The sequence below is a fragment of the Malania oleifera genome, chromosome 4, assembly GCF_029873635.1.
Source record: "Malania oleifera isolate guangnan ecotype guangnan chromosome 4, ASM2987363v1, whole genome shotgun sequence".
Lineage (NCBI taxonomy): Eukaryota > Viridiplantae > Streptophyta > Magnoliopsida > Santalales > Ximeniaceae > Malania > Malania oleifera.
In genome coordinates, this window is record NC_080420.1 from 89,334,539 (window position 1) to 89,406,627 (window position 72,089).

The 72,089-nt window shown below is 36.1% G+C and overlaps 1 protein-coding gene across 1 annotated transcript; it reads left to right on the top strand.

Annotated features, from left to right (window-relative positions):
• Positions 1–25,808: 25,808 nt before the first annotated feature.
• On the top strand, positions 25,809–27,032 carry LOC131153295 (uncharacterized). Its single transcript, XM_058105505.1, has 2 exons — positions 25,809–26,231; positions 26,392–27,032. Exons 1-2 carry the CDS (start codon positions 26,139–26,141, stop codon positions 26,635–26,637), a joined length of 339 nt encoding a protein of 112 aa, XP_057961488.1. The 5' UTR covers positions 25,809–26,138; the 3' UTR covers positions 26,638–27,032.
• Positions 27,033–72,089: the final 45,057 nt, after the last annotated feature.

Genomic DNA, 72,089 nt, shown 5'->3' on the forward strand with positions numbered 1-72,089 from the left:
TTTATTTAGGGTCCAGGTGAATGCTGTGGGTATCGGTTCGGGGATCCTACTAGCGTAGTTCAGAAGTCAGGTAAGGGGTAATTGTATATTAAATCATATTTTATGAAATTGAAGGTAATAATTTATATTATATTGATGTATATGTGTTGGTGTGGGTTTAAAATGCCAACCATATAAACTATGTTTTCTGAGCCTAGGATTGCTTATATAGCTATGTATATATGAAAGTAAACTGATGAAAGTAAAAAGTAATTTCTGAGGAATTATGTAAGAAATGAAATGTATTTTCAGCATATAAATGTTGAATATGGGTTGGCTCATTTTGTAACGAATATGTATGAATTTTATTGTTAAATTGTGTGGGATGAGATTCAGTGCAAATATACATTATATGTACGATATGTAGGTTAAGTAAGTAATGCACTGAGAATAAAATTTGATATGAATCATATTGCTTGTGTATGTTAAATGCAACCATGTAAATGTATTACAGCTGAAAGCCATGTTAGCAGATTTTAGCGCATTTCTATGTGGACTAATTGATGACGGCTAAAGAGCGGCTGTAGTACAAATGAATGAAATGAAAATGGAATGAAATGACAAATGTGAATGATGTAATGTTGAAGATTACGTAAAGTGAAATGCAATGAAATGTTTAAGTTAAGAACATGAACTGATGTGAATGCTTGAATAATGACAGAAAGAATAATGTATTATGAAATGGTATGAACACTTGCAACGTAGGCCTTATAGTGCACCTGTGAGGAAGAGTGACTTAGTTACTGTGGGGGGCAGTAGAAGGGGTAGGGGTAGACCTAAAATAACGTGGGAGGAGATAGTGAGCAAGGATTTAATGTCTTTGAATCTATCAAAAGAAATGGTCCATGATCGCATAAATTGGCGGAAAAGGATTCATATAGCCGACCTCACTTAGTGGGACTAAGGCTTGGTTTTGTTGTTGTTGTTGTGTTGATATTAGAAGTATCTATGCTCGTAGAACATGTTATGATTGGGCGAGGCGTACTCTTCGCCTGAGGGCTTGCTGAGTAAGGTAAGTGCACTAGTAACTTCAGATGTGGCAGTAGCTGCATAACGTACTAGGGCAGAGGAAACCTACTATTATGGGCGGGTAGATTTCCCTATCCTTAAGGCCTTCGCTGGTAAACCTTTGTTTGAACTATGTGAGTACGAGATCAATCTAACACTTGAGAGCTTACTGAGTAAGGTGAGTGCCCTAGTATGCTTTAGTTGTGACCTTAGGGTTGTCTAAGTATCAGAGTAGAGAGATGCTACTTGTATGGACAGGTAATCACCCCTATCATTGAGTAATCTCGTGGGTCAAATCTTTGCATGTGATTGATTAGGTTCAAAGAATAATTTCAGTGTTATGATAATGATTTGCAAATGTTATTAAAATGATATTTATATACCTCATGTTAGCCACACGCTGTTTTAATATATATTTCTTCCCTTACTGAGATGTGTCTCACCCGAATATGATTATTTCTTTTTCAGGACATCCTCGAGGTCGGGCTTAAAGAACTCAAGGGTTTTAGGCTTTTTGAAGATTATAAAGAGAAATGGTATATTTTGATAATATTTTGGGGATGTAAATATTTTATGTTTTATGTTTTTATATTTTTATGTTTTAAGTCTGTTGAGAAAGGAACAATTGTGAATACTGAAATGTTTTGGAGATATGTGTATATATGGAAATGCAGGTGTTGAATAGATAATATGGATTATAGATAGGAAATAGTAGACTCTGGTATTATCTGTATAGAGATTATGTTTATGTTTTCCGCTGTGTATATTATGGATTATGGATTATCAGGATTTTACCAGGTATAACCCACCGAACCCGGGTTTAAGGGTTAGGAGCATTACAGCCGCACTGTCTGTTTTTCTTCCTAATTATAGTGAAATCCTTGCAACTCCGTGGACGTAGGCAAAATTTTTGAACCACGTAAATATTGTCTTGTGCGTGTGATTATTTTTATTTGGTGTGGATTATTTCTCAATTTTTGTTTCTCACGGGATCTAGGGATTTCGTGTTAATTCCCTACAGATTTTGTTATGGATTGATGTGTTTTGTTGTTTAGTCCAAATTGATTAGAGTTTTATTTATAAGGATTGAGGTATAATTTTGGTTTCTCTAAATCTTGTATGTTAAGGGTGAACTTTTTGTCTATCTTTCTAACTATCTTCATTTTTTATGTTGCACTATAATTTCATCATTCATCTATAATTTGCCTCACCTCCATCATTATCATCGTCACCAACACCCATAGCCGCCCTTAAAATCTTCATTATGCTCTTCCTTATCATTATCATCATGATCATCCTCAAGAATGCCACATTACTTCTTTCCTACCATCACCATCCTATGCACTGTTTTTCTTTTGTTTTGATCATCTATTTTTGTGGTTGCGCTTTGTATTTTAAAAAAGAAGAGAACCAAAACAAAAAGTGAAAAATAGGAGAGAGGGGTGGGGGGAGATAGATAGATAGATAGTGATGGTTTTGGTGTATTCTCAAGAGGGGGGTGAATTGGGTATTTAAAAAATTATCACCTAGGTTAAACTAGGTTAACAGTATTACTTAACCTAGGGTCTGTCTTTGCAAAAGTAAATCCAATCATCTTCAATATAACATACTCGTGCAGTAAATAAAATTGTGAAAATGTAAAGAACACGCATGATATGTTATCGGGGTTCGGCCAACTGTGTCTACATCCCCGCCTCTAGCTCGCAAGCCTGAGGATTCCAGTAAAGACTCACTTAACAGGTGGAGCGGCACCGATTACAACTAGGTCAATTAGCACAGGGCTGACCTCAACCTTTACAAACTCTCCTTGCGGGGTAGAGAAGGCCCTAGGTCAAATTCACAGGACTGACCCCAACCTTTACACAATCCTTACTGGGCTAGATTACCGCCCCCTAAGGCCACGCCTGGAAATACAACAATATTCTCTCAAAATGAAATTGGTACAATGATTATGTTTTCATGTAAAGCAGATATGTACCCAGTTACGTGCAATCACATACACCGCCAAATGATATAATCTGTAAGCTCAATGTGCTTTTAATGTATCTACTCTCAAATATATTTTCAATCGATGTAATCAGTATGTGAGAGTGCAAACCAGTATAATCTTTGTATCACAAGATGCATTTAATATAAATGCTCAAACAAAGGTTTCAGTCAAACAATATGTATATATGTATATTTCAATTAGCAGATTTTCTCAATCGTATAATGCTCACATAATGTATAAGTTTGGTTTGCAAAAAGAGTTCAATCTTTGCATTCAACAAATGATATAAATCAATGAATATTGCAACAAAGATTTTTATCACGTAAACAAATATCTTTTCAAAGATTTATCAAGATGAAACACAATAGATATTTGAAAGTGATTTGAAATGAATTTTTGCAATCAAAATCAAATACGAGCTTCTCAAGATGTTATAATGAATATGCAATACTTAGAAGATCAAATGAAGTCTTCTTAGGATAAACTTATTAATAAAGTCCCCTAAGAATACTTAAGGTTTTGCTCTCAAATAAAATCATATCAATCAATCACACCACTTAGGAGAGCAAACCTATAGAGCAAACAACACTCAAATCAAGCTTACAAAGAATTTTGGCAATAAGAGAAGGTAAGTATGAGTGTATGGAGCTTAGAAATGAGTAGTATGAATTTTGGAATTGAAAGAGAATTTTCTAATTAGGTTTGCTAATCTTCTTGCTAATCATTCGAAATGAAGGGGTATATATAGATTTCCCCCTGATTATAACAGTTAGGGACACAAGTGGAATAATTATAAAAGTTTTAATAATATTTAATTAATTTAACTCTATTTAAAGAAGTTAACCGCAGTAAAAAATTCGGAGCAACCCGAGAGCACCGGTCGACCTGGATAAGTTTGGTTGACCAAAGTTCTTTGGATTCATTCGACTGGACATTAAATGACTTGTGAGTTTGGTCGATTGGACTTGTATGTCCAAAGGCTATTTTCCCATTTTTGCGAGATTCGATCGACCAGGGTCAATTTGAACTTCCTCAGTTGGTCGACCAAACCGTTGAGTTCCCACACATGGGAACTCGGTCAACTAGGTTGGTGATATAAAAATTATGCTCGGTTGACCAGGAGGTCAATAAAGTTGACTTTTGGGAAGTTCGGTCGATTGGGTCAATTAAACTGCAAGAGTTCGGTCGACCGGGCTGTGGTCAACCAATTGACCCAATCCTTGGTCGGTCGATCGGGGGAAAATTGTACATGGAATGCCGGTCGATCGAGTGTGCACATTTAGTGCATTTCGGTCCTGTTTCAGCCAACAATCACCATATTCAAATGACTAATACATATAAGTGTATGAGTGAGTGTCCTAGGATCATGTAGGTGATGTGTGTGTGATTATTACAAACCAATCTCTATTCACTATTACAGACCCATTGAATGAAATTAAAAATAAAATATAATTCAACATATATTGGGTCTTCAACTTCAATATCTATTAGTGCCATCGTAGTGATCTGCCAATTATAATTCTTGCACATAACTTCAAACACCTATTAAATACAATAGGTATTTGTCATTATCAAAATTGGGCATGACCTGAGAGAGAGAGAGAGAGAGGAGAGAGAGAGAGAGAGTGAGAGAGAGAGAGAGAGAGAGAGAGAGAGAGAGAGAGAGAGAGAGAGAGAGAGAGAAGAGGGAGAGATCAGGTGGGTGTGTGAAGGGGAGCCAAAAACTATCTAGCTAAATAGGATCTTGCAACCTAGTTATGGCTGGCCAAGGCTAAGGAATCCAAAGCTAATTGAATACACCCATGACAGCATCTTGAAGAAGAAGAAGAAGAAGAAGAAGAAGAAGAAGAAGAAGAAGAAGAAGAATTATACGAAAAGGAAGAAAGAAAGGAGATGGCAGAAGAAGAAGTGCGTGACTAATGGATACTAGTCCCATGAATGTCATGGAGAGGGGTATGGTAATGGCCAAACCTGGCTGCCAGATTTTATGGCTAATAGGCTACAATGCTACGAGTAGACAATGATGATTGGCACTTAGGGTTGTGTGAAGAACAAGGCAAAGAAAAGAGGGGGGCCACGTGCTCCTCACATGCAAAGTTAAGTAATGATTGAACCGATCGACTAGTTCACTCGAACCAGTTGACCAATCTAAGTTGTTTATGTTATTTTCTTTCTTCTTTCATTTATATCTTGTTTAAATTGTTTCAATAAAAATAAAGAAATTATATAAAAATCATAAAATAGGGAAAATAAAAATATATATGTTTTTGAATTTTAGGAATTTATTTAATTTTTATTTTTTTATATTATTATTATTATTATTATTATTATTATTACTATTATTATTATTATTGTACTTGTTTATATTGTTGTTGTTGTTATTAGTATTATTATTTCATAATAGATTAGGTTTTCTTCTGTTATTTTATTTATTTGAATTTATTTATTGTAATAAATTGTTAAAAAAATCAAAGAAATGCAAATGAAGTTTTAAAATTTTCAAAAAATAAAAAGAAAAATATTAAAATTTCCAAAAAAAAAAAAATTAAAAAACCACAAAATCCAAAAAAAAAAAAAAGATATTATAACTAGCTTTGAATTTAAAGGAAAGTTCCTATTATATCTGCATTTAGTCTATATTTCATATATGTATAATTACCTTGTTTGCAATTCGATATTGTGGCATGCTATATTTACTTTACTTGTTTAAATTGGAGATTTTAAGTGCATTTTGGTGTCATCTTAGAAGATAGGATGTCTCTATGTTGTACTTTGTGATTTTATCTCGGCTTATGATGGAATGGGCACTAAAATCCCATCGTATGACGTTTTCTCCCTTTCCTCCCTAGGCATAGTGAAAGTGTTCTTCCTTAAACCCATGTGAACGAATGGAACTAGACGCTTTCCACCAACGAGATTGAAGCATGAGGAGTAGACATGAAATTCCTTTCTTGTCTTTAAAACTCTAAATGATTCCAAATTCTTAATTCAAAACTTTTCATTTTCAAAGATTCTCATTTCAAAATATTTTCCTATTTTTTTCTAGATTTCTAATCAAATCTAATATTCTCTTTCAAATCACCTTCCTTTTTAATGTGATTGAAAATCAAATCTTCCAATTACTTCATTCTTTCCAAAACATGTCAGTTGTCAATCATCTCTAAATCCATCAATTTGAATCAAATCAAATCTTATCTTTCCATATTTCTGTTTTAATTTCAAATTTAGGGTTTCCTGAGGCCACCCCTTTTTCCAATAGAAGTATATTAAGGTTTCTAACCTATTGTGTGGACTCTTTGATGATGATCTTTTATCACATGACCAAAAAGGGAATTTTTTCTTTATTCCTTTTCTTTTTGTTTAAGACGCGCGCGCGCTAACACACACACACACACACACACACATGCACATGTTTAATGGGAACCATTTTTAGAATGGGTGTGGGTACTAGTTGATTGATTTCCTTTAGAATAGTTGGTTAACCATCTTCTCTATGCGCAAGTATATTCTCAAACTGATGCACAAAAAGCTGTGTCCGCTTTCCAAACTTTGCCCTGATCAGTGAGACCTGGAGGCGGAGGACACTAATCTGTGGGTTTAGTGTCGCACCAGGAGGTCCGAAGGACTCGTTGATGGCTGGAGTTCCTATGTAATAAAAAAAAAAAGTTTATTCTCAAACTCATTTCTCTAATTTTAAATATCCAAGGGTTTTTCTTTGTTTTCTTTTCCAAAAAATAGGGTGGTGACTCCGCTTTCCTATCATTTGTATCTCCTTAATTAGAGTGTTTTTCTTTTAGGTTTTCTTGTTTGGGAATAACCATGCAACTCCCATTTATTGGCACCACTAGATAGAATCTGGAGTCAATACCCTCTCATGAGTCATAAAGGGTGAGCGCCCAATTATAAGACTTATGACTGTGTGAGTGAAACGTGTGGGAATAGGAGGAAATATGGAATGCATGAAAAACATACAACCAGCATACAATGAACACAAACACACACTAGCATGATCATAACTAACAGATATACACATGCTGTGATACACAAACCACTAACAACATACAAGTACAACATAAAACACATACAACGTCGACTTGACACTCATTAGTCCCTAGTAGAATTATTAAAGTTATCAACACTGGACCCTAGTGGCCCATTTTTTTTTAGCCAACATGTCTGGTGATCATTTTGATAAAAATATAAAATAGAGAAAATCAATCCATCAGTTCCTTAAAAACAAAGGAAAACCCTTTTTATAATTTGAGTTCGAGAGTACATTTGTGAATATGGAAGGTAGCTCATTAATTCTATGAAATAAGAAACTAACTAGCTATGCACCCTATTAACACATGTTTTATGAATGATTACTATAGTTACATGTGTGTGTGTGTGTGTGTGTCTCCTTTGGAAAATATTTTTCTAAAATTAATTTTTAAGAATTTGCACAAAAAATAGAAGGGGATAGGGGACCGTTGATCCCATTGCCCTCTCAGGTTAGGCTGGTCAACCAGCTCATAATGAGTGGTAGACCACCTAGTGCAAAACTACACCCTCCTTTTTATTTTTTTTCAGAAAATGATTTAATGTCCCCAAACCTATGCAAAGGTATCGTACAAAGTTTATGTAGAGGCATTATCCTCATTGAGACCCATACTTTCTTATCTTTCCAATTTTTAGATTATTTTTATTAAAATGCACAAAAAGAAAAAAAAATGTTTTGAGTTTTTAATTTGTAGACTTATATTTGGATATAGGCTATCTACATACCCTTACAATGATCAAGCCACTGTAGTTCCCAACATATATTTTAAAAATAATTTTATATTTTTTTGGATTTTTAAAAGAAAATTTTGAATTTTGAAAAATAATAATTTAAAAAAAAATTTTAATTTTCACAAATAACTTAAAGACGATGCAACTTGAAAACACTAGTTTTTTAGGGGAAAAAAAATATTTTCTTAAACTATCCAAAAGTCCCACAATGGATAGTGACTTGAGAAGACATTTTCTAAAAAAAATAATTTTTTGTTCATTTTAAAGAAAACCATAAAACTTGCAAAAGCATCTAACCTTGAAAATGTTGATTTTTTAGATAAGGATTATTCTCTAAAATAGGTTCAAAAGTTGCCTCATGAACAACATTTTAAAATTTTATCTGAAAAGTACAATTTTTATTTTTTAAAGAATGAAAAACCATAAAAGATACCGAAATCATTAATCCAAAATACACTATTATACCAACATCACACAAGTCATACAATCTAAAAAACACAAGAAAAAAATCAAGAAAATAGTCACAAAAGGCCAAAAGTAGTTTTTGGATTGACTGGTTGAGTGTGCTTTAGTGGTTGGTTGACTGCTTGCATCAAAAAGTTGGGTTGATCCTGTTTTCGACACTAGTTGACTACCTGCATACGAATTCCAAATTAATTATCGAGAAATTTCATGCAATTTTTGAAAAAAAAAAATGTATAAAATGGAATGATCTTAAATGACATGTAAATAAACAAAATCCTCATGTAAACGTAAAAACATATATAAAAACTCATACAATCTTCTTTTGAAAATATGCATTTTTTTTGTTTTTGGAAAGGAAACATAAAAAATATTCTAACTTGAAACATGCATACTTTATTCATGAAAACACACATTCTATCATGTTAATGTAGAAAATGGAAACATCCAAATATACATGTACATATAACAAACTACTTATTCATGAAATCATAGATAAAAATATACATTGTATGTAACACCCCGAACCTGCCACGTGGGGCCTGGAGTGTTATGAGACCAATCACGCGTCTTTGATACCATTCACGCAGCAAAACTAATTAAACAACCTCAAATAAAATACCAGAGTTCTACAAACATATATAAACAAACCCATAAAAAGGTACAATCATATTCTCCATATTACATAACCAGGACAAAATTATTAAATACGAAACTATACACATATCCATTCTTTTGACTACTCACAAAACTAATCCCGTCCTAGAACTTTCTAAGCTCGATCACCTAGAGGACCTGAAAAGATTAATAATTTGACGAGGTGAGACACCTCTCAGTAAGGAAGAAAAAGCTATAAACAGTGTGTTGCAGAGAGTTTAATATATATATAATCATCCATTACTCAATATCTTTGGCACCAAAGAATCCACATCATCAATTACATTCCTGACATCTGGTAACATACACACATTCACAATTATTTTTACTGATAATTTCCCGAGAATAGGGAAGATTACCCGCCCATACAGGTACCTTCCCTCTACTCTAACACTAATGTTAGGGCACTCACCTTACTCAATAATCCTTCAGGATATGTATCAAGGTAAAGTCTCCAAGAATATGGAAGATTACCCGCCTATACAAGTAGCTTCCCTCTACTCTGGTACCACAGAAAATTACCAAGGCACTCGCCTTTCTCAGTAAGCTCTTGGGTGGAGTATTCTACTTTACCATAAATATTTAAGTAAATAAAATTACACATATCCAATGTCATCATTTCACAAAGACCCACATTCATATGCACACCACAACCAATCCACATAGGATCCACACATAGTTCATGCACACCCACAAAGGGTCCATAACCACACGAATGATACAGTCCACACAGGACCCACATTCACATAGGATTATTCACACAGTCTTCATTCACACCCGCACAGAGTTCAAATACACACATAATACAACGTCCACATAGGACTATCAACCACACGTATATAAATTCGTACACACAATCCCGTCCATAGTAAATCAGTAAAAACAACTCCTCATTCCACTGCTAATGTTTTACCCCCTTAAATATAATTGCCCATATAACTACCTCCTCATACCACTGCCAACATTATATGGTGATTTATATCAGGTACGATATAACGACCTCCTCATACCAGTGCCAACGCTATATCACAATTTACATGAACCACAATACATATCAATAATAAAATCAACCACTCAAACACATCCACACATTTACCACATAATACACAATCAAACAGTATTCACAACTGATAAGTATTTTCAATCGAGCAGAATTTGCAGCCCAAACAGTAACCACAGGCACACAATAAATCAATTCTCGTAGTACTCGTAACCATTTAATTATGAAAGTTATTTTCCATGCCACACGATTTTTCCCAAATACCATATATTTAATTAAAATTTTCATGGATCCAAAAGTCTAACCATTCAGAAAATTATACCTTAATTTATATATAATTTTATATTAGAATTTAACTAGTTCAAAAATTAATTAAAAGGCTGCTATAACATCTTTCCCTTACCTAGTTTCCTAAGTCAGGCCCACAGAAACCCCATAATGTCGCCTGCGGTACTCACCCAGACCCTAATTCAAAAACCCAAGTTTAATAACCCAAATTTCAATAAAATGCAATTTTTTTCATTCCCTAGGCCTTATATACTCCACATTATTAATGAAACTTGAAAATACCCTACTTACCCTAATTTTGGAGTGGTTCCCAAGTACTCCAAACCGAAAATCTACTCCACCTATGTTGTAGAGAATCTTCCCACGAGTCTTGTGGTAGCTTCCGATCTTTGAATCGGGCTAAGTCTGGGCCGAATTCGAAGAGAGAAGGCAGAGAAGTTGTTTTTAGAGAGAGAAAGTGAAAGCTCAAAACATTTCTCACTGAAAATGAAAGCAAACTTTATCTAAAGGCAAAGCCTCGTCGACGAGACACATGGACTCTTCGATGATCCCAAGAAGAACATTCGTCGATGAAGACACCAGCACGTCGACGAATTTCAAATATGTTTAAAACCCCTCTCGACAAGTCCTCATCGACAGGACATGCGTCCTAGTCGACGGGCCGAGGAAGAATGCTCGTCGATGAAGCCAGTTGGTTCGTCGATGAGTTCTCGCTGATACTTCTTTAAAAAAATTTTTCTCCCCTTGTCTCTTTTCCATCCCTTTTCTTTTATTACTTTTATTAATTAAATTTTTCGGGTCGTACACTCTTCTCTCCTTAAAATAATTTCGTCCTCGAAATTCGTTAATCACAACATTCATACAATTCAATTAATTCTAACATATACAACATCAAATCTCTCAAAGTCAAACAAGATTATTACTTATGTAATTGTAAACATATTACTTGCACCTCTGGTATTATCCTCCTCAGTTGTTCCAAGCATATATACCTATGCTAGGCCGCCGTCGCAATGAGGCACCGGATTGTTCCTCTAATTCTGATTTGGAGCAGGTGCGTTGTTCGGCGATTCTCAACATTCCTGGGCTATATGGCCATACTTGCCACATCTATAGCACATGACACCCCTACTCCGGCATTCCCCCCCCCCCCTCAATGCCTTTGATTGCATCTAGAATAGTGGGGGCGTGACGAATCTCCCTATCATCCCCAATTATTCCTTTCCGGCCCCTGACCTGCAGCATCTCTGTCTCCCCTCCATGACCTTTGCCTGAAATTTGCTTGGGAATGAGTAGACACGAGTCTCCTTCTTCGTTCTAATGCCTTTGCACCTCTCTATAAACTCGACTCTGCAACAGTATCTTTTTCCACCAGTTCTGCGAAATCCTGAATCTGCAAACACGTCATATGCTCTTGAATCCTCTGATTTAGGCCCCTTTCAAACCACCTCGCCTTTTGGTACTCATCTAGAACCATGGAAGGTGCAAAGCGGGAAAGTTCTAAGAATCTAGCAGCATACTACGGAACAATGAGACGCCTCTGAGTCAAGTTGAAAAAATCTTCCGCCTTCGCATTTCTGGTGGTGCTGGGAAAATATCAGTCGTAGAAAACCTGCTTGAAACAACCTAGGTCATCATTATAGGTACTTCTTGTTGCTTTTCCAATAGCTTCACCACTTGCCACCATCGTTCAGCTTCTTTAGTCAGCTTGAAGGTGGTGAAAAGAACTTTCTACTCCTCAGTGCAATTCAACGCTGCTAGTATCTTCTCCATATCTTGTATCCACATCTCAGCCTTAATCGAGTCAGAGCCACCCCCAAAAGATGAGGGTTTCAGGTGGGTGAATTGATCAATCATACAACCTTGGTGCACTGGTGGGTAGTTTGATCCCCTGAAGTCTCGTCTCATCTCTCCCCTAACCTGACGAGCTATTCCTCACAATAGTCGGAGGTGTCAATCTCATCCCCGCTAGAAGCTCGCAACTCACTTCCTCCTCCTTCATCTACGCCTTTGCCTCTAGGATCCATCCTAAATATATATAACAGAGGCAAGTTTAGAATCTATACATCTTAATATATCTGACAAAATCATAAAACAAGAAACCAATTTAATATCCAAATCCTCAATTAAACATTTGATATCCAATTATCGATAATCACCTTAACCTCCAAATTCAAATTCCAAGTTTCAGTCTCTCCACTTGGAAACATCATCATTGATGGATTTAATATGGTTTTCTAAAACCGTCGACTGATTCAAAAAATCACAAAAGTCCTTTAAGGGATTTCTACCTCCAAACTATGAAACAAACTCAAACTCCTATCAGTACTATAATCTACCTGTTCCTACCCTTATTCAACTCAAACGTATACTCTGGTATTAATTCTTAAAGTCTGCAAGACCTTTAGGCTCTGGTACCAACTATAACACCTTCGAACCCACCACGTGGGGCCCAAAGTGTTATGAGACCAACCACGTATCTCTGATACCATTCACACAACAGAACTAATTAAACAACCTCAAATAAAATACCATAGTTCTACAAACATATATAAACAAACCCATAAAAAGGTACAACCATATTCTCCATATTACATAACTAGGACAAAATTATTAAATACAGAACTATGCACATATCCGTTCTTTTAACTACTCACAAAATTAATCCCGCCTCAGAGCTTTCTAAGCATGATCACCTAGAGGACCTGAAAAGATTAATAATTTGACAGGGTGAGACACCTCTCAGTAAGAAAGAAAAAGCTATAAACAATGTGTAGCAGAGAGTTTAATATATATATTTATCCATTACTCAATATCTTTGGCACCAAAGAATCCACATCTTCAATTACATTCCTCACATCTGGTAACATATACACATTCACAATTACTTTTACTGATAATTTCCCAAGAATAGGGAAGATTACCCACTCATACAAGTAGCTTCCCTTTGCTCTAACACTAATGTTAGGGCACTCACCTTACCCAGTAAGCCCTCAGGATATGTATCCAGGTAAGGTCTTTGAGAATAGGGAAGATTACTTGCTCATACAAGTAGCTTCCCTCTACTCTGGTACCACAGAAAATTACTAGGGCACTCGCCTTTCTCAGCAAGCTCTCAGGTGGAGTATTCTACTTTACCATAAATACTTAAGTAATTAAAGTTACACATATCCAATGCCATCATTTCACAAAGATCCACATTTATACGCATACCACAACAAATCCACACAAGATCCACACACAGTTTATGCACACCCACAAAGGGTCCATAACCACACGAATGATACAGTCCACACAAGACCCACATCCACACATGATTATTCACACAATCTTCATTCACACCTGCACAGAGTTTAAATCCACATATAATACAATGTCCATATAGGACTATCAACCACACAGGTTATAAAGTCATACACACAAGCCTGTCCATAGTAAATCGGTAAAATAAACTCCTCATTCCACTGCCAATTTTTTACCCCCTTCATATAAATGCCCATATAACGACCTCCTCATACCACTGCCAATGTTTATGGCGATTTATATCAGGTACAATATAACGACTTCCTCATACCACTACCAACGCTATTTCGCAATTTACATGAATCATAATACATATCAATAACAAAACCAACCACTCAAACACATCCTCGCATTTACAACAGAATACACAATCCAATAGTATTCATAACCAATCAATATTTTCAATCAAGTAAAATTTGCTACCGAAACAGTAACCTGGCACACAATAAATCAATTCCCGCAGTACTTGTAACCATTTAATTATGAAAGTTATTTTCCATACCACATGATTTTTCCCAAATACCATATATTTAATTAAAATTTTCCTGGATCCAAAAGTCTAACCATTCAGAAAATTATACCTAAATTTATATATAATTTTATACTGGAATTTAACTAGTTCAAAAATTAATTAAAAGGCTACTATAACATTTTCCCTTTACCTGGTTTCCTAAGTTACGCCCATGGAAACCTCATAATGTCGCCTACGGTACTCACTCAGACCCTAATTTAAAAACCTGAGTTTAACAACCCAAACTTCAATAAAATGCTATTTTATCATTCCTTAGGCCTTATATACTCCATATTATTAATGAAACTAGAAAATACCATACTAACTCTGGTTTTGGAGTGGTTCCCAAGTACTCCAAATTGAAAATCTGCTTTGCCTATGTTGCAGAGAATCTTCCCATGAGTCTCATGTTACCTTCTGATCATCGAATCGGGCTAAATCCTAGCCGAATTCAAAGAGAGAAGGTAGAGAGGTCATTTTTAGAGAGAGAAAGTGAAAACCCACAACATTTCTTACTGAAAATGAAAGCAAACTCTATTTATAGGTAGAGCCTCGTCGATAAGACACATGGACTCGTCGACAATCCCAAGAAGAACATTCGTCAACAAAGACGCGAGCTTGTCAATGAATTTTAGATATGTTTAAAACCCCTCTCGGCAAATCCTCATCGACAAGACATGCGTCTCCGTCGACGGACCGAGGAAGAATGCTTGTCAACGAAGTCCTTTGGTTCATCGACGAGTTCTAGCTGATACTTCTTTAAAAATTCCCTTTTCTTCCCTTCTCTCTTTTCCATCCCTTTTCTTTTATAACTTTTATTAATTAAATTTTCCAGGTCGTTATATTGTACTTTTAAAAATAAAAGCATTAGGGTTGAATTGAAGCTTTAGCCACAAGGACTGTTCAAAAACAAAAAATCTCACAAGGTAATAGTAAGAAATTGGATGGAAATAAAAGAAGTTATATAGAACACGGATTTTCACAAAGAAACAAATAGCAAAGAAATGTGTGCGACTTCTTCATCTTTCAAAATGTTTTTCCATTTTTCCCAACTACATACATGCCTCAAAATGAGCCACAAATGGTCTATATGTAGATAAATGTATTTTATTTTTAGAAAATTTTAAATTTTGAATTCAAAATTCAAAAAACCTACTATTATAACTAACTAGTGTGAGACCAACTAACATAACTAACTAGTGTGAGATAAGGTAATGAATATGCCCTAACTGTTGTAGGGCGCCTATCAACTTCCAAGGACACATTGCAACACTGAGGGAACTAATGAATCAAAGAGAAACTATATAAATTTGAGAACTACTCAGACCGATCAACCGCCTTTGAGAATTCAGTCAACCGCCCATCAAACTAACACTAAATCTTTGGTACATGCATAAAGAAAAAGCAAGGGAAGAGGGGTCAGTCGACCGCCTTTAAGTGGCTAGGTGAACTCTTTGCAAAATTTCATTTTTCTCTTTATTTATCTTAAAATTTTTTAATTCTTCAATTTAATTGTTATTGTTTGGTCTAAAAATGACTATCGACAAGTTTTGATGTTGAATTTTCAATTTTTTGGATAGTTTGGTTTCAATTTGTTGTAATTGGTGTATTCCCAAGAGGGGGAGGGTGAATTGGAATTTTGACAATTTCTTCCTAGGTCAAATTAAAATCCGCAATAAGTATTTCGCAACCTAGACATTTTTCTAAGCAGTTGCCAATTCAATAGATATTCAATTGGGAATATATTTGAACAATTAAAGCAATCTCAATATTTATTAAGCATTCACAATATTTCAGATATAATCATACATGTGCAGAAAAATAAAGTTCGAAAAAATAGAGAGCCGACACAAAATTTGTTATTGGGGTTCAACCAATCCTGCCTAGATCCTTGCCTCAAGCTAACAAGCAAGATGATTCACCACTAATGCCGACTTACGGGTGGAGCAGCACCGATTAGAATCACCTCTCCTTACTGGGTGAGGGAATACCCCAAGTCACATTCACAGGACTGACCCCAACCTTTACAACTACCCCTTACAGTGCAATAGGTCCTCCTAACCAAGTATGAACTATCCGGTGTACGTTACAGGTCAGTGCAATCCTCTTCTAACAATCACACGTAGGGAACACCAAAGATAACAATATTTGTGTACAAATATAATGCTTCTAAATTAAGCAGATGTGTACACCAATAAGCATAAATACACTCAAATATGATATGAAGTAAAGCCCAAAGGAGAATGTGTATTTTTCAAATGAAATTTTTGAATAAAATATGTATATGATAAGGACTCAAAGATTTAACTCTGATAAAACTTTTCTCTAAATTATTTTTCAATGAAAGGTGTATGAGAAATAATTTTTTGCAAGATAAGGACTTTTCTATGAAAGTACAAATGTAAACAGACTTTTCCAAGCACAAAGATATATGAATGAAAAGTATGTGCTCAAGTCTTTCAAAGATAACCAATAGAAATTTTCTCTCAATAATATTTATCAACAAAGATATGTGAGAGAACCAAGAAGCTTACTCTCAAAAAGAATGATATTCAAAGTATGAATAAAAATGTCCTAAATAAAACCTCTCTTTCAAAATAGATCTTTCAAATGAAGAATGAAAAGAGAGTTAAATGATTTTTGCTTTGAGGTAAGAATCCTCTACGTATATGCTCTCTTTTAAGATTTTTCAAAAGAATAATGAATAAGAGAGTATATATGAATGAAGAACAAAAAATTAATTTGGAGATGATTTTCTTTACTAATCTGAATGCTTAAAAATGATTAATGAGGGGATATATATATATAGACTCTAAGGAAAATCTAATCATTAGGGGCAATTTTAGAAATTTTTAAAATTGTTTAATAAAAATTCAACACATTTTAAGCGCTTAAAATAACCTGAACCTGAGAGGTTCGGTTAACCGTCTTAAAGGGTTGGTCGGCCGAGCCAAGGCAATATTCCAAACCTTCGTAAGTTTGGTCGCCTAGCCTTAAGGCCAGTTTGCCGGTTCATGAGGTTCGGTCGGCTGAGGGTATTTTTGAACTGAAAGTTCGGTCAGCTGGGGGAGGTAGAAAATGTCAAGTTTAAAGGTCGGTCGACCATGGAAGATGCGTTCAATTTAGGTCGGTTGCCCGAGGCTTGGTCAAACATTGACTTTTGGCCTTAAGTGTGGTTAGTTGACTAAGCAAATTTGAACTGGAAGAGTTAAGTCGACCGAGACTTTTTAATTAAGCCAAAAAATCCAACGTCAGTTGACTGAAGTCTTTGTAAAATTATTTTTGGCCTTCTTTTTGACCCTAAATTCATTTTAAAAACCATGTATGATTTTAGAAATTTTAGAAAAGGTTTCCAGTGAAAAATGTTGTTCTCTAAGGTCTGTCTATGATCATTTGAGCTTTTCATTCACGTCATACATTATTACAGACCAAAACAAAAACTAAAATGTATTTACAAATAAATTCTATGTCTTCTTTCTTCTTTACTCTTCTGTCTTCAAAGGAGCGCGCCAGATTGTAGAGTCTTCAAGTTCGTCCTGGCTTCCATGACCCTTTGATCTTATCAGGGCCGACCTGACCATAAGGCCATTGAGCATTTTACCTAGGGCCCCAAAAATTTTGGGGTCCCCATGTTTTTTTAATGTTAACATTATTTATAATGTCATCTTTTATCATACACTTTTCTCTCACTAACGATTGACTTTCTCACTATCTCAAAAGTAAATGAAATTGTATTTTAAAAAGAAAAGTAAATGCAATTTAATTCTTTCTTTTTCAAGTCCCAATGTCTCATGACTGTTTGGCACAACTCTTGAAAGTTGAAATTGACTACATTTATTATGTCTTTAAATATTCTATTGACTATTACACTGTCACTTCCTCACACGGTCTCAGGCGCTCTCTCTCAGTCATTCTCGTCACTAACTCTCTATTACTCTCATCTCTTTCTCTCTGTCTCTCTCACTCTCTGTGATATTTTCTTTGCACTTCAACATTTTTGTTTCTCTGATTTTTTGTGATTTTGCATCTCAAAAAATAGAAAAATTAATTTTAAATAAAAATAAAAATTAAACTAAATAAAAGAGTTTCTAATTAAAACATTCGCCTAAGATCCCATATTTTGAAGAGTCGACCCTGAATCTTATGTGCGTGCCAAAATATAAACCTGCTCAAGCACTTACACATACATAAGATTCTTGTGCTTTGTCAGTATCAAAAAAGGGATTGAATTCAAAAAATCAACACAATTCGACCCATAAAATAATGGTGGTTTATTGAATCAAACCAATATATTATAAATATATAAATATAAATTATGTAACTATGTACTATACAATATAATACCTAAATTTATTTACTATTTTTTTATTTTAGTAACAATTTAAAATCTGGGTGGGTTACTTTTATATTATTCCTTTTAGAATAAGAACTTGAGTTATGAATTTTGTTTGTGTTCCAATTTGTGGGTTAATATTTTTAAACTTAAGTAAGATATTAATTTAAAATTTATAAATTTAAGACTTCTTATTCATCCTTTGATTTTAGTGTTTGAATTTTAATATTTATAAGTTCAAAATGGAAGAAAAAATATCACTTTATAGTGACTTTAAAATTTTAAATTAAATTTAACGATGCAATTTAGTTTACCATAGGGAGATTGTCCTAAAACTAGTTAATTGGATTAATGTTAACCATTTAAAACAATTCAATTTTAGTTTGCATTCTCTAAAGAAATTAAATTTTTATTCAATTAGGATTCAAAGAGTATGGTTCAATTAACCAAACCATGTGCAACCTTAGTTTGGTTAGCAATGACTCAAAATATATATGATCAATTTATTTAGTCATACTATGTAATTGTGCCATGTAGTTTATACTCTTTCTTTTTGGTTTAGTTTATTTTTTTAATTTTTGATAACTCTGGGACTTTAGCTACCATCGTGTCACTTTGGACACTATGGTGCAGTAGCAAACCCAGGGGGTGAAAGCCGCCTGCCCATTGACGTGCCCTTAGTTTAGTTTATTGTTGTCATGATTTTAGGGATGTGAAATTATTTTATTTATACAAACTTATAATCGAATCTTTTGTTTGAAAGTAGTGTTAGTACTAGTTATAATATTATTTTAAGAAATATGAATGTGATGATTAAATACAATACATGTATGGCATGACTATTGATTTATAGGATATTAACTAAGACACTAATGTGATACTCGTTTGGTACCCAATGTCTTGTCCTTATCCTTAATGACTTCCAATCAATCCCCTCTCTTATTTATTAAAAAAGTATATTAAATTTGAGTGACCTAATACATACTAACTCTTCTCTTGTTTTTAGTCCATTAGAGGCTTATTAGATCATCTCACATTTCATACCTTTTCTTGCCTTTTCCTAAGAATCAAATCCAAAGCATCTAATATAAAAGTTTTAAATTCTAACCTTGTATGGAGTTTGGACCATAAATTTGAATTTGTTTGAATTTAGATAAAATAATACGAAATAATTCAATATTCAAATCCAAAAAAGTCCAACTTCATGGCTAAAACTTCAAACTACCAAACACTACCTAATATTGGGATGTTTCTAGGAGATTTGGGCTTGTTTGGTTAAGGATCTGAAAACCAAAAACATGCATTTGAATTCTCATTTCTGAAATAGAAAGAAAGGATTATATTATCTTTATTTGTGCAATTGTACTCAGAATTACATTTGGTTAAGTGCGTTCAAAACTAAAAAATTGTGCTTGGTTAGGTAAATCCAAATTTACTTGAAATGCATAAAGCAACAAATATTGTTTTGATTTATCAAATTCAAAAATAGTGATATACCCAAAATCAATACTCATAAAGAAAAAAAGAGCTACAAATCCATCATAAAAACACCTTTATATAATTGACGTGGAAACTTTAATACATGTACATTCATGAGAGGGAGCCATTACAAGACTACAATAAAAACCCCCATATAAATGCCTATAAAACTTTATTACCCCCCCCCCCCAAATAAGCGTAATAATGCGCTTATCAATGCCGGATCAATGGAGGGTCAACCTCCACCACCATAAAAAGGGACTTGGAGAAGAGGTAAGACATCTCACTCATACTCACTCTTTCTACTATTTCAATTCAAAACCTCTCATTAGTCCCTTACGTAGGTATCAGAGTGATCCCTCCGGGTACACCTTGGCTTCTTCAAGCCATTCTTGCTTGATCTTTTTCAGGTTGTCGTGATCAAGGGATAATTCATGAAGGTCGTTTGATTTTCAGGTAGCAACAGTTGGTGCCATCTGTGGGAATTCTTTTAAGAGGTTTTTTGAATCCTTAATCATAGCTACATCACACAATTCAAAGGCAGAACCAACAATGGGTGACCAATCACCCCAATCCATGCATTATGCACCAAGTGACAATCCAATGTGACAAGAAGTGAATTCCTTGCAGTTCATAAAAGGATGGAGGACATGTTCACTATGATCCTGCAGTAGGAAAATGGATTATAAGGAACCCGCTCCTCATCCTAACCGAGTAGAACTCGATTCAAATGAAAAAAAAGTTGCAATTCCACTAGAAGCCACTGATAAGGCTTCTGATCCAACAAAGAAGTTGAAGGACGTGAATAGCATGGCCATTTATGAACAACGGTCACACAAATTAGAGGAAAAATTCAAAAAAAATGATCAATTGGAGAAAATGATGAAGGAAGTTCATAGCAAGCCTTCCACCAGGGAGTCCTCAGTTAAATCTCCGAATCCTTCTTTCACTAAAGAGGCAATGGATGTTTCCCTACCTAGTAAGTTAAAATGCCAAATATAAAAGGGTATGAAGACTTGTCCGATCCTGTTGGTCACTTGGACACCTTTAGAGTGTTGATGCAATTGCAAGGTGCACTGGATGCAATCATGTGCCGAGCATTTGTAGTCACTCTAAGAGGGAATGTCAAGGCATGCTATTGAACCTTGAAGCCTGGTTCCATTGGACCTTTTTCCAAAATGGAGCAGTAATTCGCTGGACACTTCATCAACAGTTGGAAGATAGCAAAAACTTTAGCTCGTCTGATGAGTTTTGTTCAAAGAGAAAAGGAAACATTAAAGAAATTCATGCATCATTTCGTCAACGAAACCTTGAAAATTTGAAACTTAGACCATGGAGTGGCAATAGAAGCCCTGAAAATGGCTCTCCAGCTAGGGGATTTCCTAAATTCACTAGCAAAGGAGCCCCCAATCAATATGGGAGAGCTGATGACATATGCCCAAAAATACATCAATCTAGAAGAAGTGATGACTACAAGAAGGAGCCGAACCGACTTGAAAAGAAAGGGTCCAATTGATGAGCACAACTCATGAGGCCTAAAGACTAGCTCAACACATGAGCATCGCTCATGAGGCCCAAAGACCAGCCTCCTTAATGAGCACAATTCATGAGGCAAAATAAAGAACGCGTTGCTAAGAAAAGTAACCCAATTGATGAGTAGAGCTCATAAGGCCCGAAGATCAGCTCGCTTGAGCTGTTAGAGTGCAACTTGGAGGACCAAAATGACTAGCATGCTTTTGATGAATAGGGTTCAAAGTTTGGAGGAAGTGATAAAAATTCACATAAGATGCATCTTAGATTAGTCCAACAATAGAAACAATTGTAATAATTCGAAAAAAAAAAATTAAAAAAAAATTAATTAAAATTACTAATCAATTAATTAGTTAAACATTATTAAATTAATGTATTCAATAAATAATTAAAAAGAAATAGTATGAAAAATTAATTAAGACTAATTAGTAATTAATTAATTAATTAATTAAACATTATTAAATTGAATTAATTTAGTTAATTAAAATGGTGGTTATATATATGTATATATATATATATATATATATAGATACATACATATATATATATATATAATATAATATAATATTATTATCATACATACTAAAGTAAAAAGAAAAAAAAAAAGGAAGCTAGAAGCTTCCTTCAGATTTCAAATTGAAATCCGAGTGATCCAAAGCAGAGAGTTGCGCCCCTCTCCCCTGAAATTTCTCCGTCCACTCCTCTGTCTCTGCTCTCTCTTTCTCTCTCTCTTCTTAATTTCTTGGCAAATATTCAACCAATCAGGAAGGAAGGTGTCATTGGATTTTAGCTTCGCCACCGACATTTCTACTGGAGCTGATTTGTTGTGAGGGCGGCATAGACACCATTCCTAGGGTAAGACAACTTTCCCCTAATTTCTCAATTTCTTATTAGATCTTCAATCAAATCGATGATCAGGTACCACCACAGGATCCTAGTTGTGATCGTCGTCATTTTGACATAAGTAAAGTTCTACTTTTGAGTTTTCTAGACCCCACTCCAAAGCGAGAGTGAGATTTAAAAATTTTGATAATTTGGCTATATTTAAGGGTATATTTATTTATTTAGAATTTATGGATTTAGGAAATATTAAAATAATATTTTATTGAAGATTAATTACATGGAGCTAGAATTTTTAATTTTAAGGTCCGATTGAGCGCCACAGGCATCTTTTTGGGGTCCCTGTTGGCGTAGTTCAAGAAACCAGGTAAGGGAAAAAATACATAATAAATCAGATTTTTTATGAATTTAATAGAAAATAAATTGTATTATATATACGTGTATATGTTTCGGTATGAGTTTAAAATGCCAATCATTTAAATTATATTTTTTCGAGTTTAGGGTGTTTATTAGATATATATATATATATATATATATATATATATATGCGAAAATGGACTGATGAAAGTGAAAAAATATTTTCTGGGTAATTATGTAAGGAATGAAAGGTATTTTCGGTATATAAACGTTAAATGTTGCTTGGTGTATTTTACAGGCAATGTATGAATTTTATTGTTATACTATGTGGTATGAGATTCTGTGCAAATATATGTTAAATGTATGAGATGCAGGTTAAGTAAGTAATGTATTGTGAATAAAACATGATATGAACTACGTTACTTGTGTGTGTTAATACAACCATGTAAACAGTTGAAAAATGTTGGGTAAACAGTTGAAAAATGTTGGGTAAAACAGCTGAAAGATATTGGGTAAAATAGTTGAAAGATGTTGGGTAAATGTGTAACAGCTGAAAAATGCTGGGTAAAACAGCTGAAAGATGCTGGGTAAATGTAAGACAGCTGAGAAATGTTGGGTAAAACAGCTAAAAGATGCTTGGTAAAACAGCTGAAAGATGCTGGGTATGAAATGAAATGAAATGAAAAGGGAAATGAATAAAATGTGAAATGTGAACAATGTAAAATAGGAAAGAGTCACGTAAAGTGAAATAAAATGAAAAGTAAAAGATGAAAACATGAACAGTTGAGAAATGCAAAAAAATGGCAAACAAAATAATGTATTATAGTATTAGCAGTATTTATGTTAGTAGAACATGTTACGTTTGGGCGAGGCAAACTCTTCGCCCAAGGGCTTGCTGAGAAAGACGAGTGCCCTGGTTGTATCAGGTGTAGCAGTAGGCTGTATAACGTGTTAGGGCAGAGGAAAACTACTTGTATGGGCGGGTAAATTTCCCTATTCTTGGGAGCCTTCGCCGATAAACTTTTGTATGAACTATGTGAGTACGAGATCAATTTATCACTTGAGGGCTTACTGAGTAAGGTAAGTGCCCTGGTATACTTTAGTTATGAGCTTTGGGTTGCCTAGATATCAAAGCAGAGAGGTGCTACTTATATGGGTGGGTAATCACTCCTATCCTTGGGTAATCTCGTGGGTTAAATCTTTTGCATGTGATTAGTTAGGATCAGAGAATGATTTCAGAAATTATGTTAACGATTTTCAAATGTTAAATTTTATGTTGTTATATAAACTCATGTTAGCCACACACTATTTTAATATATTGTTTCTTCCCTTACTGAGATGTGTCTCACCAGAATATGAATTTATCTTTTTTAGGATTTCCTCGAGATCGAGCTTAGAGAACTCGAGGTCTTATAACATTATTGGGAAATAGGAAAAGAAAATGATATATTTCTATGTTAATTTTGGGGAATGTAAATATTTATGTTTTATGTCTTTATGTTTTAAGGCTATTGAGTAAGGAATGATTGTGAAAATACTGAAATATTTTGGGAGTTATGTAGATTTATGAAAATGCAGGTGATAAATGATTTATTATGGATATTAGAATTAGTAAACTCTGGTATTATGTTATATGGAGATTATGTTTACGTTTTCCGTTACGTATATGTTGATTATGAATTATCAGGGATTTTATCACGTATAACGCGCCGAACCTAGGTTTAAGGGTTCGGGGTGTTACATTATACTGCTCGGATGAAACCGAATAGCAATGGGATATTGGTCTAAACAAACTAACCAGAGCAGCATGGTGATTTGAACTAAATCGTCCCGAGCAACATAAAAGGCTCGGGTGATGTAAAGTGCAATGACGAGTAGCTCAAATCGAGCTGATTCAAGAACCAAGGCGGCTCGAATGAAACTGAGCGATCACGAGCTGTCAGAATGGCTTGGATGAAGCCGAGTAGTCATGAGATGTCAAAGCGGCTCAGATGAAGTCGGGTGGTCACGAGATGCCAGAGTGGCTCGGATGAAGTCGAGTAGTCACAAGCTGTTAAAGCGGCTCAAAAGAAGCCAAGCAGTCACAAGCTGTCAAAGTGGCTCAGATGAAGCTGAGCGGCCACAAGCTATCAGAGCGGCTTGGATGAAGCTGAGCGGTCACGAGTAGAAGAAGGCGACTTAGACGAAACCGACCAAAAGGGGCATACGACTCAAACACCCAAGTGCCAACACTTTGGCTTGGATGGAGCCAAAACATGAAGAATTGGGCGGAAAAAAAAAATTCAAACGTCTAAAATAACTATCCTCAAGGATTCAAACTTTTGAAACTTGTTTCAAAAATTCGAAACTACTGGGGGGAACTGATATACCTGAAATCAATACTTATAAAGAGAAAAAGAGTTACGAATCCACCATAAAAACACTTCTATATAATTGATGTGAAAACTTTAATACTTATATATTCATGAGAGAGAACCGTTACATGACTACAATAAAAACCTCCACATAAATGCTCATAAAACTTTATAACCCCATAAGTGCAATAATGCACTTATCAATGTTGGATCAATTGAGGGTCAACCTCCACCACTGTAAAAAGGGTCTTGGAGAAGAGGTAAGATATCTCACTCATACTCACTATTTCTACTCTTACAATTCAAAACCTATCAATAGTCCCTTACTTTGGCATTAAAGTGATCTTCGAGATATACTCCGGATCCTTTAAGTCATTCTTACTTGATCTTTTCAGGTGGTCGTGATTAAGGGACGATTCATGAAGGTCGTTTGATTTTTAGATAGTAACAAATAATTTCTAATGTTTTTTGTATACTAATTTCGAATCATCTGGTCGTTTTGCTCAAGTATAATCTTAAGCAAAGTGGCAAGTCTTTTTTTTTTTTTTTTAAAAAAAATACAACTTTTGGTTTCCAGTAATTGAGGGGGGGGGGGGGGGGAAGAGGGAAAAAAACTTCCTTGTGGCCCTTTAAACCCTAGATCGATTTGAAATTACCATAATATCCAAACTTCCTACTACAATGCCAGGATTACCCTTCACTTGTAAATTTAGGCATAACATAATCCTTGATAGGACCCTTCGCATCTAAGACTTTGCTGCCAGCTTGTAATTGTGACAATAATAGAAAGCTCCATTGTAGCTTATCGCATCCCCATTGGTCCACCTCCCAAATAATGCCACGTGGCGATTGGCATAAAAGTCCACAAGAGCCGTGGCCCTAGTGCCAGCAACATAATGACGTTCACACGGCCAGAGCAAGGGCACCCTGCCCTTGCCAAGGCCACTGCGAAGTGCAAACCCCCCCTTCCCCCTCCCGAATCTCTGTTCCCACCAAATTCCAATTCCCTTCCCTAACTATGCACATACCCTTTCACAAAAACCCTTCTTGATTCAGGACAACCCAAGACCATTAAACCCCAGCCCTTTCCATTAATGACACACCAAATATCAACCAGCTTTCTCCACAAGAATACCAAAACGACTTTCGCTCCTTAATTCCTCTGCACCACTTCCACTTCCCATCACAAAATCAACACATCTGATTCCTAAAAAATGCCTTCTAATGGCTTCTCTCTGCTCTCTCTCTTCCTTCTCCTTCTCGTTGTCAAGTTAATCAACATCAATGAAGCAAGCTCTGTTACCCATGTGAGTCTCTCTCTCTCTCTCTCTCTCTCTCTCTCTCTGTGGGAAGTTGAAACCCATCTCTGATTCACAGATCCCAGAAGTTCTGTTGTCAAATTCATCAGAAATTTTTCAGAGTTTTCTTAAATTTTCATGGATTGAATGTTTGGTTTGTTGATTTGAGGTAAATGGGTCTGCGGACATGGTGCCATTGATCGAACCGGAGAAGTTGGAGAGGATGATGCTGAATGAAAGCAGGAGAAAGCTGGGGAGCTTCCAGATATGTGCTCTCTGCACTTGCTGTTCCTCTAAAGCTTACTGCGTGCCCACTCCCTGCTGCTACGCCATCAACTGCAACATACCCAACAGGCCCTTTGGCTTCTGTTCTTTCACTCCCAAGACCTGTAATTGCTTTGGATGCCATCTCTAAATCTCACTTCTCTCTCTCTCTCTCTATATATTATATTGCTTTCTCAAATTTGGGCATGCTGATTCTGTTGGGAGTGTGAAAGGGAAGAATATCTGCTCTGTTCTCTTTTTTTTTTTTTGTTTCTTTTTTGTTTTTATTATTATTTGGTCACTGCTACTTCCAGGTAAGCTTCTGCTATTTTCCACTGAGTCTGTCTTCTTATATCATTGTCACATTGTTTGGGGCTCGGATATTTTTGCTGGAGGTAGCAAGAACTTGCCTGGATAAAGCATTTTCCAATATTAGCTGTGTGGCAAAATTGCCATTCTTAAATCTTAATGGAACCAAATGGGTTTTATTGAACTCTGTAATGTATTTTTAATGTTCAGTGTTCAGTAGGGCTGCTGTGTTGTTCATGACTTGTATTGATATTTTTTCATTATTTTAATGCTGTGTGTTTAATTTTTTGTTTATAATATTGTGGAGAGATCAAGGCTGCAATTGATAGGATATTATTATTTGTTTCTTTGCCTGCTTAGTATTTATTTATATGCTGATTTCTTTATTAATTTAATCTGGTTATTATTTACTTTTTTAAACTTAATGATAAAGAGAAGATTATGTTTTCTTGCTGTATAGTTTATGCTTGTTCCCCTGAATTTGCCTTGATTTTCCATTCCATAATTAGGTTAAAGTAACCTAGGAGATTACAGAACTTTGTGGTGCCAGCCTAAGAACTAATGAAGACACACTTTACATATTTTTTGCACAATGCCTTTCCAAATCCCAACACAGTGAGAGACAGAGAGAGAGAATAGTTTTAATTGTTGGTGGAGAAAATAGGCATGTTATGAATGCCAATGGATGTAGGCAACCTACAACTAGTCAACTACTCTAAAGGTGGGTGGGGGTTGTAAAGTTTAATTAAACCTAGCTACTACTTTTTACACCAACAATGTCATCTATTAATGTATCACATTGTGACATGTTCTTTAGTTTTTTTTCCACAAATTGAAATTCCTAACAAAAATGCTAATCTTAAAAATATTATTGTATTTAATAAAAATGAAGATTGCGTCTTAAAATAAATTTGAATTCTTCCCAATTGATTCGTAAAAGGATTCAGTTTAGTTTTTAAATATATACTGTTAAAACTTGATATACATTGTTTGTCCACAACCTCATAGCTTGAACCTTTTTCTTATAGTAAAGTGGTAATCTAATCAGAGCTTTGGTTACCAGGAGGTCCTGGGTTCTAGTCATGTCGCTCGCGTTTATTCTGTGGTGTTATTTTTCATTTGTTTATCTTTCCACGTGCTGCCGTGGTGTTGCACTTGTGGGGGAGTGTTAAAGCTTGATATTCATTGTTGGCCCACAACCCAATAGCTTAACCTTTTAGAAAAAGTGGTAATCTAACATATACATGTATTTATTTTTGAATTTATATTTTTGTATGTTGTTGGTGGTCCATCTGGTATCTCCTCCTATTTCTATTTCCATCTTAAGTCATGTTTGGCTCGCACGGATGCAATGACATAGGAAAAGAATGGAATAAAAATTTAAAAAGAGAGCATGACGAAATCAAGAGATAAATTTGATTCCTTTGTGCTCAATTTCATTCCATTGTTATGTGCCAAATGCATGGATTAGCTAGAGTTTGAACCAAATGCAAAAAATTATTATTATTTGCAAAAAGGGTTTTTAGAAATGATTTTTTTTTTAAAATCATGTGAAGGAACTGCAACTTGTGAGCCCATTACAACTTGCAGGATATTGACATGGCAGCGATGCATACAACATTTGAAAGTGGTGTGTCTTGAGAAGAGTGAGTTTGGAATCTCATTGACCTGATTTGGATGATACTATGCAACAGCCCATGTGCTCTTGGGAAACAAGCAACTGCTTTCCAGCAAATGCTGGCCATTCTCATCATCCCCTTCACTTCTATTCTGTGCCACCATCCCTGCCAGCTTTGGCTGAATATACTGTTAGTTCTTTGCTGCACTGCACAGTGAATAAGCAGGGGTATTACAATGGTGGGCATGGGCTGCGGCTGAAAATTTTGAACGAGGCAGGTTTAAAACAAAGATCTGACAGTCGCAAATTGTTCTCAAGGCAGGCCTGTCGGTTGCATTGCTATGTTGTTATTTTCAAATGGGTTTCATTGGGAAGAAAACATGTTTGGAGCTTAGAAAATATCAGAGAAAAAGAAAACAAAAAATTCAAAGGAATAAGTAACATAAAAAACAGTTTGAAAATTTATCAAATTAATGAACAAATTTTTTTTCCTTTGCTAGATGGAAATGAAGCATGTTGTCATGGCAATTTATATATAGAAAAGTTTAGAAGAAAACCAAGCAAACAAATTAATGTCTAAAAAAAGAATACATGTTGGAAAATGATGTCTTTATTATCATGTTTTTTCAACTCTAGAGAATTAGAACCATAAAGACATGCAATCAAATTCACTTTTATTGATTTAGGTAACAGTGGGCATAGCTCTGTGTTCTTTATTGATTCTTCAATTTGATTTACATAGAAGTAATCTAACGAAGTTTTAGGCTTTCTTGTGAGCCATGTAACTTTGGAAAAAAATTTATCGTCTTCAATGGAGGGTCTAAGTGCTCGATATTGATCAAGTAATTCTCTCGTGTCCATTGGAAGAATATAGCACCAAGTTACGTGTTTGTTATCTTCTAGTGGTAAATTTCTTGATAGGGATTTGGTGCAAGAATGAAGCGACAAAACCCTAGCTCCGCTTAAATCTCCTTTCACTATATTAAAAGGGAGAATAGATGCTTCTATTAAGAAAGTGAAGAAATCACTCCCTTACATAGAATTGTGATGCATGTCATGGTCATAACCCTTATTGAATTTAATGGATTTTTTGTTTGGCATTAATTAATTTGTATCGACTTAAGTAATTTTGATCTTATCCTAGGATTAAGATGATTTGGGCTTAATTAATTTAATTATAAGATCATGGTCATATATGATTTTGACAAAGAAGATCGGAATAATTTTGACCTTTGACTTGTTTGCATATCTAACATTATAATAAAATTTTGATGCCTACAAATTGGCCCTAGTTCAAAATGTGTTCCTAGGTTGTTTGCATACCATAAGGTTGAGACTTACATTTTTATTTTCAATTGTTGAATTTTGCATGTCATGGCATTTCGTGACATTGCATAAAATGGTTCTTTTTGCATGTTGCTTTTTTTTTTTTTATGCATTATTTATATATGATGTTCTACATTTTAACAAAAAAGTGCATTACAAATTTTATGATAATTTGTTTGGCCTCAAGAAGCTAACGCATCTTCCCTCGATATAGTTGGGGCCACTTAGCATTGTTCTGTTGCGCAAGATCTGACAATTGCCAAAAATCAACAAGAGATTATACAACATTTTTTGTAAGGGCCCTAAAATTTCAGAGTTTTTTCTCGTTTTATTATTAAAATAAAATAAAATATTAAATAATACTCTAATTGAGAAAAAATTTCTCAAACTGATGCTCATGTAATCTCACAGTTTGGTGCTGTGAGATTTAAAGTTTTAGTGAGTGGGAAGGTGACGCATGGTAGAGCAAATCTTGCAGGACCAAACTGTGAGATTTGTTGCGTAAAAAATCGTGAGTTGACGCGTGGCAAATCTTGCAAGTTGGTCCTGCGAGATTTGCTTCGTCCATTCTTCTGCCCCTTTCTCCTTCAATTTTTTTCGTGTTGTAGAGCAGCCAACCCCAGCGCAGCAGAGAGCAGAGACCAGACGCTTTGCAGGTTACCGTTGCTAAACGTTGCTGGGTTACCGTTGTTGCTCGTGAACGTTGTTGCCAGTGCAGCGTTGAGGAGGAAGCTTATAAAAGGGGGAGATGGGGTAAGGTCTTTAAAACCCTAAGCTCATTATTTTTTGAATTGAAAATACGTATTCTTTGATTGGTTGATTTGTTAGTGTGACTCATAAGATCATTGGTGTGTGTATTATTTAGTCCGTATTACTTTCAATTCGTTGATTGAAGGTTTTTATTTGAAACGCCCAAATTTGAGGTATGTATTTTAATTTTGTTCAGTTTTCCATTTAATTTTTCTATTGCAATATTTATTATAAGTGTATTGGAAATTTAAAAATATATATTCAACAATCATGAGATGATATATTGATAATTTTAGATCCAATGCATATAGTTCAACAATCATGAGATGATATATTGATAATTTTAGATCCAATAATTAATAGATGATTTTTTTCTTAATTTTAAAATTGAATTATATTGCATCAATAATTAATATGTTATAATATATGATTAGTTTCTAATATATTTTACACTTAAATTAAAAATATTTTTAATTAAAATTTTAATTGATAATTATGTTCTTATTATTTTAACTAACATTAAAATGTTTTTATTAAACAATAATAATAAATAAATTATTTTGTAATAAAAAATAATTTTATTCTTGATGTATATATATAACATGTGATTGTCATATTTGTTTGTATTAAAATAATAAATTTATTTTATTTTATGTTAATTTACATTAATAATATTACTCATATTTTTTCACACACACACACACACACACACACACACGCTCACATATATATATATATATATATACATATATATATATATATATATACATATATATACATTTTTAGATTTATAAAATTCACTAAAATTTATTTTATTTATGAAACCGACCCTGCTTATGAACAATGCCAAAAATATATTTTTATTTTTTTAAAAAATTACACTTTAAAAATTTGAAAAAAATTGATTTTGGAAAAGCACTTTTTGTAAATAATAAGTCGTATGAACACTTTTTTTAAGTGTTCCCAAATTAAAGCTTAACGGTTTTGGGCAGCGAACATGCATGCATGCATATAATTAAAGGACAGTGTTGTTAAAACTTTAACATATAATCATTGAAATAAATTCATTAAAAATGATCATAGATCACTTCCATTAATATTATTTTTTTAAGAAAACAATCAAGACCATTTCATTAATATTTAATACTAGGAAAAGGACCAAATTCTTACAAGAACTTCTCAAAACAACATACTGTAGGAATTACATTTCCAATGGATTTTTGTTTCTTGAATAGCTAGTTTTTTACGTATCAAGATTATTGATACTTAGGTGATAAAGTGAAGGGGTGAAAATTATTTATTTAGTTTAGAGCTTTCATTTAAAAATTAAAAATCAAGCAACTCATGTTGAATATAACTTATTTAATTCTTAATCCAACAAAAAATTAATAATAAATTTGAGTGACATATTGATCCAAATGCCTTTTACATGACTGATGCAGTGATGTGAATTGCATGTTGGTAGATATTATAGGTTCTCGCATGCTCAGACTATGTTATTACATTACTTGCAAACGTTTTAGGGTCATGGTAAAAATGAGAAAATGTTCAAATTACAGATGGCATGCTGCCGAAATTTTAGTAGGACTTTTCCATAAAAGTATTAAATGCATGCAAATTGTTGTGAAACATTTAGGGAAGATTGCATGCTCATGAATGTAGTGAAATTAATTCTTGGTTACTATTGATTTAGCATATCACTTATACATACAATTGTTGTTTTGCGTAAGTCTTTTTTCTTTCCCGAGCGTCAATCTAAATGGCAGGAAGTTCAAGCAGTACTCCAGTGACGGTATTATTGTACATAGGGGGGAGCATTATAACCGGACCAACTGGTGTTAGTTATAGTATTCCGTCAATTCGACCAATTCGAATTGACCATAGGTGTAAATTAACTAAATTGTATACGAAGGTATATAAGTATTTGCATATTAATCCAAATCTATATGCATTGCGGGTAACCGCAAGATACCCTATGCAAGGGCATCATGATACTGTCCTCTATGAGGCTATTCTCATAACTGAAGATTACAGTCTACGCATTGTGTTGGACGCACACAATGTAGGCACGACATATTTAACTGTGCAGTTATATGTCGAAACTATTCCTTACATGGGTGTCGCCGCGGATGGGCAGACGGTAACGTCTGTTGAGCATATGGTTGAAGTGGAGGAAGAAGATATTGAATCATACACGAGTGCGGATGTTGGTGGGATCCCTGTTGTGGATTTGAACGAATGTCCGGGATCGTCGCACAAACCGCAGACGTTCGAAAGACCTATTCTTGGCATGGAGGATCATGAAATTTGCAAAGAAGTTCCAGCAAAACGTCCAGGATCGTTGTTTGCTATTGCGAACAACGCATTAGATGATGGGATGAACATCACGAATGATGTTCACTTACAAGATGTTACACATACGAGCTGGAAACTGGTGAAGGGACGAACGAGTTCCCCGATGTTGTCTACCCACCCCCTGTGAAATGAATGATGCCACGTACAACGCTGAGTTCATGGACGAACCTCCTATGTATGGTGTAATTGATGTAGATGCTGCAGATTTGTCACGTGATGAGGGGCTTCCTATACAGGTAACTCATTGGGATGAATCGTCTGAATTGAGTAAGGGAATGTTATTCGGGTCGAAAGATCAGTTGATAGCGGCAGTTGATATAACTAGCGGTGTAAGACAAAGAAGAAAAAGACTTTGTCTACAAACACATGTTTTTGTATCAATGCAATGTTTTTTCACCTAAATTTTTCATTAAAAAAATTTTTTAACAAAATTAACTTTTTGTAGAAAATTCCTAAAAAAAAAAAAATTCTATGGTTGATTTATAGGTTCTAGGGTTTTCTATTTGACCAATAAAAAAAAAAAGGGATTTCGATGCACAAAGTTCCCGAGAATGTGGGGTTCAGGGAAGGGGTATACCACAATGGGTCTATAATATGCATCCTTACCTTGCATTTTTGCAATATAAGAAATAAAAAATCATGAATGAAAGGTTCTTTTGGTATATAAAGAGTTGATGTTGCTATGTTTTCTTTCTTTCTTATTTTAGTAAGATTAGAATCTTGTGATTTAGGAAACTTGTATTTTGACTTTATATAGTAATCCCTTTTATATTATGACAACTTGATATAAATTTTAGTTTCCTTATTTTAGATACTTTAAAATGCATATAAATTATAAAAACTAATAAATAAAAAATACAATAAAACTGTTTGTTGTTGTGCATAAAACATTATCCTTCTTCCTCAAAAGAGTTTAATGTTATTTATCTTGAGTTACTCAATTTGATGAAATTTAGGATTTAGGTTAATGGAAGTTTCCTTTTTTAATTATTGCGATTTTCTTATTTAGCTATATTAATATTTAGTAATTGATTTTAGTTTCCTTATGTCTCTTTACTCCATATTCCTTGTTGCTTAGGTTAGCATTGAACTTAGATCTTGCTGACCTTGTTTTCATTATTATACTTTCTTTAACTAGTCTGGTCGCTTTATCAACAAATGATTTTTTAAAAATAATTTGAGCAGTCTGATAACATTCTTTCAAGATTCTTGTGGTGAGAGAAGCCCTGTAAGTCTGACGAGATACGTATGATCATAGGATGGAATGATATTTAAAGAAAGGTAAGCTAAGCAAATGACAAAAAAAAAAAAAATCAAATTTTTTTCTTGTTTAATGTTTGAACATCCCAAATTTATCATGGTAATTTTTCAAAGGATGGATGTGTAAGGGGTGCTAGTAGGGGTGTACAAAAATTACCAAAAAACCAAAAATCGGACCAAAATTGAACCGAAACCATAAACGGTTCGGTTTTTCGATTTTCAGTTTTGGTTGCAGTTTCCAAAAATAAAAATGTTCGGTTTCAGTTTTTTTTTGAAATTGAACCGAAAAAAACCGAAAAACCGATTTATATAAGATATATATATGGCTAGTAAAAATATAGCATGCAATATAGTCATATAGCCACTATAGAAAATAAAAATGTTCAATAAATTTTTAAGAACTTTATGAAAAATAAAGATTATTTTTGTTAAAAGTGCCTCACAGATATTATTTTGTTAAAATTATGAGTCCCTATAAAAAACTAAAATACTCAATAAATTTTCAACAACTTCATGAAAAATAAAAGTTTTTTTTTTTTGTAAAAAACTAAAATCGAAATCGAACCGGCACATTTTCGGTTTTCAATTAAAGCATAATTTCAGTGGTTCGGAAATCCCAAACCGAAAATTTTGGTTCGGTTTTCGGTTCTGGCCAAAACCGAACCGCACCGAACTGTGTACAATCCTAGGTGCTAATACCTTCCTCTAGTACAATCATACGCCTGAACTTTTCTTGAATATGTAGATTATAAACTACTGATTCCTTAGACTCTAGGTGACCAACTAATTGATAGTAATGTGGTGAACTTAACCATACGTAGACAAGGTTAGTCGCAACTTCGTACAATTATTAATTAGCAAAATAAAAATCAATAATCACATTTGAATTGCCATCCCCATCGAGGCATCAGATCTCTAGTCTACATGCGTTGAAAACATTGACCAGGAATATACATTTTGCATCACCAAGGCAAAGGAGAATTTTGACTTGCTATTGTAAGATGATCAAATAAAGTTAGTTGAAGTGCACATCACCCCACCCCTCTCCCAAAAAACAAAAAAAAAAAACAAAAAAAAAAACAAAATAGCTACATTAAGATTTACTGAGTAGGTCATAATTCCTAGAGCCACACCATAGCTAAATATTTGGTATTTACGAATTAAATAAGGGAAGGATCAAGTTCCTACAAAAGAACAAAGGAACCTTGAAGAGGAATGAGGACCCATTCCCAAAGGTAATAAATGTTACCCAATGACTTTCCCTAAATGAAAACCCTTAGGTGGTGGAGTGGCCCAACAAAGCTAGAGGACTAATTAGCCCACTAAGAGATTGCAATTGAAGGAAACAATTAGGTTGAGTCAAAATAATGGATTTTAAGATGGATTCAGCAGACAAGGCGCATTCCTAAAATAAGGTAATAAGGTATCATAGGGCGCATCATCAAAACAAGGTGTTCTAGAAGAAGGCACAGACTTAAGCCCATATATGTTGGCCTACTTTGCAAGTTGGACCAAGTAGGACAAAGAAACTAGTTGATTGTCATTTTTTACCCTACAAGACACAAGTTAAGTTGAAAGCATGAAAAGTTAAGGTAAAATGAAAAAAAGGAAGAAAAGTTAGTTAAGTCAGTTGACCGACCACTTTGCACAGTCGACCAGCCCCTTTCCGACCAAATTTAGCTTGGCGCTCTAATAAGCAGTTGACCAGCTTCTTTAAGTCATCAATCAACTCCAAAATATTCAAAAAATTTGAGTTTGTTGTGAAAAACCCCCCAAATATGCACAACGGAATGTATATTTATATGTAAAGGATCAAACACACACTACAGTAATCTAATGGTGAATATACAGAACAATCCCCAACCACAGCAAGTAAAATAAAACAATAACAATCACATAGACATAGAGAATTACGTGGTTCGGCAATACCTACATCCATGAGAGCAAATGGCAATGATTCACTATTTTCTTCTGTAAATTACAAGAGTAACACAAGAACCCTCTTAATTCTCTCTACAATCATCCACCAACACTTAACTCACCATATACAACATATGCTATGTATATATTGAAGGGACTTGTGGAATAGCCCTAAGATCCTGCTGTAGTGCATACAGATAAAAAAAAATCTGATCATGCAAACCCTAATTACGTGATTAGGATTATACTTGCGAGATATGTCTGGTTTGATCCTGAATCTGCAAGTACAAAAACGAGCTCTTGAAGATGACCAAGAATCTTCTACTGTATTCCTTGAACACACCTTACTCCTAAGAGAGTGGACTCGTAAGCGACTGTTAGGGTTTTCTTCTCTCATGAAAAATGTCTGCCTCTATGAGAGTTTGCTCGTCTCACCCTAACTGCTGAATGGAGCGTGTGTATATAGGCTAAAGCAGGGACCACTGGGCAAATATGGCTAGGGTTTCCCACGTGATGAAGAATTCCTAATCTGACTCGAATTCATCCTTAATTACATTAATTATAATTTATACCACTAAAGAATTATAATTGCACTCCCTGTCATATTCGAAATTAAATTTCGAGCTCTTATTATTAAATGCTTATTTATCTCCCCACGTAAAGATTACAGATACCTGTCTATTAAATTAAATTACTGACAATTTAATTAATTAACATATTAATTCCCTGAGACCTTCCACTTAACTTATTTGATGTGTCGGATTCAAAATCCACCTGCAGGGTTTGACACAATCAAAACTTATAAGTTTCCTCAAGAGGGTATCATCAATCTCGATACTGGGATGTGGATTCCATCAATAATTCATGTTCACCATACACATAATGTCATCTCCCAACTCACTGAGTTTTTTGACCCATAAAGAATCTCACTCTTCTATGAATCAAAGTAATCAACACTATATGCACATGTCCAATAATCATATCAAGATTAAAAGCATAAGCATTCATAATAACCATGAGGTATTAATTGTTTTATATAGTCAGTATAAAAACAATTACCCCAAGACAATCATGTTCAATACACACAAAGTATACTAGTACAAGGAGTTGGAACTGTACCATTCTCAATAGTCAAGACAGACCTATTAAAACCTTGTGCTACAGTCCTACAAATGGTGTGTCCAATTTCATTTAAGACTATGAACAATAAACTTATAATCTATAAGAACTGATGATCTAATCTTTTGTGTATAGAATAAAATACACACATGCATAATCAGTAAATAAATAATTCCAGACAAACATTGCTCACAAAGATTCTCATTAAAATGGAATAACTGAAGTTATTAATAAATACTAAAACTGATTACATAAAGCATGTCTTTTAGTATAAATCCCTAACATATATAAGCCTCCTCAGAGATTTCTCCTTGAAACTCAGCCATATTAACATCCATATATTCAAAATTCAAAATCCGCGTCGGGTGTCCTAAGCCAAACCGTTGACTGTTTGGGCCAAATAGTCGACTGTTTCAGCCAAATATTCTACTATTTCCCTGCTGCTCCTTAGCACATGTGATTTTCCACTATGTCTTCTTCCTTGTTTATGCAATCCATCAAGTATATGAGCCACAAAAACACAAAAATCTCCACCTTGGCGAGTATACACTCCTTAAGAGAACATGAAAACATAGCTTGCTACTCCACCTTGAACTAGGGAAGTTAGGTTGGGACCGTCTCCTATCTAGCAACTAGAGATAAACACCAAGTCCAAGAAACACCGCTTGAACTTGCCAATGGTAGTTTTAGCTTCTATCATCAACCCCAATATAGTTGTAGATGCAATACCCTGAGACTGCGCCCTAGGCTTCCAATAGGGTCTTCTCACAACAATAAACAGAAACGCTGCTGCAAACCTTCTATCACCAAAACCCCTACATAGTCTTCAATAAATCTCACAACTAACGATCCACTATGTTGCCTACCAAAACACCCCATTGCACAATCATAAGGAACCTTTGACATATACCAAACATCACAACCCATCCTTAGGTACCGAGTGGTAGACATTTCACATCGATTCTCCACAACCCCCCCCCCCCCCGAGACAGCAAACGAAGTCTCCCTACAGTTCCATCCATAAAGCCACCTTGAGATAACACCAATCTCCCTGTAGCTCTGTCCATGCGAATCAAAAACTCAAGACCCATCTTGACCATACCCAACACGTTCATGTCAAAAACTTTGAACAGACTTCCCAACTGATAAGCCTCAATCAAAGTATTCCTAGCCAATAACATTTCATTCACACATAGAAAATACTACATCCTATCACCCTCTTCCACACTATAAGCCTCACCAACTCTCACACCTAGTTCATATGCAATACTTCCATTGCCTCCACTATAACACTTATCCTTCTATTTTTCCCTTTGTTGTGCCCGACAACTTGAAAAATAGTAGGAACCTTACTGCTGGTAGTAATGAATGCATAAAAATCTAGAATACCAAATTTATACCTGAGTGGTGGTCTGATAGTGCACATGGGCCCACCGTGATCCTGCTGGTCTCCCGAGCTGAAACTCTCTGCAATATGAATAACGTCATCTCTGCCCTGAGTCTGTAGCTCCTCCTACATCACATGCCCATCCATACTGTGATTTTGTTGATCTGAGATAGAACTCACATTTCTTTCTTGAGTATCTAACTCCACCTGAATTACATGTTTGCTGCTACCGCAGTTTTCAAGCATTTGGTTCTCTTCCTTTACTTAAGTACGTTGTCCTATGACTTTATCACCAAAAACCATGTCCTCGATCACCCTTTTGTTTGCCACAGGATCACGCAAGTTGTACCCACCTTTCTTATACCCCAGAAAGATGTACTGTCCGGAGATAACACCAAGCCTAGATCCTCCATTACTAGAATAGTGCAGCAGTGGACATCCACTCACACCCGAGTAGTCTACCGCAAAACCTGCCCACAATTCACCAGCAATGCTCCCATCTAGCGATACCTTTGGCAATCGGTCACATGAGAAAAGCATCATACTCACTGACTTTACCAAGAAGTACCATGCAAGCCCTACATATAACTTGCCCTACTCACAAAAATTCTTGAACAAAACTAGCGTACTCAGTCCTAATATCTGACTTGAGGATCTCTCTCCCGGTCTGGTACTCAACCTCAACCATAAGTTTAACCTAGTAAACATATCAACATCAGGCTTGTGCCACATGAGATAAACCAAGACCTTTCTTGATACACCCACAAAAAACATATGTCTGCCCCATGATGCTATCCTTATCGATCCCAAAAGATTTGAATACATGTAGTCACACATATGCCTTAACCGCATATGCCATAGATTATCTGACTCAGATTCTATAGCTGCAGCTCCACCCACAACTGTAACACCCTGTAGTGCATAGATATTTCTCGTTACCTTTTCTCCTTTCATCACTATCAAGTCACCTTCACAACCTTTCATTTCCCCACTTTCAGACTTGTAAATGTATCCATTACAGTCTAAAATTCCCAATGATATAACATTCTTCCTTAGACCTAGTACATGTCTTACATCACATATGGTTCTCAGAACACCATCATACATTTTGATTTTGATATTTCCAATACCAAGTATTTTGTATAAAATATCATTTCCCATCAAAACACAACCAGTATTAACTGACATGTAGGTGTTGAATCATTTTCTATTTGCTCTCATATGATTAGAGCATCCGGTGTCTAGGATCCAAGAATCATCCATAAGGCACTCTGAACCCGATGAAACACATAGCATATCACCATCACTACTTTTCGAGTGTCCTTCCACTACATTTACAGATCTTGACAGACCCTACTGATTTTCAGCATTCCCATTCTTCCTCTTTGGACATTTCGATCTTATGTGCCCAATTGAACTGCACCTAAAACACTTCACATCCTTCTTCTTTCTAAACTTTAATCTATTCCGAGACTTATGTCTGCCATGTTCTTGGTTACTTTTCACCACAAGCCCTTCACGATGTGAAACATCTTCGTTGGCCATTTTTCTTCGATGAAAATGGAGCAATGTGCTTGTCACCTCTTCCAAATTCAGGCTTTTCTTGCCCCATGTAAGAGTGGTAACCAAGTTCTCATAAGTTTGAGACACACATAGGAAATTTAATAGCATCAGTGCCTTGTCTTCCTCCTGGAACTTTACATCAACATGCACCAAGTCACTCAAAATCTGTTTGAAAGTGTTGATATGCTGGTTCAGATTCGAACCCTCCACCATCTTAAGCCAAGACATCCTTTTCTTAAGAAAGATTTTGTTCGATAAAGACTTAGACATATACTGGCTTTCCAGTTTACGTAAAACTACTGCCGGAGAATCCTCATCCATGACATGATACAACACGTCATCAACCAAACCCAAATGGATGGTTGATACTACTTTTGCCTCCAATTCATTCTATGTTGATTCATCCATACCTTTCGGTTGAATTCCATACAATGTCTTCACCATCCCTTACTGCACCAAAAGATCCTTCACCCTTCTCTACCACAAACCGAAATTCCCAGTTCCATCAAACTTGACAATGTCAAATATCACAAATGAAGATGTAGAGACCATTAGAACAAAGCTCTAATACCAAATTTTTGTGAAAAAACCCCAAATATGCACAGCGGAATGTATATTTATATGTAAATGATCAAACACACACTGCAGTAATCCAATGGTGAATATACAAAACATTCATAACCACAACAAGTAAATTAAAGCAATAACAATCACAAAGACACATAGAATTACGTCGTTCGACAATGCCTACATCCACGGGAGTGAACGGCAAGGATTCACTATCTTCTTGTGTAAATTACAAAAGTAATACAAGAACCCCCTCAATTCTCTCTACAACCATCAACCAACACTTAAATCACCATATACAACTTATACTATGTATATATAAGCCTCCTCGGAGGTTTCCCCCCTGAAATCCAACCATATTAATGTCCAAATATTTAAAATTCAAAATCTGTGTTGGGTATCTCGAACCAAACCGTCGACTGTTTGGGACAAATAGTCGACTGTTTCAGCCAAATAGTTGATTGTTTCACCTAAATAATCGATTATTTTATAGAGAATGTAAATTGTCTGAATTTTGGAGCCAAATAGTTGACTATTTCAGCAAAATAGTCGATTGTTTCCCTGCTGCTCCTCAGCACATGTGATTTTCCACTATGTCTTCTTCCCTATTCATGCAATCCTTTAAGTGTCCGTACAATTTTTTAAAAAAAATAAATAAATACTCACTCGTCAACCATAACATTCATAAATCGGCCACGTCATCAATACTATTATCATTCGTACGACCCGACCCACATTGGGTACTGGGTAAAAAGTCATTTTATTTATAAAACCTAACAGTGGAAGAGAGTGTATTTATAAGATTCAAAATACAATACCTAGAGTATCTATATACACATATATACATCATTATCACAAACTCAAAAACTACTCAACACTAAGGGAATTACACCTCCCCTAGTCCAAAAACTCACCCTGTGTGTCAGGGTCTCAGCTCCCAATGGTCACAGAGCTCTATCGCCTGGCCCATCTCTGTCCCCTGAAAAACTTAGATAATTTGGGTGAGACACATCTAAGTAAGAAGGAATAAATTATTTACAGTGTATGGCCATATGAATACAATTATGATACATTTTACTTTTCAAATCATTATTTCACCTAAGAAAATATACTAGCAAATATATTTTCATAGTCATATAGATATACAACACAAGCTTTTATAAGCTTTAAAATCATTTCTCAAATTCAATGATTTCCAACACATAATTATCCGTGAAGTTCCTGAGAATAGGGAAGATTATCCGCCCATATAGGTAGCTTCCTTCTACTCTAACACGTTATGCAGTCAGATATGGTCACATTTGATACCTATCAGGGCACTCACCTTACTCAATAAGCCCTCAAGCGGAGAGTTTCACTTCGCCTTAATTATATATGTCATTAACTCACATAGTTCATTTCTCATATTTAACATTCTTTATTTCTCAATTTACATTCTTTCTTTCATTTCTCATTTTAGCCAATTTTATCATTCTTTCACTTTCCATTTTCATTTTACTTTTCGGATCATAAGTATCCTTGGTATCAAATACCAACATCGCATCTGTAACTCATGGTCACCCTAAGGATCTTTCTATCCACACCATGCTTCCCCCCATGGTCAAGGTTGTGCATCCCGAAGGCTGGATCTAACAGCGGTTGACTGACCTTGTTAGATCAAATATCATATCACATATCGTGTCTGTAGTACGACTGACCGGCTTATAACCCTGATCCGAACTCAGGGGGCCCACAACCCTACAAAATGGCACAATCGACTATCACGCCATACACTCCAAGAGTCCGTGTGGTTGCACTAACACCACTAGCAATGGTACCGTGCTCAATATCATAACCATCTATCAGGGTTCACTACCACATACCTGCATTCATTATGCGGTATTGACATTTCATCAATCATATTCCAGTATATCACAATTCAATTCAATATAAATAATCTCATTTTCTGTGCACATTTCATCATCTCGTAATATCATATATCATATTTCACGTATTTTTCCCAAAATACTTATATCAATAATTTGTACAAACTCTTTTCTCATGCAAATAATTTCGACTCACATATAAATATCACATTTCATTATTTTTCACTAATCACATCAATCATTCTCATTTTAATATTTTCTCATAAAATACCCATCGCTATATTTCACATTTTTCAACACATGTCATGTGCCACACAGTTTTCATCTAATATTCATAACATATTATTTTCACACTCCAAAATAACACAATTTAAAATCACTCAAATGCCACACAATTTATTTGATATTTATATCGTAATAATTTCCATAAAAATACCATAAGCACATTTTCACATATTAATTTAAACAATAATTCTAAAAATACTACTATAATTTATTCTCCTTACCTGACTTACTGAGAGACTCGTTAACAGCCAGATTCTATACCCTTGGCGCCCGAAACTCAAATCTTGAATTTCATATTTTTCCTAGATTAATTAACTCATTTTTCCCAAAAGAAATACTCAACTAACCTTCCCTAAGCTCCATATACCCCAAATTATCATTTAAACTATTATTTAACCCCCCCCCCCACTTAATTTTCTAAATTTTGCTTGCGACTCCTAAAATTACACCCATGGCGCTCACCCGAACCCTAAATTTCAGAAATCCTACTTTAACTCTAGATGTTCAACATTTTAGCATTCCTAAATTAATCCTAATTAATTAAAAATTAGGTCCTTAAAAACCCCCGTACCCCAAATTTGGGGTTTTGCCCACGATAACCCCATGAGAATTTCGTCTTGCTAGACTTGTAGAGAATCATCCCTAGATTCTCGTGGTGGTTTCCGTTCGTCAATCAGACTTATAATTTGTAAGAAATTAAAAATAAAAATAAAAAATTACCTTACCCCAGGAGATACGTCTACGCTGCTCCTACCACCGATCCGCTTCGATAGAAATGACGACAGCGGAGAATGGAGCTCAGCGGTATCTTCTGATTCTCGATCGAACGAGAATCCGCCATGAAATCAAGGAGAGAGGGAGAGAGAATGAGAGAAGTGAGAGAGAGTTCAGTGGGGGGGGGGGGGGGCACAGGACTGCGTAGGAGCCTTCCTGCAATCTTTTTTTTCTTCCTTTGCTTCCTTTAGGAATGATCCTGAAGGAATAATAATAATAATAATATATTTAATTAATATTAATAATATTATATTTAATTATTAATAATAATAATATATTATATTAATAAAAATAAATATAAAATAAATTATTATTATTATTAATTTTTATAATTCCAAGTAATTATTATTATTATTATTATTATTATTATTATTATTATTATTATTATTTGGAATCACTCCACTAATCTTCTATATCCCTTTTTTTTTTTTGGGTTATTACATTCTCCCCTCCTTATAAAATTTTTTTCATCGAAATTTGTCATTCCCCTACTTCCCATCCTTAGCGAAAACACTTCCAATTTTATTAATTACCCTCACTTATGGCGGAAGAATACCATGGTTACAACAAGAGTTCTGGGAGGTTACAACTTTTCTAAAATTCTCTCAAAGTCATTCATATTTCAAAACTAAAAACCCTATTCATCCTATGTTACACTATACAAATAAAAATATACAATATTATTCCATTCACTTGACTGGCTCAACTCTAAACTCCACTGAAGCCTCCTCAATTGCATGACAAAACTTTCACCAATGGAATCCTCTTCGTACATAGCTCCTGTTCCTTCTAATCAAGAATCTGCACTGGCACTTCCTCATAAGCTAAAGTATCACCAACTCCAGTGCTTCATATCTGATCACATAGGAGGGGTCTAGGATGTATTTCCTCAGCTTAGCAATGTGGAATACGTCATGGATCTTAGATAGGACCGGTGGTAATGCCAAATAATAGGCAACTGGACCCACTCTCTCAAGAATTTCAAATGGTCCAATATACCTAGGGCTCAGCTTACCCTTCCTCTAGAACCTTATAACTCCCTTCATCGGCGCCACCTTCAGGAACACGTGATCTTCTGCGTCAAACTCCAATTCTCGTCGATGAGTATCAGCATAACTCTTCTGCCAGCTCTGTGCTGTCCTGATCCTGTCTCTGATGAGTCCGACTTTATCTTGAGTCTGCTGTATCAGTTCTGGCCCCAATACCTATCTCTCTCCAACCTCATCCCAGTATAACAGGGATCGGAACCTCCTGCCATAAAGCGCCTCATACGGTGCCATCCCAATGCTGGCCTGGTAGCTATTGTTATACGCAAACTCAACTAGTGGCAAATATTGCATCAAGCGACCTCCAAAATCCAACACACATGCTCGCAGCATATCCTCCAGAATATGTATCTTCCTCTCAATCTACTTATCTGTCTGAGGATGAAAAGCTGTGCTAAACGACAATTGATAACCCATGGCCACTTGCAGACTCTTCCAAAAATGAGATGTGGGTCTCTATCTAAAACTATGGACACTGGGACGCCGTGGAGCCTAACTATCGCCTGGATGTATGACTCAGCCAATCTGTTCATGGAGTAGCTAACTCTGATTGGCAAAAAGTGGGCAGTCTTCGTCAGTCGATCCACTACTACCCAAATAGCATCCTGTCCATGCAACGCCGGCAGTAATCCTGTGACGAAATCCATCGCTATATGCTCCTACTTCCACTTAGGAATGTGGAGTGGCTGCAATGATCCCGCCGGTCTCTTATGCTCAGCCTTCACTTGCTGGTATGTCAAACACTGATCCACATACTGGACTATCTCCCTCTTCACGTTACTCCACCAAAAGGACTCTCGAAGATCCTCTTGTACACTTTAGTGCTACCTAGATGTACAGTATACAGGGACGGATGTGCTTCCTCCAGAATAACCCTCTTGATCTCAGGATCGGCAGGAATGCATAACCGGGTATGGAACCACAAGGCTCCATCATCTGAGATGCTAAACTCTGTTTCCTGACCATCCTGTACCTTCACTATAAGCTCTACTAGTTCTGCATCATTCATCTGAACCACTTTAATCCTCTCCTATAGAGTCGGCTGCAAAATCAAGTTAGCAATAAATGCCTGGTGATTACCCTCTACTAGCTCCACACTGAGTCTCTCCAGATCCATTTGGATCGAATGTTGAATCTCCACTGCAGACACCAATGAACCTACTGATTTTTCGCTCAAAGCATCAGCGACCACATTAGCCTTTCCTAGGTGGTAGTTGATAGTGCAGTCATAATCCTTTATTAGCTCCAGCCATCTCCTCTGCCTCATATTTAATTCCTTCTGTGTGAAGAAATACTTTAAGCTCTTATCGTTAGTAAATATCTCACACCTACCCCCATATAGATAGTGCCTCCAAATCTTCAGTGCATAAACAACCGCCGCTAACTCTAGATCGTGGGTAGGGTAGTTCTTCTCATATTCTTTCAATTGTCATGAGGCATAGGCTATCACTCTCCCTCGCTGCATCAACACAGGCGCAGTGATGAGTCGCTGCTTCAATTCCTTGAAGCACTGTTCACATTCATCAGACCACTCAAGCTTCATTCCTTTCCTGGTCAACCTGGTCAATGGGCCCGACAATCTAGAGAAGCCCTTCAACAAACCTGCGGTATTACCTAGTAAATCCCAAGAAACTCCTGATTTCGTGCACGTTCTTTGGTCATACTGTAACGACCTCAAAATTCTTATCATTTTATATATATACAATAAACATTCCTACGCAGCGAAAACACAAATCATAAAACCATTTATACATAAACTGTACAATACCAAAATCTAGAATATACAGACTATACAAAAATATCCCTCCAGTGTCATCTACTCAAAAAGATATATAGCTCTGACAAAAACTCACTCTATAACCAGGATGATCTGAGCTACACTCTATTCGCGAGTCTGATCTACTCGCCTCACTGGCTCACCTGAAAAAAATGTTAAAGTAATGGGGTGAGTCGACGCTCAGTAAGTGGAAATATGCTATCACTAGTGTGTGGCAACTAAGTTAAGGATACTTTTTAAAAATAATAACTGAACTGCAATGTAATAAATCATCTATAAAACATGTCTTTCTTCACAATTTAAAACATATTGCATCGTCTGTTTTTCTACTTTTCATACTAGTAATATCATACTATACTCATCATATACTGTAAAACTGTAAACATATATATATATATATATATGCTTTTATTCCTGAGACTCGGTACATCATGATTTGACCCCTCATGACAGGGTTGTGCGGCCCGTAGGCGGGACTCTATCTAGTCGGCCCTCCAAATAAGTCATCATACACTACCTCAGTTCGGCCAAACTGCATCCTCTCCTAAGCTTGGGACTAGCTGCTACCTCATCAAACCGGCCCCCTCAACCCAATGTACTGGGTAGCTGCATACTCTCCGAGCACAGCTGACAGTACCCACATACTATCTGAGATATGTGGTTGCACTCTATCTGTATCTAGCAACGGTACCGTGCTCTGTAATTTGTATATGTCTGGGTAACTTTCCTCAGGGATCTGATACTATATACATATAAACAAATATACTCTTTTACTGTTTTCATCATGTTTCCAAAATTACCATAACGCTATCTTTATGTACTATATATATATATATATACTGTAAAACTGTATACTGCATCTGTAGCATCTTCATGCTATCTTTGTATCTCTGTTTGTATATTACGGTAATAGGAAACATGGCATACTAAATTCTGTATAAAGTTGTGGTATAAATACCGATTAGAATAATATTGTATACATGTATTTGTGTGTGTGTGTATATATATATATATATATATGTGTGTGTGTGTGTGTGTGTGTGTGTGTGTGTTTCAAGAAACTATTCTTATAAAACTGTAAATGCATGTACATTCTCTATATAATCTTTGTGAATATATATATATATATATATCTACATCTTTATATTCTGTATAATTTCGTATATCGAGAAAAACTATATAAATTGTATGTACTATCTATTTCCATGCATTCTGTATAGTATAATATATATATTATTAAAGCTATATAAATTGCTTCATCTCCTGAAAATCACTTAGGCCACACAATCATTTAAACTCATATTCTAAAACAAATACTGTTTCAAATTCATATTCTGAGAATTCTGTATAGAAAAATGGTGGAGTTATGCATCTATAAAATCTCTAATATCGTTACAAAAACTCCTAGCATAGCATATTTCCCTTACCTCAACTTTGAAAAGCCCCTATAAAAATCTGGCTCTATACCCGCAGGGTTCCTAGCCCAACATCCTGAAAACACAATCCCTTAGAACAAAACATCAGTATTTCTTAGTCTACATTATTTCCTATAACTGTCAGAAAGTCAAAAACTCAATAAAAGACCGTACCCTGAGTTTGGGATGAAATCCAACTTCGTTTTCTAGACGATCCGCTCTGAAAAACTTGTAGAGAATTCCACCAGGAGAGTCGTGGTAGCTTCGGATCGTCGATCCGGCGACTGGTGGGGCTGAAAACGAAGAGAGAAGGGAAAAAGAGTGGTAGGAGAGAGAGAGAGAGAGAGAGAGAGAGAGAGAGAGAGAGAGAGAGCTCGGTGAAAAATGATAAAAATCCCGGATTTCCACTATTTATAGGGCGAGGTTTGTCGACGAGACACATCACCTCGTCGACGAACCCTTCACAAAATTCGTCGACGAGACCCTGTGTTCGTTGACGAAATTCAGAGCAGCCCGAATTGCCTCTCGGTAATTTCTCATTGATGAAGCCCTATGTTCGTCAACGAAATTTTGAAGACCTTCATCGACGAGACCCTGTGTTCGTTGACGAAGCTTGGCAATTTTCTGAAATTATGATTATTTAATATTATCTCCAAAATGCAATGTCGTTGACGAACGCGGAGCGTTCGTTGACGAAGTCTACGACCTCCTTCTGTTTCTATACCTATTTTCTCTCCTTCTTATTATTAAAATATTATTATTCTTCGGGTCACTACATGTACCCAGTCTACTACCGCCTCAAACTTACTCGGATCAACAGAAATACCACCCCTGGATACAACATGTCCAAGGAAGGTAACCTGTTCCAGCCAGAACTTGCACTTCTTGAGCTTTGCTTATAGCTTCTTCTCTCGCAACACCTGCAGCACTATACTCAGATGCTCCTCATGCTCCTCTAGGCTATTCGAATATACCAGTATATCATTAATAAACACTATCACAAACTGGTCCAAGTACTGGTGAAAGACCCTGTTCATCCAATCCATAAACACTGCAGGAGTATTCGTCAAACCAAACGGCATAACTAGAAATTCATAATGGTCATACCGTGTTCTAAATACCGTCTTTGGAACATCTTCCGCCCTGAATTTCACCTGATGGTACCCGAAGCGTAAATCTATCTTCGAAAAGATTTATGTCCCCTGTAACTGGTCAAACAAATCATCAATACGCAGGAGCAGGTATTTATTCTTGATAGTCACTTTGTTTATTTCCCTGTAGTCGATGCACAATCTCATCGACCCATCCTTCTTCCTCACCAATAAAACTGGTGCTCCCCAGGGCAACACACTAGGCCGAATGAACCCCTTATCTAACAGTTCCTGCAACTGCTTTTATTATTCTTTCAGCTCTGCCCGTCCCATTCTATACGGCACCTTCGAAATCGGCGCTATCCCTGGAACCAGATCAATAACGAACTCTACCTCACAATTAGGAGGTTGTCCTGGAAAATCCTCGGGAAATACATCAAGAAAATCCCTCGCCACTGGGATATCCTCCACTCTCAACTCCTCTTCTGATACTGCCTTCACACAAGCTAAATATCCCTAATAGCCTTCTGATAGCAACCTACATGCCTACTAGTAGATAATAACTGAGGTGGGGTGCGCACAAGTGATCCCACGAATCAGTGCTCTTGTCCCTCTAGAGGTCTGAATACTACCACTCTCTGATGGCAATCAATGCTAGCATAGTGGGCAGCTAGTCAGTCCATTCCCAAGATTACCTCAAACCCATGCATATTTAAAACCACCAGATTAGCTAGCAAAGACCTCCCCTGAATATCCACTGGACAGTCCTTGAGTACCTTTCTACATATCTCTACAGCCACAATCGGCGTAGCAACAGACAAAAAAATATCTAACTACTGAGACTCAAACCCACACAACTTTACATAGTCCCGGGCGATAAACGAATGCGTCGCCCCAGAATCAAACAAATCAATAGCTTTAAATGACAGTATTGAAACAGTACCTGTCACCTCATCTCCTGCCGCCTCAGTATCTCCCGGCATCAGTGCATAAACTTGCGTCGGAGAAGTATTCTTTTCCTATCCACCTTGAGGTACCTAGTAGCCTCCTCTATACGGTCGAGGAGCAGCCGATACGGCTGACGGTGCTTGGAAGTTCCTCGTAATATGCCCAGGCTGATGGCACTGATAGCAAACAACCTCCCTCGCTCGGCACTCTTCTAGGTGTCTCCTCAAACATCTGGGACAAGGAGGGGGCACCTGTCTGCCCTGTATTGCTCGATCTCCTCCTCCCTGTCGTCGTCCCCCTTTACTATCATATCACCTCCACAACCCTCAACTGGGCCCTGCCTGAAAATCAGAAGGCGCAGGCCTCTTCCTCTGGCTCTGGGCTGCTGCGCCTCTCTGTATGCTGCTCTCAATCACCGCAGCCCTATCCACTATCTCTGAGAAAGTATGAGCTTGGAAACCTACCACCTGCTCATACAAGTTCTGTCTCAAACCCTCCTCAAACGTCCTCGCCTTCCTCTCCTCATCTGGCACCATATACAGGGCGAACCGGGACAGCTTAACAAACTTTGCTGTGTACTGCTGCACCGTCATAGACCCCTATGTTAGATACAAAAACTCTGATGCCTTTATGCTCCTGATCGTAGCAGGAAAGTACCGCTCGAAGAAAACCTCCTTGAAGCGACTCCACGTCATCGCTACAGGGTCAAGCCTCTGCTCAAGTAATCTCACTGACTTCCACCACCGCTTTGCTTCCCCGATCAATTTAAACGTAGCAAATAACACCTTCTTCTCGTCCGTACATAAGAGGACTGCCAGTATGTCCTCTATGTCCTGCACCCAGTTCTCTACTACTAGTGGGTCCACTCCTCTAGTGAAATATGGGGGTTGTACACGCGTGAACTGCTCGATCGTGCAGCTCCGCTCCCCCGAGCTCCTAGCCATCACCTGCCAAATGACGCTACGCAACACTGCGTCAGGGTCTGCTCCACCCATATTGGAAGGCCCTACTCCACCACCTCCTGCTTTCGTGTTACTGTTTCTCGGATCCATTCTGCAAAGGAAAAAGCTAATCTCAGCATACAATCACTATCACACAACCCATACACTATAATAACTCATAAATTATTCTTCTATGACCATTTATCTCAACATCCTTAATTCTCATTTAAGATTCAGTCCTACCATTCAAAAACAAGACCTAACGATAGTATCCATGGTTTTCCTTAAATCGTCACCTCAGGAAAAATACGGAAACAACAGCGGTACTCCTACCTCTAGGCCACAAGATAGAATCCTAAATTCTCACCTCATCCTCTAAAAACCACTAACTCACATTTCAATCTACCCACCTCCTATTTTCCTTGAAATCCATTCCTATACTCTGGTATTGTATTTCGCTGTCTACTAAAGTCTACAGAACCTAGCAACCTAGGCTCTGATACCAAACTGTGACGCCCCGATTTTTCTGTACAATTTTTTTTAAAAAATAAATAAATACTCACTCGTCATCTATAACATTCATAAATCGGCTACGTCATCAATCCTACTATCATTCGTACGACCCTACCCACAATGGGTACTGGGTAAAAAGTCATTTTATTTATAAAACCTAACAGCGGAAGACAATGTATTTATATCATTCAGAATACAATACCCAAAGTATCTACATACACATATATATACATCATTATCAGAAACTCAAAAACTACTAAACACTAAGGGAATTACACCTCCCCTAGTCCAGAAACTCACCCTGTGTGTCAGGGTCTCAGCTCCCAATGGTCACGGAGCTCTATCGCCTGGCCTGTCTCTGTTCCTTGAAAAATTTAGATAATTTGGGTGAGACACATTTAAGTAAGAAGGAATAAATTATTTACAGTGTGTGGCCATATGATTACAATTATGATACACATTACTTTCCAAATCATTATTTCACCTGAGAAAATACACTAGCAAATATATTCTTATAGTCATATAGATATACAACATAAGCTTTTATAAGCTTTAAAAACATTTCTCAAATTCAATGATTTCCAACGCATAATTATCCGCGAAATTCCTAAGAATAGGGAAGATTACCCGCCCATACAGGTAGCTTCCCTCTGCACTAACACATTATGCAGCCAGATATGGTCACATTTGATACCTATCAGGGCACTCACCTTACTAGTAATCCCTCAGGCGGAGAGTTTCACTTCACCTTAATTATTTATGTCATTAACTCACACAGTTCATTTCTCATATTTAACATTCTTTATTTCTCAATTTACATTCTTTCTTTCATTTCTCATTTTAGCCAATTTTATCATTCTTTCACTTTCCATTTTCATTTTACTTTTCGGCTCATGAGTATCTTTGGTATCAAATACCATCATCGCGTCTGTAACTCATGGCCACCCTGAGGATCTTTCTATCTACGCCATACTTCCCCCCATGGTCAAGGTTGTGCGGCCCGAAGGATGGATCTAACTACAATTGACCTAACTGGTTATATCAAATATCATATCACATATCGCGTCTATAGTACGACTGGCCGGCCTATAACCCTGATCCGGACTCAGGGGGCCCACAACCCTACAAAATGACACAATCGACTGTCACGCCACATGCTCCAAGAGTCCGTGTGGTTGCACTAACACCACTAGCAATAGTACCATGCTCAATATCATAATCATCCATCAGGATTCACTACCACATACTCGCATTCATTATGCGGTATTGGCATTTCAACAATCATATTCCAGTATATCACAATTCAAGTCAATATAAATATTCTCATCATTTTCTGTGCACATTTCATCATCTCGTAATATCATTTATCATATTTCACGTATTTTTCACATTTACCTAAAATACTCATATCAATAATTTGACAAACTCTTTTCTCATGCAAATAATTTCGACTCACATATAAATATCACATTTCATTATTTTTCACTAGTCACATCAATCATTCTCATTTCAATATTTACTCAGAAAATACTCGTCGTTATATTTCATATTTTTCAACACATGTCATGTGCCACACAGTTTTCATCTAATATTCATAACATATTATTTTCACACTCCAAAATATCACAATTTAAAATCACTCAAATGGCACACAATTTATCTGATATTTATATTGTAATAATTTCCAGAAAAAATACCATAAGCACATTTTCACATATTAATTTAAACAATAATTCTAAAAATGCTACTATAATTTATTTCCCTTACCTTACTTACTGAGAGACTCGTTAACACCCAAATTCTACGCCCGTGGCGCCCGAAACTCAAATCCTGAGCTTCACATTTTTCCTAAATTAATTAACTCATTTCCCCCAAAACAATACTCAACTAACCTTCCCTAAACTCCATATACCCCAAATTATCATTTAAACTATTATTTAACACCCCCCACTTAATTTTCTGAATTTTTCTTGTGGCTCCCAAAATTACACCCGCGGCGCTCACCCGGATCCTAAATTTTAGAAATCCTACTTTAACTCCAGATGCTCAACATTTTAGCATTCCTAAATTAATCCTAATTAATTAAAAATAAGCCCCTTAATAACCCTCGTAAATAACCCCCGTACCCCAAATTTGGGGTTTTGCTCACGACGACCCCACGAGAATTCTGTCCCGCTAGACTTGTAGAGAATCATCCCTAGATTCTCGTGGTGGTGTCCGTTTGTCAATCAGGCTTATAATTTGTAAGAAATTAAAGAAAAAGGGAAAATATGCTTACCCCAGGAAATACGCCTATGCCGCTCCTACCACCGATCCGCTCTAATAGAAATGATGGTAGTAGAGAATGAAGCTCAGCGGTATCTTCTAATTCTCGATCGAGCAAGAATCCGCCACAAAATCGAAGAGAGAGGGAGAGAGAATGAGAGGAGTGAGAGAGAGTTCAGTGGGGGGGGGGGGCTCTGGACTACGGTGGAGCCTTCCTGCAATCTTTTTTTTCTTCCTTTGCTTCCTTCAGGATCATTCCTGAAGGAAGTATATTAATAATAATAATAATAATAATAATATTAAAAATATATTTAATTAATATTATTAATAATATATTTTATTAAAACAAATAAAAATAAAATAAATTTTAATTATTATTTTTTTATAATTTCGATTAATTATTTAATTTTTATTTTTATTTTATATTTTTTTTGGAATCACTCCACTAATCTTCTATATCCCCCTTTTTTTTTTGGGGTTTATTACAATATAAGCAACAAAAACACAACAAAGTTACTTGTGATTGGTTGGGGAATTTGGGCATGTCATGTAGTGACCCGGGAGAAATTATGGTCTTTTAAATAATAACAGAGAGGGAGAAAATAGAAATTTGAAAGGAAAAGAAAGAGGTAGCAGGCCTCGTCAACGAACGCAAGGCGTTCGTTGACGAAGTTACAATTGGGCTCGTCGACGAGGGTACATTTCATCGATGATAAAATACCGAGCAGGGGTTTGGGGGATTCTAAATTTCGTCAACAAGGAGAGAGTTTGTCAACGAGTCTTCTTCATGACCTCGTCAACGAGGTGACGTGGCTCGTCGACGAAGGCGAGTGTATTAGTAGGGGTAAGATTCATTTTTAGCTGAAAAACTACGCAAACCACTTCTCTCTCTCTCTCTCTCTCTTCTCTACGCCCCTCCTACCTTCTCTCTACGATCTCAAGCTAGATTCTTTTCGGATCAATGATCCAAAGCCACCACGATGCTCCTGGCAAAGTTCTCTGCAAGTCTACTGAAGCGGATCATTAGTGGGACAAGTTTGGAATCCATCCCAAATCTAGAGTAAGACCTTCTACTTAATATTTGACTTCTTAACAGTTATAGAAAGTGCAATATGCGTAGAAATACTGAAGTTTAGTTTTGGGGAATGTCATTTTCAGGGTGTTTGAACGGGGAAACCAGCAGGTGCTGAGTTGATTGTTTTAGGGGCTTTTCCAGGAATCAGGTAAGGGGATAAACTAAGCTAGTTATTTTATGAAAATGTATGTGTGTTATTACAGCATCTGATTTCAGAAAAATAAATAAATATATATTTATATATGGTTTATATTTGGGAAATACTTCTGAAAATGATGGTATGTTAAATATGTGGAAAAACTAGTTCGTATGGCATGAGTAGAAATTATAATGAAATATTGTTTTCTAGGAATGTGATAAAGATATGGATTTTCTATAATGAAAAACCAGCGTACGAGCCAAGATTTTTATATGATTTTCCGGTTTATGGGCCGAGCTATGGATATGTTTGCCAGCGTACAAGCCAAACTATGGATTTGTTTGCCGGCGTACGGGTCGAGCTATGGATATGTTTGCCGGCGTATGGGCCGAGCTATGGATATGTTTGCTGGTGTACGGGCCAAGCTATGGATATGATTTGCTGGAGTATGGGCCGAACTATGGTAAAATGTGAAATACCGGCGTACGGGCCTATGATTTTCATGATATACGTATATATGCAAAACGACATGATGATATTGATTTGGAAATTAATAGTATGAAATATCCATGTATCATAGTTTCATTATATGTTATATACTATCAAAACCTGGTTGGCTTGGTTTAGGCTAGCACTTACACGGTACCGATGCTATGTGTTCATGATTTATCATGATTATTGTGTTAACGCTGCTATACGGAGTGGTGTGAGGTTGGATGGTCGATGTGGTTTTAAGAAGTGTGAGCGCCCTTGGTGTATGGACTAGGTATGGTAGACCCATCAGACTTACAGATTGTACTTTTGACTTGGCAGTGGTCGGCCAACCATTGTCAGGTCCTGCCTTCAGGCCACACAACCCAATCATATGAGGGTAATACACGACAACAACCAGCTAACCTACCGGGGTTGTTTTTGTATTATGTTATATGAGATGAATTATGTTATGAAAATCATGTATGTTTTGCCATAATATGAGAATATATGTTTCCTAGATATGATACAAACAGTTATACTGATATGTTTATGTATGATTTTATATAGAACACAGAAATACTCATGTTACCACACACTAGTATTAGTTTATTTCCCTTACTAAGAGGTGTCTCACCCCAAATTTCATAAACATTTTAGGAGCCCCTAATAGAAGAGCGAGAAAGCTCCGCTAATATAGTATTGTTGATCTGCCCTCTCTGAAGGGTAAGTTTTGGTGGGGACGTTTGTATTTTTGGTGGGGAATGTCCCTAGGTCATTCTTTTTGGGATGTATATACCTAAATATAGTGGATGTAATAACTTTGGTAATGAGATGGATGATCTTGTGATTATGATATTATGATTTTATGTTTCTTGTTGCTTAGGCTTCCATTATGTGTTTCTGTTTTATCGCTGGTACCCACAGGTTCAGGTTGATCTTGATCTGCTGGATTTATTATACTAATTTGCGTTATTTAGAAGAAGAAAAAAGTGTGAAAATTAATGCCACATGTCAAACCAAGATATTGATAGTTGATGGTTGGTAATTGTTGTGAAATAATGCCTCTCAAACAATGCACTGTAAAATATGTATATTATATAAAGGATCAAACATACACTTACAAAAATATACATGGTGAATACAGAATATTTACATAACCATAGCAATGTAAAGAAAGTAATAATAAGATCAACAACACTAGGAATTATGTGGTTTGGCAAAACCTACATCCACGAGAGCAATCGGTAAGGTTATACTATGAAGATCACAAAATACACAATACAATGAGTTTCAATGATCTTCTCTCCTTTCTGTATATCACAATATGCCCAAAATGGCATATTTAACAACCCCACGAAGGTTTCCCTCCGAATACCCAACCGTCCTAACGTTCACATTCAAAATTTGAAATCATCCTCACAGCCCCGAGTCCACTCGTTGACGAATAGGGCTCATTCATCGACGATTAGTGTCCATTCGTCGACGAATCAGGCCCATTTGTCGATGAATTCTGAATGTCTGAATTTTTTCTACTCTCGGTATCTCCACTCATTAACGAATAAGACCCATTCATCGACCATTGCCTACTGCACAACGCCAATGACTTTAATATATGTTTTCCTTCCTTCTGTCTATGCACTCCACAAAGTATAAGAGCCACAAACTGACAACAATCTCCACCTTGGCGATTATACACCCCTTAGGAGAACCTGAAAAACATATCTAATTACTCCATCTTTACCTTAGAACGTTCAGTTGGAACCGTCTCCTTTCTATCACTTGGAGACAAAGACCAAGTCCAAGCAATGCCACTTGAACTTGCCGATGACAGCTTCAGCTTCTATCATCAACCCCGATACAGTTCTAAATGCAACACCCGAAAACTTTACCTTAGGTTTCCAATGAGCCCATCCCACAACAGTAAACACAAAAACTGTTGCAAGCCTTATATCACCAAAGCACCCTGCATAGTCTTCAACAAAACTTACAATTGACGGTCCACTCTGTTGCTTGCTGAAACACCCCATCACACAATCATGGGGAACCTTTGACATATCTCAAACATCACAGCTCGTCTTTGAGTATCGAGCGGTAGACATTTCATATTGATTATGCACAGAACACACTTGAGACAACAAACAAAGTCTCCCTACGGTTCCATCCATAAAGCCACCCTAAGATAACTTCGATCTCCTTGTAGCCCTGTCGACAAATCCACCCTAAGATAACACTAATCTCCCTGTAGTTTTGTATATGCTTTTTGTATATGCGAATTAGAAAACCAAGACCCATCTTGGTCATACCCAACATATTCATGTCAAACACTTTCAACAAACTTTCCAACTGATTAACCTCAACTAAATATTTTTTAGCCCATAACATGTCATTCACACACAACAAATACATCACTCTACTGCGTCCTATCACCCTCTTCCACACTGGAAGTCTCACTAACTCACACACTTAATTCATATTCAATACATCCATTTTCTCCACCATAACACTTATCCTTCTATTTTTCCCTTTGCCATGCATTGCAACTTGAAAAATAGTAGAAACCTTGCTGCTCGTAGTAATGAATACATGAAACACCAGAATGCCAAATTTACACCTAAGTGGTGGTTTGATAGTGTACATGGGCCCACCGTGATTCTATTGGTCTCTCAAGCTAAAACTCCATGGAATATAACCAATGTCATCTCTGCCTTGAGTCTGTAGCTCCACCTGCATCACATGCCCATTCATACTGTGATACAGTTGACTCAAGATAGAACTCCCCGCATTTCTTCCCTAAGTCCCTAACTCCATCTTAATAACATGATTGTTGCTGCCGCAATTTTCTGGCATTTGTTTCTCTTCCTCTACTTGAGTATGCTGCTCCACGGCTTTATCAACAAAAATCATGTCCTTGATCACCCCTTTGTTTCCCACAGGATCACTCATCTTGAACCCACCTTTCTTATATCCCAGAAAAGTGTACTGTCCAAACATAATACTAAGCCTAGATCCTCCATCACTAGAATAGTGTAGCAATGGACATCCACTCACAACCGAGTAGTCTACCACAAAACCTGCCAATAATTCACCTGCAACTTTCCCATTTAGTGATACTTTTGGCAATCGGACACACGAGAAACGTGTCATACTCACTGACTTCACCAAGAAGTACCTTACAATTTCTGCATATGATCTGCCTTGCTCACAACACTCCTTGAAAAAACTAGCATACTCAACCTCAATGTTTGACTTGAGAATTCTCTCCCGATATGGTTCTCCACGTCAGCCACTGCATTAAGTACACCAAGACCCTTTGTGATAAACCCACGAAATACATATGTCTATCCCCTGATACTATCATCATCGATTCTCAAACATTGGAATACATGTAGTCACCCATATGCTTTAACCACATATGCCACAAGATATCTGACTTGGATTCAACAACTGCAGATCCACCTATAATCGTAACATCCTACAATGCATAGATATTTCATACTAATTTTTTTATCCTTTCATCACTATCGAGTCGCCTTCACACACTTTCATTTCTCCACTTTTATACTTGTAACAATATCCATTACAGTATAAAGTACCCAATGAAATAACATTCTTCCTTAGACTCGGTTCATGCTTTACATCATATATGGTTCTTACAACACCGTCATACATTTTGATTTTGACATTTTCAATAACAAATATTTTGCATGAAATATCATTTTCCATCAAAATACAACCAATATAAACTGACCTGTAGGTGTCAAACCATTTTCTAGGATAAGAGCATCCGGTATCTAAGATCCAAGAATCACCAGTGAGGCACTCCGAACCCGATGAAACACATAGCATATCTTCATCAGTACATTTTCAATCTTCCTCCACTACACTTACAGATTTTGACAAACCCTTAGACATATATCGGCATTCTAGTTTTTTCCAAACTAATGCCGTAGAATCCTCATCCATGACATGATACAACACATCATTAGCCAAACAAAGTTGAAAGGTTGATACCTTCGTTGCTCCCAATTCATTCTAAGTTGCAGCATCCATGTTGTCTGGTTGAATTCTATATAAAACTTTCACCATACTTTATTCCACCAAGAGATCCTTCAATGCAGAGGCCATTACAACTTCGCACCGATACCAATTTTTGTGAAATAATGTCTCTCAAACAATGCACAGTGGAATATGTATATTGTATAAAGGATCAAACATACACTTGTAACAATCTAAATGGCGAATACAGAATATTTCCACAACCATAGCAATATAAAGAAGGCAATAATAAGATCAATGACACCAGGAATTACATGGTTTGGCAAAGCCTACATCCACGGGAGTAATCGGTAAGGTTTCACTATGAAGATCACAAAATACACAATACAATGACTTTCAATGATCTTCTCTCTTCTCTCCTTTCTATATATCACAATATGCCTAGAATGACATATTTAACAACCCCACAAAGGTTTCCCTCCGAATACCTAATCATCCCAACATTCACATTCAAAATTTGAAATCATCAATGCAGCCCCGAGTCCAGTCGTCGACAAATAGGGCCCATTTGTTGATGATTAGTGTCCATTCATCGAAAAATCAGGCCCATTTGTCGATGACTTCTGAATGTTTGAATTTTATCTACTCTTGGTATCTCCACTCATCGATGAATAAGGTCCATTCTTCGATGATTGCCTGCTACACAACACTAATGACTTCAACATATGTTTTCCTTTCTTTTGTCTATGCACTCCACAAAGTATAAGAGCCACAAAAACACAACAGTAATTAATAATAGCTATTTTAAATTTTGAAATTTCAAATTTCAAATTCAAAAAAGGTTCTCTCCTTTCCATTGGAGGTCTTTAAAAAGACCTTCTTAAGGAGAGAAATAAGCATCTCCAAGAGGGGTTCAGAAGAGATTGTTTAAGTGAAATAAAAGGGTTTTGAATAAGGGTATTTACATTGAAAGAAAGATGGGGAAATTCTTTTTCTACCATTTTTATTTAAAGAATTTGGGGAGTGACTTAAGAGAGAGGGATCCTCCACTTGATCTACAGAGTAAATTTCATCTTAAGGTCAATGCCCAACCTTCTCCTTCTCGATTTTTGTTCATTTTCATGAATATTGGAATGCATGATCCACGAATGTTTTCATATGCTAATAATTATATTTGTTAAGTTTTTGACATATTCTCATGCTGCTAATTATGTTCAGGTGGTGTTAGAATGTTTCATTTCCAATCCCATAATAAAATTCAAAAAATTCCATGCATATGCATTTGCGTATGTTATAGAGTTGATGAACATATTTAAGTATTCGACTACCTCCCTGTTGTTTGAAAAAATAGTCGTTGGACTACTAGGTGGTTGACATCCCCTCCGCAAGTTGTCAAATGTAAAATCTTAAGAGTGCATTTTTTGCATTTTTCTTATGCCTTCTTCTACGATTCTTCATGTTTTGAGTCTCTACACTTATTAGAGTGTAATTGGTTGAGTTTGCTTGCTGCTTGGATGAAGGTTTTGTGGCTTTTTTATTAAAAAATCATCTTTTCACTTCAAGATCAAATTCATTCAAGTTTTATCAAATTTTTTAAAACTTCCTTGGAGTCAAACATCCATGATGCGACTTTTGGGTGTTCTCTAATTTTTCTACTATAATTTCAAGGCAAGTTTGGGAAATCCACAAGGTTGAAAACTTTGTGAATTCGATGAAGGTCTTTTCAAATGGATTTGATGAAAGTATTTTCAAATGGGAAAAGGGGTGGGAGTCTTGAAATATACAGCAAATGGAAAAAAAAAAAAAAAACAAAACTAGCAAATCCTGGTCAACCGCTATCTTCAAGCAGTCAGCCGCCTAATGCTGCAAGCCTAATTTTAGGATATTTTTTCAACCTTTTCTTCAAAATTATAATTTTTAAGTGGAACACACACACACACACACATGCACACACTCACATAGGGTAAGTGTTGTAACCATTCTTAGAATGGGTGCTTTAGAGTGCTAAGTATTTAAAATCTCTAACATTCCCTATTCACAATGGTACTCCTGAACTAGATATTTTAAAAAATAAATATTTTCCTTTATTTTACCTTTAAAAAAAATATAATAAAATGGTGAATCTATTTTAAATAAAATAGTTAAGTAAGATAACCTAAGGTTTTTATATTACTTTCTTTGGTTTATACTGGTCACCAAATATTGGAAACCCAAAATGAATCTTCTAATCCTAATATCAATAGTTTTGGCAACTTCACTGGAGATACCTAAGAGTCAAGCCACCTCTTTTGTGTGTTTGTGTGTGTGGGTTTTATGTTAAGTGCGCTTGCATGTGTTTTTCTCCGTATGTTATGTTATATATATATATATATATATATATATTGTGTTTGTGAAATGATATGCCATGATGTGAATACCTTGCCATGTCCATGCATTCTTTGCATTTCCATAAGTTCATTATTCACATACTTCCACTACACTCTATGAGTCCTATACCCAAACTCCTTACCTTGTAGGTTGTAGGAAAAGGAAGAAGTAGTAAGTTCCTTTATGCAACTCTTTCCTCCATATAGATCTTATGAAAATTTCTTCACTTGGTTTGCTCTCTTTGAAGACATTCTTGGAGATTTTAGAATTTATGATATGTAGAGTCTAACCATGCACTAGAAAACTTTATCCTATACCCTAAAACAAAGTTTTTACCCGAAGTTTGGAGTGAACAAAAAGTTAAGACCTTAAGAGTCATAAACATGATCCCTAGGAGCATACCTCCATGTCATGACATTGCATCTTACCTTACTCATTCGTAGAATTGAATTGCATAGGTATACAACATTTCGGTGAGACCAATATATATAATAGAATAGGATTACCTTTCGAAGAAAGAGAATGCCATAGAAAGGGCTTCCATTCTATCTGATTTTCAAAGTATACAACCAGAAAAGATGAACCTTTAGGTGAAGGAACAAGATGTATCTAGAATACTGGGGTGTTGGAATTGCCTATCGGAGGATGATCAAAGGAAATTCACTCTGACATATAGGCACATCATGGACTTCTTTAGAGTGGATGTAGATTGGAAGGTATTAGATGTCGTGATCCAACATTAGGATCCAATCTACCAATGCTTCATATTTGGACCAACTAACTGGGTCCCTCTTATTGAAAAATATGAAGAGTTGCTACAAATTCCAAATTTGATCATGAAAAAGTCTTCACATATGTTTCTAATACCAATATGGTCTAAGAATTGATCCAAGCCATAGAGTTAAAGGAGTTAGATGCGAAGACTCAAAAGAAAGGTGAGGTTGAGGGCTGACATTGGTATGAAATAGAGAAACTCTTCAAGAAACATTTTAATGACCTAGATTCAAAGTTCAGGCTCCAACTGTTAGCCTTAGAAATGTATAGACTTGTCCTCCTACCTTCAACTCCATGCATAATTGACCATAGAGCTGCTATGGTCTCTGCAGAGATGGAGCATAAGTGGCAAGCACCGATTCCCACCTCATTGTTAAGACTTTGTCATCATTCAAATTTTGCTAGGAGAAAGGAAAGGGGGCTCTTCTATGTTGTGCTTATCTCTTGTACGAGTGGTCCCTTGATAATGTAGCTTCTCATTTTTTTTCCGAAGCGCCTTTATCCTATTGCTATATTATGCAATCAGACACCAAAAGGTAGACATAGTAGTTTTCCTAGAGAGCTTTGAATGGAAGATAGTTTGATGTCTAGGTAAATGGATGCCTAACCAGTCCATACTTCTTTAGTCTGCCTTGGATCCGTTTATTTTGAGCCAGGGAATGTATTAGTTATGCACTCAACTTAGCTCTATGTCATCTCAGCCATTTTTCAGTTTATACCTTAGATTATTGGACTTCACCAATTCCATTACTAATATTAGGATAATATAATTGTTCTCTTCATTGAGCATATTAAAAGATCTTGACTAAGTCCTAGGATCCTGGAGAAGGAAGGAACCACCATTCGTACATCATTAGGTTGTCTTACTTGGCAATTGTATAGAGGCAAGGGCTATAAGGTCCCACATGCCCAAACTAATGAGTTAGAGGATTACTATAAAGATTTCCAGGCTAGAAAACAACACTATCACCAAGAGTAGAATAGAAAGGTGACCTAGTTCAAAGAATCAAAGAGGTAAATGGTTGATATGCTAAGGAAGGAAGTTAAAGAAGGGGAAGCTCTACGAGCTTAAATTTTCAAGCTAGATGTACTAGTCGATGGTTTGGAGAAATATTGGGAGATAACCATAGCAAAGAAGATGAAATGCAAGACAACTAAGAGGGAGCTTCAATTGAAGTAAAAGAGTTGACTAAGGCCAACAAAGAGCTAAAGAGACAAAAAAAGCTGAGTGGGAAGCAAAAAAGGTTAAGCTAGCAGAGAAAACATCAAAGATAAGGACCCAAAAAGGATAATCCACTGAAATCTAGCTTTGAACCAAGACTTGGGAAACAAGTTATGGGAAGTTAAGGCAAATATACATGGATAGTAAGAGGAGATGACATCTCAATAGATGCATATGCAAGAGTTGGAATAAATCATCATGCATAAGGAGAAGCAGTTATCAAAATTTTTGGCATATGAGGAGGAGTCTTGGGACAAGCTCCAGATCATCATTCTAGTCTATCATGCCATGTAGGATAGACTCCTTGCCTTAGCCCCCATCCTTTAGAAAGGTAGCTAATTAGTTCATGAGCTAAATTCAATGGTCAATGATGCAGTGGATAGGATAATTCCAACTAGGTCTCCAAATATAAATAATGTATTGACTCATGTGTTAGCCGATTTCAAAAAGTCTAGTGATGCGTATAAAGAGGACAGGGCAAAATCTCTCCCCTCCAATGAATAAATGTTGTACTTGAATTTCTAATGGAATAAAATGGAATTTGCATCTCACTAAAGCAAGTATCCACTTGGCATGTTATGCAATTTAATTCTATGTGTGTCATGTACCATATGTTGTATTTTCTTTCTTTGAATATATCTTAATTTATGTCATATATTCAATAAGATCAATCAAAATCCAAGAAGGAAGAAATATTATCAAACAACCTGTGACCTAATCATCACAAAAACTCGGTCACAAATCATAAAGATACCAAAATCTAGCCAACATGAAGAGTCTTCAATGGACAAAAGGCTCTGAAAAAATCAGCTCATCAAGGGAAATGCACCACTTGTTAATGAAACCCAAGCTACACAACCAATTTCCAAGAATCAATATTCATCAATATAACGAGGCAAGGAATCAACACTAAACCAGTAAAGTCAACTACAACTAAGGAAGAAGATAGAAACTCAAAAGGAGACAAAGACCGTATCATATATATTGAAGAGAAACTGAAATCAATCCAAGGAATACAAGATAGAGGAATAGGTGATGTTGAAGGTCTTTGTCTCTTCATTTATGTCGTACTTTCAAAAAAAGTTTAAGATTCTATACTTTGACAAATACAATGGCATATGCTATCCTAAGATCCATCTATAGATGTATGCAAGAAAGATGACACCATATGTGAAGAATCAAAATTGACTCATGCACATCTTCCACAAAATTTTGATCAGACCTATATTGAGGTTGTATGCTTCATTAGATAAAAGCAAAGTTTAGGAATGGATGGATCTAGCTAACTTGTTTCTAGAATAATACCAATTCTATGTTGATGTTGCCATAGACTGAATAAGTTTGTAGAATATGGAGAAGAAATGTTCCAAGACCTTTAAAAATTATGCATAAATATGGAGAGAGGTTGTAGCACAAGTGAATCCACCATTATCTGATATTAAAATAGGTGAATACCTTTGTAGGAGCACTGAAGGGCATGTATCATGATAAACTAATCCCACAAAGAATATCCAACTTTGTGATAATGGTGGTAACTGGTGAGAGAATTGAAAGTGCTCTAAAATCAAGAAAGCTAACTGATTACACCGCACTAAAAATAGCTAAGCAAGTCAGCGCAAAGAAAACATTCGTCAAAAAGGAGAAGAAGGAAGGGGAATTCAGCATAGTATCTTAAGGAAAGGCACAAAACCAAACTAACCAAGTCACTTGCGCTTATACCGCTCAACCCATTATTAATTAACTAGTTAATACTCCAAATCCATCGAACCTCAATCCTAACTAGAATAACTACTGTGCAAAGTGGCCTAAATGCCATTGCCAATGCACAGCAGAAACCAACAAATTGAATCGGAACAAATAAGGCAAGAAACCAACAATGAATATACGAAACAATCACTCACAAATATAATAAAGGAAAGCAATAAATAAATGACAAAAAAAAAAACGTGGTTCGGAAATTTACCTACATCCACGGTGTTGCCTCTATGAGTCCAGTATGATTTTGATAATGACAAATCACTTGGTATTTGATCTGTGCATTGAGATTGTGAATAGGAATTATATTTAGCATGCACAGAAAGACAACAAGTCATGGAAGCCATGAAGAGTAAAGCATACACAACTTGGCACAATCCATGGAACTCAAAGAGTACAAAAATGAAGATGCAAGCAACAAGTTCGAGAACGTCATGGGAATGGGCACTTAGAACCAATGTATCTACATTTCATATGATTTAATTTGAGGCTCAACATATACCCTAGAATGACCTTAGGACTCATGCATTTAATGAACATTATTAGGGGACATTCATGGACTTAGAAATATTTTTAAAATCCCAAAAAATATTTTTATAAAAGAGCCAAGAAAGAGAGCAAAGCAGTTTTTCAAACTATAAAGAAAAAATTCAGGAAATAGGAACTTTAGAAGACCGAACTCAGTGTTCAGTCGCCTAAAGTTGCAACTTCAGAAGACCGAAGTTAATATATTCAAAGTTGTTTATGTATTCAAAGATTTAACCTATGTTATCCAAAGCATTGACTCATATAAATATTTTTGGGAGATTTGATAAAAGGGAAAGTTATAGAATCATATTCTTGCATATAACGATTATATCGTTACATACATTTTGGAGCTTCAAGTTTCATCATATGATTATGTATTAGGAATTTCAATTGTACTCACTAGCTTTGTTAGAAGCAACACTGAGTGTTTTGCAGATTTGATATTGTATTGTAATCACGGTTCAGGTTGTGAAACGGGTTTGAGGAGAGAGTTGTATCCCTTGTAAGTAGCGGATTAGGAGGTAGTTGTACCTCTTGTAAGCAGCGGATGTAAGGGAAGCTCCGTACCAATTTAAGGAGTATGGATTATAGTGGAATCCTTGAGTGGGTTGCTCAAGGCAAGGACATAGGCTGGGTTAGCTGAACCTCGTAAAATCGCATTTGCATTCTCTCTTCCCTTATCTCTCTACTTTCCACACTACATTTCATTACTCGTACTGCATGTGTATGTTGAATAACTCAACACACACTTAATTGGGTAAAAAGAACTCTTTGATAAAATAAATTTAATTCAGTCTTAAATTCCTACAATTGATTTATTAAATATACAAATAGGGATTAAGTGGTAAATAGTTTCAAAGAATTTTAAAATACCCAATTCACCTCCCCCCCCCCCCTCCCGCCCTCTCGGGATTACACCTAAATCAACACATGGGAGCAAATGGTTGATTTTCACTATCGAATTGTCAAGCTTTCATCAAAGGTTACAAATATAGTTTATATATCTAACCCTATGTTTACAGAAGACTTAGAATACATATAAAATACTTTTGTAGCAAATCTCGGAGGGAAAACCTCTAAATCCCCCAATTTACTGATCTCCAAATTCAAAAATCTATGATTTGCGCTAAATGAAACCGTCAACGATTATCTCCCGAGGCCAAAACCGTCGACCAAACAGTCTACGATTACTTCCTATAATAAGCTTCCTTATTCTTTGCTTCACCATGCTTTCCTAGCCCATGCGTTCCACTCAATATAAGCCACATCTCCAACAATATCAACCTTGGAAAATATTCACCACTTAGGAGAAATATGAAAGCGTATCCCACTGCTCCACCTGGGATGGTAGATTGGGACCGTCAGCCATCTAGCCCTTGGAGACATTGATCAAGTCCAAACGATACTTGAACTTGTCTGTGGTAACAAAAACTCCACCTAGCTAAATACTCAGCTCCTTGACTGGTCCTATAAACCACAATGCTACCTTGGCAACCTCAGCCACTGCCAAGTACTTCGACTCAGTTGTTGAAAGTGCAGCCACAAACTATACCTTGGACTTACAACAAATAAGTCTTCCCACAACATAACCAGTTGTAGACCTTCTTTCATCCAAGTCCTCTGTGTATTCTGCATCCATGAATCTCACAACTGACGGATCACTCTTTTGCCAACCGAGCACCCCACTTCACTAGCGTAGGAGACCTTTGACTTGTACCAAACATCACCGCCCATCCTTGTACTGAGCGGTAGACAATTTATTTTGATTCATCAACGGTGTACTAGTAACCGATTTAACATTAACTATGCTAAACCTCTCCAACACCTTCTCCACAAAATCATCTTGAGCTAACCACAATCTCCCTGCACTTATGTCCACAAAGTCACCTTGAGATAGCCCCAATCTCCCTACAGCTTTATCCTTACGAATCTCCAACCCAAGAATCTTCTTGGCTACACCCAAAACCTTCATGTCAAATCTCTTTCTCAATAGAGTTTCCAACTTATTAAACTCTGTCAAAATCTTCTCATCAATTAAAATGTCATCAATATAAAAAAACATAATAATTACCCACTTGGATCCTATTACCCTCTTCCCCTCTAGAAGCTCCACCAACTCCCACATCTGATTATTATGTAGTAACTTCATCTCCTTTTCCATAGCACTCATCCATTTATTTTTCTCTTTGTTGTGCACCGCATCTTGAAAAATAGTAGGAACCTTGCCAGTAATAATGAATGCATAAGACAACAGATCATCAAACTCATACTTGGGCGATAACCTAATAGTGCAACTGGGCCCATTGCGATTATCCTAATCTCCTAATCTAGAACTCCCTGCAATACAAATGATGTCATCTCTTCCCTGAGTCTGTAACTCCACCTGCATCACAATCTCCTTTCTGCAGCAGTTTATACTGTGATACTGCTCGTCTCCTAAGCTAGAACGCCCAGCATTATGAACAATATCATATCAGCCTTGAGACTCCAATTGTAAGAACTCGGCCCAAGAAGTCCAAATAAAAAAGTAAAGGGTAAAAAGGTAAAATCAGTAGGCTTCGTCGACGAAGGCCCTCATACTGTTCATCGACGAAGAGATACTGAGCGAGTTGTAAAATATCATAATAGGGTTCATCGCAAAAGGTAATGGTTCGTTGATGAAATTATTGAATGGTTTGTCAATGAAGGCACCATCTCATTGACGAATTGGACTTTGTCAAGGGTCTATAAATAGGATATTTTGTTGCTTCAATGCTGAGAAAACTCAAAAACTCAAAAACACACACACACACACACACTCTCTCTCTCTCTCTCTCTCTCTCTCTCTCTCTCTCTCTCTCTCTCTCTCTCTCTCTCTAAGATTCGGGTTATCTGTTACCCGAATTGATGATCCAATGTTACCACACAGATTAGGAGGAAAATATCTACGGTTATAGTGGATCAAAATTTCATTTCGAGGATTTTTGGGTTTTGATATGAAATTGAGGTAAGAGTCTAATTTTTTTTTTTTTTTTATTCGATAGATATGTAGTAGATAGGATTATATTGAAGTTGTGTTCTTCGATTTTTAGGTTTTGGGGATCCTGCGTCGCTGTTTTGGACCGATTAGTTTTGTGTTTCGATTTTCGGGATAAGGTAAGGGGTTTCGTTTTATATCAGTTATTTTTGTAATCTGAATCGATGAAACTATGGTTTACGATTATACGAATGTTTTGGTTACTTATTTAGGAAAATCTATCGGGTGAAATTACGGTATTTTTGGGTTTACAGTTTTTGGGAAAATTGGGGGTTTCGGGTATCATCTCCGTTTCTATTGGAAAACTATATATTTGGTTAAACTATAATATAGAGATGATCATACCTTTGATTATTTTAAATTATATTTTTGGAATACCTGATACGAAATTGTTTGTTTACCCAAATAAGTGTGGAATGAGCTGATGTATATTGAATGATATGTTTTGTGGAAAAGCGTGTCGGTTAACTATCGTAGGTTGTGAATAATTGAAATGAGATATAGGAACATGAGTTCCAAAATGTTCCAGGTTTTGTGAAAATACCGAGTCGGGATAAAATTGAAGGCCTAGGACAATCGAAGCGTGTCAATTAACAACCAAAGGCTGAGATATGAGGCGTACCAAAATAATACTGTAGGCGGCCGAGTCGGTTAACTACCGTAGGCTCAGATATCCGGCTTGAGGCCAAGGGTGTGCAATACCACCTATGATTCTGGTTGGTCACCAAAGGGTATGAGTTTGTACCATGTTTGCACTGGTTGAACGCTGTGGGGCTTAATCTATGCCAAGTTACCGAGGATGCCGTGTCGTGCAGCCGGCTTAGGCCGAAGAGTGTGACAACACTAGACCGAGGCGTTTTGGTGAGATTTATACTGGAACTATGTTGTGAAAATACTAAAATGGTGAAATGTTTATGTTTTATTGTTGAAATAACACTTGTGTATCCACACACTGATATAACATGTTTCTCCCTTACTGAGAGGTGTCTCACCCCTATTATACAAATATTTTTCAGGTCCTTCGAGTAGCCGACACTAGTGTCCTTTCTTTTCAGAAGCGTGGTTGTTGGTTAGCTATCTAAGTAATTGTGTAAGTATTGTACTATGGTCGGGTTGTCGTTTTGGGTTATGTAGATACCCGAAGATTTTGTATTTTAGGGAATTAGATCCTGTTTTGTATAGACTCTAGTATGATTTTATGAATGTATTAGGTTGAATTTTCCGTTGCATATATATTGTGTATGCAATGATGGATAGGGTATACATGAACCCTATGGGATCCGACCTTTATATTGTGTAGTATCATAGATATTATATGATATAGGGACAGGTTAGCTTACTAAATCACACCATGTGTCCGATTTTCAGGTGCGGGGTGTGACAACTTGGTATCAGAGCTAACCAGGTTGTTAGGTCTTGTAGACACTTATTGGCCTAACCAAGGCTTACGAATCTTGATTTTGATGATAAAAAATCAAGGTTAGTTAATGTTTTTCAAAGTTGTGATATTTCAGATATTGAAACAAAAGCATACTTCATGAGGACAAGTGATCAATTCTGTAAGCTCAAGAGACCAACATGGAAAGACTCAAAGATCACAAGAACATTGAAAGCTCATATCAACTTAAGTGATCAATATTGAAAATTTAGGAACTCAAAGCAACAACTTAATGAAGTTTTTCAAAGAGAAGTCAAAAAATGAAGAGAGTCTAATAGGACACACTTTGTAAGTACTTCAAGTATATTTCAAGTATAAAATTATTTTGAAGCTCATTAGGCAAAAGAGACTTAGAGACCTTATTCTTAACACTTGGAAAATATTTTTTTAAGAAAACAAATTGACATTCCAAGAAATGAGGAGCAAAGAGAGTTAGTACAAAAATATTTTAAAAAAAAAAAAAACCAAAATTTTGTCTTGACAGGAGCTTGACTGAAAATAGTCAGTAGGCTAACCAATTAAGTGTTTTTAAAATACACAGACAGAAGGTCGTCAGGCTACTACTTGAACCTTGACAGGCACCTGCGGAGGTTTTTTGAGAAGCCTGTCTAGGTTTTATCAGGCTGCTGTCACCCTTCTGCCTGTTTTTCAAAATTGAGAAATTCAGTGACAGGCGCCTGACCACAAGGTGACAGGCGACTGCCACCCTACTGCCTGTGAAAATTGACTGTGTAATTTATTGACAGGCGCCTGACTAGAAGCTCTTAGGCTTCTGCCATGCGGAAAAATTTAAAATTTATAACGGACATATTTTTTAAAAATCAATTACTTGGGGCTCAAACTTGTTCAAAACTTGGACACTACTCCAAGTAAACTTGAGGATCAAGTTAAATACTTTTCTAACTCTATAAATACACCCAAAATCAATTAATTCAATTACCAAGAATCAATTACAGCATTTAATCTCTCTCCATTGCTTTCTCACTCTTAACTTGCAGGAAAACTATTGAGGTTTTGTTGACTCTCAATCTCTAGTATTGTGCTATAATTCTAAATTCTTTCATCCATTGAAAGGATCATACAGTGATATACTCTTGGGGCTTCAATCAAAATTTCATATTTGATTTGCTTTGAAGTATATAGCTCTGAATTTGTACCAATCAGCTCTTTTGAGAGCATCTCTTGTACACCTTGTTTCAAACCTTATCTTGTAGATTAATTCACGATTCTAGTGCTTGGATAGTTGGACCGAACAAGGAAATATCGTTTGGAGAGGCGGGCTCTAGTCTAATTAAGGAGTGGTTGTAACGGTGTTGTTCCGCCCGACAAAGGAACTAATATAGTGGAATGCTTTGATAGTTTGCCAAAGGCGAGGATGTAGACTAAGGATAAGCCGAACCTCGTAAAAACTTGGTGTTCTTCTCTCTACTTTCTGCATTATATTTTAATTTTTGAATGCATATTGCTAATTATAGGGCTTAAGTAAAAAATTCATAGAAGACTTTTAATTTTAGAAAGTACTTTTTTAATTAACCTTTTGTGGAAACTCACAAGGGAGTACGTTGGTTAATTTGTGAAAATCTTGGTTAAAAGAGCGCATTACAAAATCAAAATCAAAATAGGGCTTGCATATAAACATAGGGCTGCTACCAAAAGATGAAAGCATCAAGTTCTTGATTATCTTGATTTATTGATTTTAATATTGTGGTTGATTGGATTATTTAA

What these genes read in the sequence shown, in the direction of transcription:
- LOC131153295 (XM_058105505.1), top strand. Translation starts at nt 26,139, where the DNA reads ATGCCTTCTAATGGCTTCTCTCTGCTCTCTCTCTTCCTTCTCCTTCTC. An exon ending in AAGCAAGCTCTGTTACCCAT is followed by an intron (nt 26,232 to 26,391) that starts GTGAGTCTCTCT and finishes TGTTGATTTGAG; the next exon opens with GTAAATGGGTCTGCGGACAT.